The 72,089-nt window shown below is 35.6% G+C and overlaps 2 protein-coding genes across 2 annotated transcripts; one reads left to right on the plus strand and one right to left on the minus strand.

Moving 5' to 3' along the window:
* Positions 1-2,959: 2,959 nt before the first annotated feature.
* Positions 2,960-35,598, minus strand: LOC110892582. Its single transcript, XM_035981223.1, has 3 exons — positions 35,172-35,598; positions 6,688-6,800; positions 2,960-3,373 (listed from the first exon to the last, which is right to left on the minus strand). The coding sequence occupies exons 1-3, from the start codon at positions 35,596-35,598 to the stop codon at positions 2,960-2,962; spliced, it is 954 nt and encodes a 317-aa protein (XP_035837116.1).
* Positions 35,599-47,678: 12,080 nt separating this feature from the next.
* LOC110896486 (nudix hydrolase 17, mitochondrial) lies at positions 47,679-49,370 on the plus strand. Its single transcript, XM_022143806.2, has 5 exons — positions 47,679-47,903; positions 48,213-48,303; positions 48,510-48,593; positions 48,713-48,841; positions 49,172-49,370. The coding sequence occupies exons 1-5, from the start codon at positions 47,833-47,835 to the stop codon at positions 49,271-49,273; spliced, it is 477 nt and encodes a 158-aa protein (XP_021999498.1). The 5' UTR covers positions 47,679-47,832; the 3' UTR covers positions 49,274-49,370.
* The last annotated feature ends 22,719 nt before the right edge of the window (positions 49,371-72,089 follow it).

The raw sequence follows: 72,089 nt of genomic DNA on the forward strand, positions 1-72,089 counted from the left end.
GGTTTTGAGTATTATTAAGAAACGATTGTTAAACGATTTATTGCATGCTTCCGCTACACAACTCTTTGGGAATTAATATTATGTTGACATTTTCTATTGGTAATTAATGACATGTTTATTTAAATATTTACCATTGGTTCAATGTGATTGGTGGCTCAGACTCTGATGTGTAACACGCCTCGCGGAGTTCCCGCAGGTGGTAATTTGGGGGTGTTACAGGTACTCTCCGTACCGGTTCGGTACGGTACTAGTAAAATTCTGAATTTTACCTTTAAATATAGGTACCATATCGTGTCGTACCAAATATTTTGGTACCGGTGCCCAGTTTTGACGAATTTTGGTACCGGTACCACGCTCATCCCTAAGACAAACCACACAAGCAACACCTTAGAGGATAACGCTTACCCAAATGGGTAGGTGAGTTATCGAGGAGGCTTCCCCATGGGCAAAACGCTCTGTCTATATAAAGAGGACTCCTCACAACTCTCAAAAGTATTCCAACTTTAACTCTCTGTCTCTCTCTTTCTCTCTATCTCTATAACTTCTATTCTTATTCTCTCTAATCTTATTGACACTCGAGAACCCTTTGCTTACTCTCACGCCGGAGTCCAAAGCGGGAGGTCACCTCTTATGTTAAGACTGACAATGCTTTTTTGTCCGCAAATATCCTCGAGAAAGCTTCTAACGATGTTGATCCAGGACCTTCCTCCAGCCATACTCTTATTGTTTTAACAATATCTATTATAAATTATTAATATTATTATTTAATATCTGATTACACATAAATTCCAAATATTCTGTATATATAGTACATATTATTTATGAGAATATTTATTTGTTTGAAAATTTATTTCTGATTATTGTTTTTCGATGGAACAATATATATCTTATATATTTAAATAATTAAATCCTAAGATCATCCACAATAAGTTTTTCGCATGTCATTCTTAAATATGTATACGCGTATTTGTAAATAGGTTGCGTTATTGTCATATAAGTTAGGTAATTATTATTATAAGTTGTGTAATTCTGTATATGCTCAATTATAACATGGTTTTGCGTGATTATAAGTATATGTTGTGAAATTATCGGTATAAGTTGCATAATTATAAACAACTTTTTTTTCTTATCACAATTTTTCATTTATATAATATATAGGCTTTCTAACCTAGTTAATAATATAAGAATAGTACTAGTTACATTCTAAGAATGTGGGTTTTCCTGCTTGTTCCCTTAAAAGAATTTATAATATTATTAAAGTAGTTTAGTTTTCTTAAATAAAACTTGTTTTTCTACGAATGTACTTACAAAAAAGTATTTATCTATTTGGGTATATTGAAAAATATTTACTAATTTGGGTACTTTTCTTTTATCTCTTTTATATTTATTAACAACTTGTTTATCTCTCTACTAATCTAATCGGATGAAGCATAAATATATGGTACCTAAATAAAACATAGTAATATAAAAATTTTATTTAATAAACTTGTGTTTTTGTTAAATTGTTATAATATTTTTTATCTTACGTAAATTATTGTGCAACGCTTTTTGTGCTTTTTCGAATTTGTAATTTTGCTTTTTAATCCAGTCAACGTAGTTGTTGTTCGATTTGTTTATTTAATTTTGCTTTTTAATCCAGTCACTTTGTTGTTGTTAAATTCGTTTATCAAATTTATTTATTTGTTTTTAGTTTAATGTATAATTATTTAATCTTATACTATACATAATAATAAAGAGAACAAATACATAATAATAAAGAGAACAAGATTACACTGTTAATAAATTGCGTAAATGATTAATTACTTTTTTATTCTTAAACTAAAAACCAAAATACATACATGAATTTTTAATTTTTAACTTGAGGTATTGTTGTTCGATTCTCTTATCAAAAGTTATTTATTTTCAGTTTAGTGTAGAACTATTTAATCTATACTATATACACAAGAATAAGTAGGACAAGATTACTCTGTTAATAAATTGACTAAAATGATAATTTTATTTTTTATTCTTAAAATAAAAGCCAAACTAAATACTTAAATTTTTATTTTTAAAAAAACGTGACATAATTTCTTTTTTACAAAATTGTAAGTTTTTTAAATAAATTATTATGTTTCATTTAGGCACCATTAATTTAGGCTTTATCCAATTAGACTAGGAGAGAGACAGACAAATTTTTAAAAAAATAAAGAAAAGTACCTATTTTAGTAAATATTTTTTAAAGTACCCAAAAAGGTTAGAGAAAAACTCGTATAAGTTGCATAATTATAAACAAATTTTTTTTTCTTATCAAAATTTATCATTTATGTAATATATAGGATTTCTAACCTAGTTGATAATATAAGAATAGTACTAATTACATTCTAATAATGTGGGTTTTCCTGCTTGTTCCCTTAAAAGAATTTATAAAATTATTAAAGTAGTTTAGTTTTCTTAAATAAAACTTGTTTTTCTACAAATGCAAATGCTTGAATAAAATATATATATATTTTAACTAATTGTTCAATAACCAATAAAATTACTAGTTTATTAATGAGTAAATTACAAGTTTTGTCCTTTATGTTTACATCAAATTTCAGGCGCTGTCCTTTAAGCCAAAAGTTGACAAGCGGTGTCCTTTACCTTTCAAAATCTTGCACGTTTTGTCCTTTAGGCCAAACTCAGTCAGATTTTTTGATTAAGTATGGTCATGTGCCTTGCACATGAGGGCATACTTGTCATTTCACCTTCACAGGGGTTATTTTATAAACACTTATTATTGATGGACTATATCTACAAAACTGAAAAAATATAAAAACAAAAATTCTAAACTCTCTCTTTCTCTGTAATCTAAGACCACCACAACCCAATCTCTCTCAACCCACCATTCCACCACCACAACCACCATCTCCAAACCAACAGCCGTCATCACCACCGCCACCACCCTTCGTCATCTACAACCACCATCACCACATTCTCTAAATCAACTACCCTGAAGATCCTGTTGTGCCTCCTGACGGGCCCCAATAATTGGACCGCGTAACCTCCGAGCGATCTCCAAAGCATCTCGATGACTCGGGTCAGCAGCCAACAGTGTCTGCACATCCAACATAACCATTTCATACTTCCCCACCGCCTCAAAAGCCCGCGCCCTACGCAATAACGCACGCACATACCCAGGCTGAACCTGAAGCGCCATCGAGCACTCAGACACCACCATCTTGTAATCATTGGGCTTCATTTGCATCAAACAAGCAGCCCGGTTACTATGGTAAATCGCTCGGTCCGGGTGGTTTTTAGGAGTAAGTTTAAGCGCATTCTCATACTGTTCAAGCGCACCGACAAAATCCTGAGCCTGAAACCTTTTATTCCCCTCTTCTTTAAGCTCATTAGCCCTCTTCAAGAAAACAGTTGAATCCAAATCAACACCAACACCAATTAATTGATGAAATTGGAGGTGGATTTATCTGCGTTTAGATTACGCGCACATAGTTGCGAGCCGATTGAAGGATTTGAGAACGCTTTGTGTGAGAATTTGAAGGAAATTGAGAGTTGAAATTTGGGGGTTTTAGAGATTTTTATCTGCTTAAATTCGAAACCCTAGATAGCAGAAGAGAGAGAGAGAGAGAGAGAGGGCTTCTTTATAATCTTTTTATTTTTTAGAAACTAGCCCCTAAATATAAGATATTTTACACAATAGTCCCTGAGGAGATAACATGACAAAAGTGCCCTCATGTGCAAGGCACATGACCAGATTTAACTAAAAAATCTAACTGGATTTGGCCTAAAGGACAAAACGTGCAAGATTTTGAAACGTAAAGGACACCGCCTGTCAAGTTTTGACCTAAAGGACAGCGCCTGAAATTTGATGTAAACATAAAGTACAAAACTTGTAATTTACTCTTTATTAATGCTATTTGTGGCGTCCAACCCTTGCCTTTTTATATATCTTCAGAATATGTAAACTAAAAAATATCAATTATTTGACGTTTTAATTAGTTTCTAGTACTCTAGTGTATATCAATCTTTTTCTAGAAAATAAAAAAAAATGACGGCCTTGATCCTGTGTGCCAAAACCCTTCTTTCAGTGGATTTATGATTAAACCAACGTTACTAAAATGTATTGCTTTCTATCAAGAAAACAACTAAACAACACGTCAAAAGTTCTTATTCTTTTGATAGTGAATAGTGATCCTGAATTATATATATATATATATATATATATATATATATATATATATATATATATATATATATATATATATATATATATAAAACAAGAATAATAAATAGTAACTTTATTTTTATAATAATATATATTTTTATTATTATTTTATTTAATATGTTATAATAATTTATTATCATATTTACTTTTAATAATATATTAGTTTTTTACCCGTCGCGCGTTGCGGCGGCACCGTCGTACGTGACGTGATAAATTATAGATTATAATCAACGCGACTCGTTTTCGAACTAAATTTATGTTGAAGCATAGAGCAATCCAAATTCATACCATTGAATACAAATGTATTATATCTGACACGAATTGTTTCCAAACAAAATTTACGTTAAAACGTAGACCAACTCAAAATGCACACAAAATATACGTGTGTGTTGGCGCCGTACGCAGCGTGATAACTCTAGGCTATAATCGACCCTACTCGTTTCCGAACTAAACTTACGTCGAAACGTATAGTAACTCATTTATATCGTCGAATGAAAATGTATTATATTTCGTCCGATTTGTTTCCAAACAAAATTTACGACAAAACAAAGTGCAACTCAAAACGTACATAAAAGCAAAACTTTATATTGTTGACTCGCCTTGTTTACAAACAAAATTACATTAAAGTGTATTCAACAAAAACCTTTTCGAGTACATCAGGTTATGAAATATTGTTGAATAAGGATGAAAAAAAAGATAAATAAATAAAAACTTATCTTCATCACCAGAAACATACATGTCTCTAAAAAAACAAAAAAGTAGTTGAAAACCCAATTTAGCTTCAAGAATAAGACAAAAGAATATGAGATTAGGGTTGGTGCCACCGACCTTTATCTTTAATATATAGATGATTTTAAACATTTTTCCCTTTTTAAAAAACAAATAATATTTCCTTTATGATTTTTTAATATTTTTTTTTTCAGTTTTAGAACATATATTAATTTATCAATTAATTTGATACTTCTTTAACAATTTACGTTTATAACTTCTTTCTAAAAACTTAAGTATGTAGTTGTGCTTGATTTTTCCTTCGACATTCTGTTATAAGTTTTGTTAAAAATAAAGTTTTACTTAAAATAAAGTATTTATTTGGTACTTCTATAATGGTTTCTAAACTACATGTTTTTCGCATGTTATTCTTCTATAAAACGATGCGATGATAAACTAAACCAATCTAATGGTTTGGCTTTCTAAAAAACATGTTTTATTTTCAAATCACGTTTGTTTTATATTATCATTTGCTCGGTTTCGGCGCAACGTGCGACGTAAAAAAACAAGTATTGTTGTTAAAGGATGATGAATAGTAATTTTAAATTTATAGTAATATATAGTTTTTGAATATTTTATTATATTAATATTATAAAACCTTATTATTATATTTACTTTTAACATATTTCCTTTTTTATTTTTTTAAAACCGTATTGCCTTTTCTCATTAACTTTTTGTTTTTCATAATTCTTTTTTTAAATGATGTTACCTTTATCAGTTAATTTAATCTTTCTTAAATAACTTACGTTCGTTAATTAAAAAAATCTTAAGTACGCAGTTGTGTTTATTTTCCCTCTGGAGATTTTGATATAAGTATTGTTAAAATGAAGTTGTATTCAAACGAGAGTATTTATTTGGTATCATTTTACTTTACGATGCGATGATAAACTAAAACGATTATACTGTTTGGCTTTCGAAACAACATGATCAATTTTCAAATATCGTTTGTTTAACATTATCATTTGTTCTGTTTCGCCGCAACGCGTGACGCTAACAAAACCTAGTATTCTACTAAATAAGAAATGTAACTTAATAGCTTCGATCAATAGTGGTTAGAAGATTTTCCTTTATAAAAGTGGCATCAGTTATATTAGATAGAAATATGTGTATTATATATGTTGAAAAAAAAATAAATAGTTTGTATTGAATATTTAGAAATTTTAATCAGTTATATTAGATAGAAATATGTGTATTATATATGTTGAAAAAAAATTAAATAGTTTGTATTGAATATTTAGAAATTAAAAAACGATATTTTAAGATAACATACATATATCTATAAATATTAGAGTAAAATATGAACAGGTGAAATATGAGAAACGAGAAAAAGTATCTTAGCCTCGTATAACATTGACACGTCGCACAATCAATTATCTACTTATTAAATTAAGTAAATAGATTCTCTTGGTCATCTTATTTTTCAATTTACAATCTTGCTATTGTATTTTAATAACTATTTGTTGTTGTTGTGCGTACACACGTTGCCTCTTCATTGCTTCATTTCATATACTTTATTTTCCGAAATTCATACGACAACAAATAGCTTGAGAGATACAATCCTTGATGGGAACGAGATTTCCTCCAAAATCTTTCTCCGCCACCGCCTCCATGAAGACCTAATAAACAAATACCTTTTCAGTGTTGAACCTTTTGACATGTGGAGGAACCTCAAAAATAGTGTTTAACGCCAGAGTTTCGCTATCTTCCTAAAAGCTCACTATGAATTTCTCCATACGCAATTGCGGGATTTTAAGATGATTAGAGAGTACAACTCCGCTCTTTTCCGCATACTTGAGTTGAAAATGCAAAGAGAACATCACCAATACTAATACTGGAAATGTTAAAAAGACGTTATACAGATTCCACATTCTAAAATACTCTAGTGCACATTGATTCCTTAAAGAAAATGTTGTTATTGTTCAAGGGGCATGTAGGAGAGGATGGGGGCCCGAACCCAACATAGCTTGTGGGCATGGGAAAACTAACTCACTGTGGTGGAAGGTCCATGATTGAAAAAATTAGTGACATCAATGGTTCAAGTCAAGCGAGCACGAGGCGACCACCTAGGAGGAGGTCTTACAAAGGCACAATATAATCTGCTATAAATACCAAATGACCATCCAAAAGTTCATTAAGACGATGAAAAACATAAACTTAATTTTATGGGAAAGCTCCACACATCTATCATAAATATAGGAGACAAAAGTCTTACATACAACTGTCACTAGTAAAAATGCATTGGTTTATGTACCAACGTTGCTACCATGATGCACCAAAATAGAACAATAGAGAACACTAATCTTGACAATGGCTTTTACTCCCGCTTAATTTTTAAATAGTTTGACGAAACCATATTTCTAGTTTTAGGAATAAGTAAAGATTAGTGACACATAGAATGTCACTGAATAGATCATCACTATTAATTTTTACCCCTCCCCCCACCCACCCAAAAATGGTCAATGTGAAATTGAAGTCCATAATATGATACATTTGTAAAACAATAGCAAAATTAATTACTAGATGCATTCATAGACAAAAATGATAAATATTTAAATCGTTAATGTCACACTCCGCCAAGGCGGAAACACGCAGGTGCAACTATCAAAAGGTTTTCAAGTATTTGAATAAACAAACATCTATGTGATTAAAACATAATCATTGATACCGAATAGTTTCAAGAGTTTACAAACTTCAAATAACTTGTTCAAAAGTGTTACATTAACCCACAAGCATTTATTTTGATAAACTAGGGATTTAACACTTAAATCACATGACGTGATGAAAAATAAAAGTAAATTCCTCCAAAAGTGGTATTAAATGATGCATGCTTATTTTCCAAACTCCAAGACTTCAAATCACCTTCTTGAAAAACGTGCTCAAAATTTTCAACATAATGTTGGTGAGTTCACATGTTTAGAGACTTAATTGTAAATTTGTTTCCGCATAGAAACGATTTATAAAAGGCAAATTGGAAAATAATAATCCCATCTTTCTGAAATTGGCCGATAATAATCCCAAGTCAGTTATTAGCCAATAATAATCCGACCTCGTCCAATTTTTTTTTGTAAAATAGTCTGCCGTTAAAATAAGCTTAACGGAGTTAAGTGTTTTTCCGAATTACAAACCGATGTTTTAGGGCTTTTAATCAGAACGAGGATACGAGTCGATTGATGTAAAACTTACCTCGAAATTGTGTTCGAAATGGCTTGAATTTTGTTAATTGGAAGTTAAACACCCGAATTGAAGCACCGGTTTCATGGGTTGGGGGCAATATTTCCAGGTAAGTTTTACATCAATCGACTCATATCCTCGTTCTGATCAAAAGCCCTAAAACATCGGGTTGTAATTCGAAAAAACACTTAACTCCGTTAAGCTTATTTTAACGGTGGACTATTTTACAAAAAAATTGGACGAGGTCGGATTATTATTGGCTAATAACTGACTTGAGATTATTATTGGCCAATTTTAGAAAGATAGGATTATTATTTTCCAATTTTCCTTTATAAAAGTGTATGCATAGTTTATATAATACTGAATAATTAAATTAATATTTAGCAAGGACACTAATATATGTGACATCACGAGCCTATAACTAAACCAAGACGAAAATTGCCCCCTGCAAATTGAAAAACAAAGTCAATAACAGTCATGAATGGCCATTACAAGCACTACTCTTGATGATTGGAGGGACCAATCGGAAGTGGGGGTATCAATCCACTAGATCTATTTGAGAATGCCATGGCAATAAACATAACTAATGGTTATATAACGAGGACCTTTGAGTGCACAATATCAACCAAACTCAAAACCTATGAACACATAAAGATCACATATCACATCTACAACTAGTGCACGTGTAAATGAACATTGCATGTTTTCCCCCTAAAAGTATAAAACAGTAAAAAGGAGTTGTGAAATTCACCTTGAATCCAAGCAAATACTAGCAAAAAAATTTAAGTCCGAGAAACTCAACCTACAGATGTCCTAAAATATATAGGCAAATTGGAAAATAATAATCTCATCTTTCTGAAATTGGTCGATAATAATCCTAAGTCAGTTATTAGCCAACAATAATCCGACCTCGTCCAATTTTTTTGTAAAATAGTCCGCCGTTAAAATAGCTTAACGGAGTTAAGTTTTTTTCCGAATTACAAACCGATGTTTTAGGGCTTTTGATCAGAACGAGGATACGAGTTGATTGATGTAAAACTTACCTCAAAATACTGTTCCCAACCCACGAAAACGGTGCTTCAATTCGGGTGTTTAACTTCCAATTAACAAAATTCAAGCCATTTCGAACACAATTTCAAGGTAAGTCTTACATCAATCGACTCGTATCCTCGTTCCGATCAAAAGCCCTAAAACATCGGTTTGTAATTCGGAGAAACACCTAACTCCGTTAAGCTTATTTTAACAGCAAACTATTTTACAAAAAAAAAATGGATGAGGTCGGATTATTATTGGCTAATAACTGACTTGGGATTATTATCGACCAAATTCAGAAAGATGAGATCATTATTTTCCAATTTGCCAAATATATAAGACATTTATAGTCTACTAATGAGTTTACATGGCAAGTCGTTCACTAAACTTACTAGACTTGATGAAATATGTATACTTATGAAAAATGTTTAACTTAACGATCCGTTGGTAAAGAATAATTATCCAAGTTGCAAATATATATATACACACACATACACAATATTATAATCAACTTATATGTTCAATCAATGTTGGGATCCAATCCCAAAACCTCATTTGAAAACTCATGCCGTCACACGACTCTTTAATAAATATATTCTAAAATAATGTATTTATTATTTGAAACTATTCAATATCCTTACAAAATAGTGTGGAAATAATGTACTTAATATGATAACACTATTAACATATTCACTTGTCCAAAAATCACTATCACATATCCACATATTCATTCACATACGTATATATTCATGTATCGAGCACTTAGCAATCCAAAAAGGTATGTAATCATGCTTAATATATTCTCAACAAAATAATCAAATCATGTATTAAAAATATATGTTTTCATAATATATATATCTCTAAATTACTTTATTGAAAATCCACATGTAACACTTATTATCATGTAACAAGTCCAGTTTCACATAAGATCATACGTTCACAATTTCGTCTCATCACAAGATTATAATCTAATAACATAATCACATATTTATTATGATAATAATTACATTCATCAAATAAATATATTTTACCAACTTAGTCATTTCAATATATCTATTCATGTAATTATCTACAATTCTACCATTAGTAAATTTACCAAATAAATCATTTATTTGATTTTCCAAAAATTATTATCCACTAATTTATATTCTAGACTTTAAAAATATATATTTGTATCTAAAATATGTTTTAAGTCCAGATTATATTAAATTTTAAAAAAATGTATCAAAGACTTTGATATTGATAAAAATACTGTTTTCACATAAATTGATAGATTTTTCACCAAACTATACTTATATTTTTAGAAACTTTAGTATATGAAAATAATGTTTTTAGATAGTGAATCACCAAGTCTTGTTTTTAACATCATAACATGATTATTTAACACAAATTTAACATGTAACATTATCATATCATCAAATCACCAAATTTATCATAACACACCAACTTTGCCATTTTCATATGTTATCATTTTAACCATTCTATATCATCATATATTTTTAAGTGACTGTAATCTTTTTAGAATACTTTCATAACATCAAGCAAAAATCTACCAAATTCATCATCCTAACATATCATGATCCATACTTATGCATTTTCAACAATCTAAGCACTTAGAACATATCCAATTCCACCATGATCATCATCCAACAATTTCACCAAGTTCATCCATCAACATAATCACTTTCATGCATGTTAAGATCAATCCCATGCAAAAAAACAATCAACATCACAAAATTCAACATTCATCCCATAATTATTTCATAAAAGACATTAAACTATTATTTTTTTATCAATCTATCAAGTTTCAAAATACACACACATGCACGGTCCACATACACACATATAAGATATCATTTTAAACCCATTTCATTCTTTGTTTCATTCATTTTATATAACCATGTTAAAAATCTCATTAGGTGATTCATCTTGCACATTTATAACACATAAACATAGAATACCAAAAGAAGGGATTAAAGATTACCACTAGCACTAGGCTAGAGATGATGAACAAGACTATGGATGGAGGTTTTCTCTTGGGTTTTGAGGTGCTAGCTCCAAGCCTTCCAAAGCGACTTAAAACATGAAGATTCAAGCATGGTATTTGTATTTTTGTTGAAGCACAGTGAAGTGAAATAGAGGAGAGGGTGGCCGTAGGTTTTTGAGAGAGAAAGTGAGTGTTTGTGTTGTGATTCAAAATGCAAAGGAAGAAAAGTGTTTAAAAGATGGCTATGCAAGATATCATGATACATATACAACTTCCAAGGGCATGAATTTAGTTTTACAAGAAGAGTAAAATGCCCGGATAGTCCCCGTGGTTTTGTAAAATAACACCTATAGTTCCCAACTTTTGGATATTACACCGGTGCTCCCTGTGGTTTGACGAGTTGTTACTCGGATAGTCCCTAGAGTGGATGTCCGTTAGTTTTCACCCTTAACTCCACGTAAAATGACCAAAATGCTTTTAGTATTAAATTAAAACACTAAAAGTAGATATATTAAAATTAAAAGTGGGACCCACCAACCTTCTTATTCACCCTTTTAAGCCATTGTATGTCTCTCTCTCTCTCACAGACACCCACACTCACTCACCACCACCTGCCTCCACCACGTACCACCAGCCACCACCACCTGCAACTCCATCAACATCAACATCTTCGTTACCTTAAGCACTTGTATATATCCCTTTCTCTCTCACACACACGCATACACACACTCACCATCACCTACCTCCACCACTTACCACCAGTCGCCACTACCTGCAACTCCACCAACATCAACATCTCCGCCACCTTAACTCCCTCCTCCATCTCAGATCCCTTCATCCACCACATTTAAAGAGAGAAACGACTAGAGAAAGAGAGAGAGATCGATCAGAGAGAGAGAGAGAGAGAGATCGATCGATCAGAGAGAGATGAGAACATGATGGTGATGATGGGTTGCTAATGTTAACAATGTTAAATCCAGTCGATTAAGGTACATGTTGCCTCTTAGGGTTTCGAGTTTTGAGTTGAATTTGTAGATTTAGAACCGATTTAGGGTTTTATTGGCTGGGTTTTGATGATAGTTGTTGTTGACGGTGGTGGCGACGATGGGTGTGTTGAAGACAGAGAAAGATAATGATGGTGGTGGTTTATGGGTATAGAGATGGTAGTGGTTCAGATGGTGGTTGCTGGTGGTTGTTGTTGTGGCGGTGGTGACTGTGGTGGTGTTTTGTGATGGGTTAAGAGTTGTCGGGGTTAGGTTTAGGTGGCGGATGTGGGTGTGGGTGGAGCTAGAGGTGGAGGTCGAGGTGGGTGGCTATGGTGACGGTGGTCCGTTGTTTTGTAGAAGACAAAAGAGTTTGTGGGCCCGATACTTTCAATATAATAATATGAGTGTGTATAATATTTGTTTTTTATTTGTTTAAAGAGAGGGGTAAATAAGTAATTTCATATGGACTTAACGGTGAAAAATAACGGACATCCACTCCAGGGACTATCTGAGTAACAACTCGTCAAACCACAGGGAGCACCTGTCTAATTTCCAAAAATTGAAAACTATAGGTGTTATTTTACAAAATCACAGAAACTATTCGGGTATTTTACTCCTTACAAGAAAAAACAACACAAAGACAAAAAGGGGGAGTGGGGTGCGGCCGTGAGTAGGGGGAGGGATAGCATGTGGGTTTTGGCTTCTAGTGAGTTGACATGTTCTACTTAGATGATTAGGATGTAACTAGGCTAAACATTGTTAATATATAATTACATATAGTCTAACATAAATTTGGGTGTAGGAATGGTAATTAGTGAATAAATTAAAATAATACGTTAAAACCAGACGATAAACGTTAATCTATCAATTTTAGGGTTTTCACACAGTTTTACACCAAATCACATAATAATGCAAATAAATGTTGCAAGCATATTAGTACAATTTTAGTTGTGAAAAATCGGTATATTTTTACCGATACGTGATATGGCAATAACTAACGATTACCGAATGCAAACTTATATATTTAATCAGGCCTTGCTAGAGTTCTATGCATTAATTTAATCATGACTAAGTTTAAATGAACATAGTTAATGTAAATTGGTTCGGTTAAGGTATACGGATTAACCTGATTAATTGCCGGGTGTCTAAGTTAAAAATGACTAAATATTTGAAACAAGTCCCCTAGGGTATGTGTGAAATATTTATATCATCTCATGCAATCTGGTCTTATGTGATATAATCGGATAATTAGTGTCTTGAAAAATAGATGTACTAGGATGATGTAATTGACTTATATGTTTTACCTAGAATTTACTCTAATATTAACTATAATAGGATTTTATTTCGATGAATTGAGCATCATTAGATCTTAAAAAAAAACTAGAGAACTACCAAAAAAAGAGTTGTAAATAAAAGGCTTTGGTAACGAACCGGTCGCGGTAAGTAACATTATTGGCGAAGTAAAATCGTTAGGTTTCTTGTGGCTGAAAAGTAGAGCTAAGGGGGTGACATTGTATATTGGGATAGATGGAAAAAAAAATTCAATTTGTAATCTGTGTTTCTATTGTATGGTTCTGGCTATAGCTATTTGCTAGGGGGTTTTCGGTGTTGTGGTTATTGAAAGTTGCCGTTCGAAAAAAAATAAAAGGCTTTGGTATATGTGCAGTGGTATATCTAGATATCCACCGGTTAAACCACATGGAAAAGATGTTAACAAAATTAAATATTGATAAAACTTATCTGTTGAGCACGCTCATAGTTGTCTAATCGCTAGGCATGCACTAGGATGGTTATAGTCCCAGTAAGAAGGCGAAAAATTATTGTAATGCATATGAGCACAAAAGGTGCAATATTGTATCTCCTAAATAGCTTGATACATGACATTACGTTTTTGATACATGGGTTAGCAAGACATTGCCCGAACCCAACACGGTGTCTATTAGGACAAAATAAAACACTTTGTTTTATATATTTGTGGGGCAAGAGACTTATGTCTTCTCAACCAGAAAAATGACAAGTCTTAACTAGTTCGGTGTTGGAAATCTATTAGATCCATATAAAGAATGACATCAGTCAAGTTACATGCAAGGGCGGATCTTAGAAGGCTTGTGCCTGGGCCACGGCCCTGACACGTTTTTGGCCAGAAGTGCTAATTTTCGTGGTTCGATCGAAATTTTTTATACCTAATATGTTTGGCACGGGCATGTTTTTAGTGCCCGTAGCTTTCGGCCCTGGGACGTTCAACGGGCAAGATCCGCCACTGGTTACATGATCAAATACGTCAACACAACTATTTCTTCAAGGTCGTCATTCCTCAAATTAAACCTTGATAGAAACATCATCGAATCTTGTTAAAATTTTTAACGTTATGTGATATCTGTCAATAAATACGTGTGGCTAAGGTCAGTGATCCGGCATATACAAGAAGCATTTGGTATAGAGCAAATAAAAAACTACCCTGCAATTATCTATGAAGACATTGTAAATTGTGTTGCTAAAAAAAGAAGGCTACACACAAAGGTGGCAAAAGAAAACACGTAACTATTTCTCAATGTATTATCGATAGAAAGATTAGAAAATGGACGTTCACCAAATCAGGTCAATCAGTTGTAACAAATGACATGCTTCTACTCTTTATTTTTACCAAGTTTTAGCCTAGTAGGTTCTTAAGTAATCTTTTTTTAGACAACATAAGTAATAACAGTATATCAGTTTATTCTTTTGGTATCAAAGCACCGATTTAAAATCATTTTAAAATATGTTATTAATTAATAATGTATAATGAACGATAATATGTTATAGAAGAAGTATAACAACTCACATTAATTGAGAAAATGTAACCTATTAGAAAAGTTAAACCTCACATTATATATATAGTTAGTTTCTTATTGTATCTTCATACAATGCATTAATAATGAATATGTGAGAATCGAGTTTTGAGATTTCTCCTTCTTCTTCTAAGCATTACCACAATAATAATAACTATTTATTTGGTATTATTATTATTATATTTGTACTCATGGTATTTGAGATTTTTTGAAATTTATGATAATTTTGAGAGGCATGGTGTGGATATTCACACCTATTTGGCTATTTATACACCCATTAGGACTTATATATACGTCTCGTGCAGGCTTGTACGGGGCGTATAGCCTATTTCAATTTCTAAGAGAATCTCTGATTGTGTCATATCATGTCCTATACGCTAGGGATGAGCATATCGGTATCCGATACCGAACCGATACCGATACCGCCTAATACCGATCCCGAATTTCACCCAAACTAGGTACCGATACCGATACCGAAACATGTCGGTTAGGTATCGGTACGGTACGGTATCGGTATTATACCGTATTTTGAGGGTCGGTATCGGTATAATACCGATACCGTACCGTACCGATACCGAAAACGCCAAAAAGTGGATACCGATCGGGATCGGGATCGGTACGGGATCGGTATGGGATCGGTATTCGGTGGCATATGCTCATCCCTACTATACGCCTTGTATAGACCTATACGGGGCGTATAGAAAAAAAAGACAGTTTTACCCCTGGTATGGGGGCTATACGCAGGCCAAACAAGGGTTAAGATGGTATTTTTGCATCTCGTATAGTCCTACACGGGTCGTATATAAAGGTTTTTTTTATAGCATTTGTGATACCCGAGGAAAACCCACAATCATCTTAACTTATCTTTTCACTCTTTTGTGTCTGCTTATCAAATTTCGTCCCGAAATTTCTTTTAACTTGGGGATGATGTGACAACCTACAATTTCAGGTTAATACTTTAACCTAACCACAGTTACTTTAGACATACAGTCATAGCACTGCATTTAATTAGGGTTAGTTAAATGAGTCTACATAGGTAATTCGGGGAATTACCGGAACACACACACAAGTTAATTCTCGAACGTTGGTGACTAACTCGAATAATAATTATAAACGAGCGGTTTATACGAAACTTATACGTTGCGTGACAAATATGTGCATTATATGTTCTAAATTGCAAATTGCAAGATGTTATGTGCTTTTGTTTAAAAGCATATAGTTAAGGGTGTGTTAAGACTAATTTAGAAACTTTAATAAACTACTGCAACCCTAAAACTCCCCATAATCTCACTATACGGCAGTTGTGTTTTCTCTGATCATTTTGGCTACACAAATCTCACACACAATCATCAATCTCTGATCTTTCAATCCATCAAGAACAAACACCAGATCGAATCTAAGGTAAGTGTTTTGTGTTATACATTGATAACTTTGTTCTTTTGATTTTATGCAAAACCCTAGATATCCAAACAATTGATCTGTGGTTAGTTTAATGAGGCCTGAATGAATGTGTAATTGCTTGTGAATGAATGTGTAATTGTTTGTGAGATGTTAGTGATGCTATTGACATGTTAAACTGTTAAACTACTGATTTGGGTTGTGACATTGTTGAGATTAGGGTTTGGTCGATGATCTGTTACATTGAAAAACTACGATTGTTGCTTGTTTCGTGTTACTGTGTGTTTGCAATTGGTTCGACTTTGTGAAGTCACAAAGTCCGGGTTTTTGGAAGTTATATTGATCTGAGTTTATATATATAAAACAAGTGTCCGAGTTTATTATTAAAACAAGTAGTCCGAGAATACGTATAATTATTCCGAGTTTCTATGTTTAGTCCGAGTTTGGGAGTCTGAATATACATATTTATTGGTCCCGGGTTTTGAGAGTCAAGGTTTGTCTGAGTTTTAAAATGAATATAAGGATTTGAGTTATGTGAGTATGTTATTCCGAGTTTTGTATAACAATCGAGTCCGGGTTCATTTATTTATATGCTTGTTCCGAGTTTGTTGAGATTATATACAAATTTCCGAGTTTATTATATGTTCCAAGAAATTTCCGAGTTTTAATATTTGTTTTTCCAAGTTTATTATTTTTCTAAGGTTATATAATTTTCCGAGTTTGTGGGAGTTCAAGGTGCTCCGAGGTTATATGTTGGATTGGTCCGAGTTTACGCATGATAATTCCGAGTTTTTGTGTATTACATGGTGACTCCAAGTTTAGTACATGCTTTGGTCCGAGTTTATACACTTGTGTATCCTAGTTATGTATAATTTGATGGGTCCAAGTTTATACACTTGTGTACCCCAGTTATGTATAATTTGATGGGTCCGAGTTTATTAAACAAAAGAAAGGGGTCCGACTTAAGATGATGATGAGTAGTTTGGGTTTAAGACGATGATGTCTAGTCCGAGTTTATGAAAATATTTAATGATGTCCAAGTTTTGTTACTTGGTTCTGAGTTTGTATATAAGTTCCATATGATGTCCGAATTTTGTACATTTGATTTCGAGTTCCTTGCGTCCGAGGATGTGTATGTGTGTTTCCGAGTTTAAATATATGATCTAAGTTTATATATTTCCGAGTTCATGTATATATTTGTTTGTGCTGAGTTTATATATTTGTTTGTTCTGAGTTGTATACTTGTTCTGGATATATATGTATAAGTCCGTAAGTTTATTGATAAACTATATACCCGAGTTATCAACATAAATGTATCCGAGTTTCTCAGAACTACATTACTTGTCACCAACTAGAGAAGCCCACTGTGTGTTAAACTTGTTAATCTGATCACAGTAAACACTTGGTTGTTTGGACACTTAGGGTATTGCAAAACCCTACTTATATACTTACTTGCATGTTATTGTACATTAGGTTGCGTGTAACGGACCTAACACTCTATTAACGTGTAGAAGCACGTTAACACATACCGAGCAAACTAAGGTGAGTTCACTACTCTTTCACAAGCATGCGTCCCCGGGGGACAAACTATTATTCATGGGAGGAATACTTTTAAATGTTGTAGTTTAATTTCGATATCAGTTAATAAACTCAATCTCTATCATGTAAGTCCCTACTTATTACCGAGCTAGTTGCCTAGGAGGCAACGAGGTATTAGCTCATAGCGCTATTAGATTTGACAAGCCTCACACCGTGCTGGGAGCCCGGCGTGAACTAAGTACCTTAAACATTTTGGATCAATGCTGTTAGACATTGATGAGGGCACAACAAACATAATCAGTCATATCGGTACCAAGTTTATTATTTCTTGATATGTCTTTAAAGCTAAACATTTATATGATTTACGTTGAACAAAACTGTGAAGTCGCCAACTTTATGTTGATAAACTCTTCTGCATGCTTGCAGGTCGTTAGGTATATCAATGCATGGGAACTTGCAGTCTGGAGAGCTAGGAGTGTCATGAGGCGTGCTGCTGATGAGAACAGTGGTTATTATACAATTTAAAATAATATGGTTTTGTTTGTTTGAAACAGCTACTTTTGCTTCCGCTAAATCTATACTTTGTTTGAAACGTTTATTTTGAAATGCACTATTCATGTTGGACATGATGATTCTGTTTAATATTATTTACTATTAGTTCGACATGATTAGTGGCTAGATCCTGGTACGTCACACACCTCGCGGTAAAACCCGCATGTGGTAAGTTGCGGGTGTGACAACATTTCTATTCAATATGTAATGTTTTAGCAAAGTTCTATAATAGGTACTTTTTTAAAAATATAATAAACACTGTTAAGTATAATATCGTATAGTATAAGTATCATATAGGTCCCGTATAGGCCACATATGGGCCTATGGATGTAGTATCATATCATATAGTGTAGTATAAGTCTCGTATAGGCGTATGGTATCATATCTTATCGTATTGTATGTTATCGTATAGTTTAGTGTAGTATCGTATCGAATAATATTGTATAGGTGTTGTATTGGTTCCGTATATGCCTATAGGTGTATTATAGTATAGTATACTATAGCATCGTATCGTATATTTGTAGTATAGGTCCCGTATAGGCTTATAGTTGTAGTATAGGTCCCATATAGGCCTATAGGTGTAGTATAGTATTAGATCCTACTGTACCGTATATTATCGTATAGTGTAGTATCGTATCGTATCGTATCGTATCGTATCGTATAGATGTAGTATAGGTCGCGTATATACATATAGGTGTATTATAGTATAGTATAGTATACTATAGCATGGTATCGTATAGTTGTAGTATAGGTCACATATAGGCCTATAGGTGTAGTATACTATCATCTCCTATCGTATCGTATATTATCATATAGTGTAGTATCGTATATGTGTAGTATAGGTCTCGTATATTCATATAGGTTTATTATAGTATAGTATAGTATAGCATCGTATCGTATAGTTGTAGTATAGGTCCTGTATAAGACTATAGGTGTAGTTCAGGTCCCGTATAGGCCTATACAAGACCTATAGGGGACCTATACGAGACATATATTACACTATACGATACGATACGATACGATACAATACGATACTATAGGATACGATACAGCACCCGTAGGCATAGATGTAGTATAATATACTATAGCATCGTATTGTATATGTGTAGTATAGTTCTCGTATAGTCCTATAGGTGTAGTTTAGGTTTTATATAAGACCTATACTACACCTATACGATACGATGCTACACCTATAGGCTTATACGGGACCAATACTACACCTATAAGCCTATACAGGACCTATATGAGATGTATACTACATTATATGACACCATGTGATACTATACTACACTCATAGGCCTATACGAGACTTATACTATACGATACGATACGATACGATACTACATCCATAGGCATATACGAGACTTATACTACACTATACGATATGATAGGATTCTACATCCAATGGCATATACAAGACTTATACTATACTATACTATACGATACTACACCCATAGGTCTATACCCGTGTAGGCCTATAGGTGTAGTATAGGTCCCGTATAGGCCTATAAGTGTAGTATAATATAGTATACTATAGCATTGTATGGTATAGGTGTAGTATAGTTTTTGTATTAGTCTATACGGGACCTATACTACACCCATTACACCTATAGGCTTATACGTGACCTATACTACACCTGTACAATACATACTATACGAGACTTAAGTTATACTACACTATATGATACTACATTTATAGGCCTATACGAGGCCGATACAATATGATATGATACGATACTATACTATATGACACTACACCTATAGGCATATATGAGGCTTATACGGGACATATACTACACTATACGATGCGATACGATATCACATTTATAGGCTTATACGAAGCCACTACGGGACCTATAATACACTAATACGATACTATAGGTGTATTATCATATAAAAATGTTTGTAAAAAAATACTTATTTTTTGTGTATTTAAACAAGAATACTTATTTTTTTATTATAAAACTTTGCTAAAACGATTAATATTATATAACATGTTTGTAAAAAAAACCCTTGTGTATGCCCCATATAGGCCATACGAGGTATATATGGGTCATGGGTCTTATACAAGACCTATACGAGAGGTCCTATACGTGGTGTATAGGAGCAGCCAAACCAGAACAAACACCGATCAAACACTGAGTTTGATGTAACCCTATACGCCCCGTATATACCTGTACTCGACGTACATAAACCCTAAATTGTACAAACAGATAACTTTAATGTGCCAATAGTTTGATTCTTAAAATAACAGTTGAAACCTTTTAGTGAGTTTAGTGTTCTGCTTAGTTGAGGCTTGAAAAAACATCTTAACTGATCATCGAATTGCTTTCATCAATAACATTTTTTTTTGTTTCATTGGAATCTTAACTACCAGGTTAGGTGACACATTTTTTTTAGAATTAACTAATTAGATAATGTATTCATGTTTCATACACACATTTTTTATTGAATTAACTAATTAGATAATGTATTCATGTTTCATACGAGTTATGTGTAACAGAATGAATAAAACTGATAATGTATTCATGTATCATAAGGGTTGTGTGTAACAGAATGAATAAAACTAAAGGAGCAAAGTCTATACGGTTTTTTATGTATAAAACAAATTACATAATTTAAACTTAGCGTAATTGGGAATTTCGTCGCCGTCCAACACATGGACAAAAGAATTATTATCAGTCACTAGCTTTACAAATTCATACCAAAGTCCAAATTAAGTGTCTAATTATATGATACAAAAGTATATTATTCACATAATTCAGTTATTAAGTTTCATCCTTATCTTTAAAATTAGATTTTTTTTTTAATTTTTTTAACTTAAAAATTAGATACGACCAAACAATATTGTATTTGATAATCTTAAATTTATCCCTAGACAACATCTAATGTTTGAATGCTTTTCTTTATGAAATATTCTTTTTACACCTGTTCGTTTTACATAAAGATATCATATTTTATAAAGTTTAACATGAGTCATTGGATTTTAATAATCCTAACTTTTACCTATTAGCTGACATTAATCACAACTTAAAAAATTTCTTTTGACAATCCCAACTTGTAAAAATTTGGCCTCATCGATCATTTTCTAACTTGGTTATAACCTCATTAGTTTTTTGCTGGCTTGGTAGCTTACGTGGCACAAACCTAGTTATTAGCTTCTTATATGATACAAACCTAGTTATTAGATTTTAATAATCTCAACTTTCACCACCACTATCACCAACCACCACCATAAGCAACCAATAAGACCATTGGGTGTGGAGGAGGGTAGTACTCAAAGGAAGCTCTGCCACATAGACATCCACGTAAGCGGGTGTGAGGATGGGGCTGAAGGGCAGGGTCGGTCCTGAGAATTCGTGTACCCTGTTCGAGCTAAAAAAACGTGCCCTTAGCCCTTAACGAAATTGAGTATTTGACTCACTAAAGGTCTAATTCTAACGTCAATGGGTCACTAACTAATATAAACCATAAACATAGTTTTGTAAGTGGGCCTATATTGGTGTTTATACAAGTATACCCTATTTAATCTTTTACATATCCATATCGGATTTTTTTTTAATACGGCGCCCTTCGAAATATCGGGCCCTGGCCGGTGGTCCTCCTCGCCCACCCTCATGTCCGGCCATGCTGAAGGGGATGGACCTAGGGTGTGGGAGATGAGCCTCATATATATATGTGTGTTGTATGTATATGTGTGTGTGAGGAGAGGAGGCCCGGCTTGAACGTCTTCCACAAGACTGTGATGATGGGGACGAGGCTAGGGGCGGTGCGTTGGGGCGTCGCCGGCCCTAGGTCGCTCCCCACTCTGAGTAGTCTAATTGGGTTTGTGCCACGTAAGTTGCCACATCAGCAAAAAAAAAAAAAAAAAAAAAAAAAAAAAAAAAAAAAAACTAACTGAGTTATAATCCAGTTAGAAAAATGATTGATGAGGGCCAAATTCTTACAAGTTGGGATTGTCAAAGGAAATGTTTTAAGTTGGGATTAATATTGGTCAATGAGTGGAAGTTATGATTATTCAAATCCAATAACCCTACATATTTTAATTGTTTAATAAAGATCATAAAGGAATCGGTAATGATCATTCTGCATCCTTAACACATAAATTTTAAAGACAAATTTCTTTTTAATTTCTGTCGTCTGTGCAACTTGAACCCAAACCCCCCCCCCTTTTCTCAAACCCATGTATTTAAAAACCTTGACTTTGTCAATAGAAAACAACCCCATTGTTCTTTCATGTTCTAAGTGAATTTATTGACTTCCTATTCAACTACGTCGATATTGTAAATGCATTTTTTTCTAATTGGTCATCACTACAAGAAAATTGGGTATTTGTAATTATAATATAAAATATCCATGGGTAACCCTGTTTTGCGTTTAAAATGTCGATAGTTTGGTATCTTACTAGTTTTTGCAACTAAGTTCATGGTTGCACGATTTTCGATAGGTTTGTGACCGTCACTGTCAATACTGATCCATGTTTACGACCAATGTTTGATTTTTATCGGCTTTTGATCAGGTAATCTGAGGTGAGAGGGTTGTTCCATGAAAATCAATGATGACATGCAGAGGCAGATCAATGGTCTAATTTTTAAGGGAGTGACTAGAGGGTTTAATCGAACATTTAAGAGGCGATCGTGACTTTTGCCTATAGAATTCATTAATTTTTTTAAGGGGACACCCCCTCACCTTTACATATGGCTCTGTCAATGATGACATGATGCCTGTGTGTTTATAACATTATTTTTTTTAAAGAGGGTTAATATTTTCACATCCCTATTTTCTACTTCCATCTATATATACATAGATATATAAAGATAGATAGATAGAGTTAAAAAGAGTATGAGAATAAAATATAAATATGTGAAAATAGAATGTGAAAACTGTGAGAGAACTTTTAAATTATTTTCATCAAAGTAAGAGAATAATATTTATTTTTAAAAATAAACGTATCAAAGACAAGGACCAATTATACGACAATATCAAGGTAGTTTTGACACAATCATATAAACAATCCTTTAATCTCATTATTTTTTAACAGCTATTTTCTTTTAGTTTCTGTCATCTATATGACTTAAACTAAAGGGGGACGGTATGATTCATTGAAGGTGAATCGGTGAGTGTGGTTGCCGCACGGGGATGCTTCCAGGTGGATAATCGGTGAGTGTGGAGTAGAAGAGAAGAGGTGTGGGCGGTGAGTATTCAGTGAAGGTGAAGAAGAAGAAATGAAGGAGAGAGAGAGAGAGGAGAGGAGATAGAGAATCAATCAAATTTTTTTTTTAATTGAATGGGTGTTTAAATAATTCCGAGTGTTTGAGTAGAAAATGGGGAGTGAAAGGAGGAGTTGACATGGCATGAGATTATTGGATAGAGAAAACTCAAACACCCTAAAGTGTTTGAAACATACCCTCCACCCTAAGGTTTTACCTTTGCAAATGGACCACCACCCATTAGTTTATAATCTCATTACTAATCTACCATCTCTAAGACCGTGTCCAGGGGCGGAACTACAAGGGGGTCAGGAGGGTCCGTTGACCCTCCGGCGAGTCTCTGGTGATCAGATTTCCACTATATTTTTTTCCGATAGATACCACTTAAGTAGTCATTTACTCTTGGTTTGACCCCTCATCATCATGCATAGAGTTGTTTAAGTAAAGAGATAGAGTCATTTAAGCGAAAAGAACATGACCGGAATTTTTTTCCGGTGGCTTCTGTGGCGTAGAGTGGATGTCGGAGTGCAGAAGCTTTTGGGGAGAGAAGAATAAATGACAATGGCCCAATTTTCAAGAGCCTGATAAACAATTTTTTATTGATTAATAAGCAATATTTTATTTATTAATTTTAAATCTTTAAGTTTCAACCTAATGTGTAGTCATATCAAATGAAAAATTGTATAGGTTGGTTGGTCATGGGTTTACTTTTAACTTTTTAAGACTTACTGGTTTAGAGTGGTGGGTATGGGCCGTCGGTTGTGGCGTTGGAACACTAACGCTGTTAAGGTTCTGTTAGTCAGAGTCTATTAAAGGCCAATATGTGAAAAGTTGGGACCGTCAGTGAAATTTTTGAAGTTAGGACCATTGTCGGCCAACGAACAATAGTTTCGATTATTAAAATCCATTATTCCTTGTAAAAAATAAAAAGAATTCGTTAACGAAAGTAAAAAAGAAATTCTATTACGACCCCCCAGTCGAAAATTTCTGGTTCCGCCACTGACCGTGTCTAAAATATTATTTTTATCCAATTAGTTATCTTTCCTTATATGTTAATGTTAGAGGATATGATCCTACGACAATGATCGTAATTTTGATATCATCCACATAATTATCAGAAATATTTAAACAAAAAAAAAATCCAACAGCCGTAAAATTAGAAAAGAAATGGAGGGAAGACTTGGGAAAACAACAACAACAAAGACTTGGCTTCGGTTCCGTAGTTTGTTCGGTTGTCACAAGAACAGTTCATAATTTTGGGACCGCATCATCTATGACACATGTTCCATTGTATGTTACGCAAGTGATCTTTCGAATAGAATCCATATTATGAATGTCTAGACTATGATGTTTGTGTATTGGTTGAAAGGGTCAGGCCACATATTGAACGAGTATCAACGTATATTCTAGTCAAAGGACATTTAGGACAACGATGTGAATTGATATTTTTTGCTTATGTTTTTATTAATTGTTAAATATACACATGTGTGATAAAGTTTAGAAGATTTATTCAATTGTTACACTAAGATTCTAACATAAATAAGGTATAACTAAAGGGTTAGTTATACTTATCTAATAAAGGTAGTATATAAATGATTTAACGGTCAAACTTGTTCAAATAGGCGTTAATGTTGTGATCGTCATCAAAACAAACAAGGCTGCACACATACACAATGCATAACACAGGTGTCGGTTCAGCCATCATCCATGGTCGGCTTTTTGTTACCGTCAATCCACGCACCACTATTATCTTTTCATCCTTTTTCTCCTCACTCCCTTCCCCGCCTCTTTGAATCTAAGGTTTTCGATTTATGTGTGTGTGAATGTGGATTTAGTTTTTTGATCGTAAGGTGTCTGAATATGGAGTTAGGGTTTTGTTTAGGTGTTCGAATCTAAATTTATTGTTCTATTATGTGTTTTAATATGTATCTAAGGTTTGATTAGGTGTTTGAATACGTTTAAAGGTTTATACCATGTGTTTGGATATGGAATTAAGGTTTGTTTTAGATGGTTTGTTTTTCCTCTATGCTAATGATATTTAGGGTATAATACGAGTTGAATCTGGGCTAGCCTATGCTCGAGCCTAACTCGTTTAAGTTAAGAGAGTTTGAGCTTTATTTTTAAATACTAGGATTTGCTCGTGATTTGGTTTTAGAGTTCGAGCTCAACTCGTTTATTACTAATAAATATTTTATGTATTTTATTTATATACATTTATAATTGATTATGTATGTATTTATAATTATTGTTTTAATACATGACATAATATATATTATGAAAAAGTGTAATGTACAATATGTCTTATTGTACGATGCGTACGCGATTAGCATATCACATGCGATTTTGTACATTTTGGTTGTCCAAGTTTGTGAGTTCGAGGTTATGAACATGCGATTCTGTTAGTCCGAGTTTATGACATGTTAAGCCATCTGATTTTCAGTGGCGAATTTTGACGTTTTCGACCGGGGGGGGGGTCGAAAACGTATATACCCAAAATTTTCTATAAAACCGGTGGGTCGAAAACGTACATACCAAAAAATTTCTATATGAAAACTACATATATAACACTACTGAGCGAAAAGTTCGGGAGTCCCCCCCCCCCCGACCCCTTCAAAGTTGCGCCAATGGCGATTTTGACTATATAACATGCGAACAACCATGTTCTAAGTCCGAGTTTGTGAAGCCATGCGATTTCTAATCGCGTACGCATCGTATGTTAAGGCCAATTGTACAATAACCGGCCTCTATATATTATTTAGTTACATTTTATACTTTTATTTCTAAAAATAATAATAACTAGTATTAACCAACCCCCCGCGTTGCGGCGGGAGCGAGCACTAATGCCACACTACTAACAGCGACCGTCGACATTGAAGTTGCGGTGTTAATGCGAAGAAATTAAACCGAAACGTAGAATAAAATAACTAAGTTGATCTAGGACTCGCGCGTTATGATGAACCTGCGTCAATTTTTTTCTCGTTTGACAGGTTCATCGTAATCTATATGTCATATATATCATTACCACTATACAAACCATAATGCATACATTACAACAACCATTGCATCAATATGTTGCAAATTATATTTATACAAGATTTTGGCTAAATTAATTAGATTATTATAAATAATAATTTACAAATAAAACAACACAACTTTGAATGGATCAAACAGATTGAATATGGTAAGATAATGAAACCATTATTTGATTAGGGTACAACCACTTAAGCACAATTTACAACCATACATGCATACAAAACAAATTATATTTGGTAAGGTAATGAAACCATTATTATTTGATTAAGGTACAACCATTTAAGCACAACTTACAACCTATATTGATTAATGTACAACTATTTAAACATAACTTACAACTATATATGCACACAATTGTTTCAAATTAATAGTATATAAATAATAATCCATTTTAATATTAAAGAACATTATATAAACAACAAGAGTAGTATCAAATAAACATTTTTGATTTTGCATAAGTAGGTTGAGAAGACGTCTTGCCTTTTATTTTTTAAATCAATAACTAACATCAAAGTGTAGAAAAAAAGAGGTAAGAGTAATTTACAAATAACCTCTTAAGTTGAACATAGTCAAACATCACCCCCTTCCCCGGGAAAAAAAATAAAGAGTAAACTGCCATTTTGGTCTTTATGGTTTGGCCAGTTTTACCACTTTAGTCCAAATCTCAAATTTATTATATCTGGGTCCCTGTGGTTTGCATTTTGTTGCCATTTTAGTCCAAAATTTAAAAACCCTACTTTTTTACTGTTGCAACCTCCTATTTTGTCCTTTAGTGCAGGGGCATTTTGGTCATTTTGCTTTTCATTTAACATTTTCTTAATTCAAAATAATATATATATATATATATATATATATATATATATATATACACACACACACATCATCTGAGTTCATCTTCATCATCACCAGCTCTCTCTCTCTCTTCTCTGAACTACCACCACACCACCACCACCACCCCCACCCCCACCACTGCATCATCCCCACCACCACCATCCCACTGCCGCCAACACCACCACCACCACCGTGATGAGAACGGACATCGGAAAACGACACCCATCTTTCTCTCTCCAAACACCCATCTCTCTCTTCTCTCTCTCCTCTCTGTCGAACACCACCACCACCACCGTGATGAGAACCGGCGGAGCAGGTGAAGGAGGTGGTGGTTCACCGGATTGAGTTGCAGTTGATGAGAACGACGGCGACATAGATCTCCGTTCACCAGTAACCACCACCTACAACCAATCTCCACCCTACTCCACCTTCTAAATCGTCTCCTCCACCAAACCTCGCTGCGAATCGCCAGAATTTTGGTGGGTTTTTTGGCCTCTTCAACACCACCGCCTCCACAACGACGGTTTTTTGGCCTCTTCAACACCACCGCCTCCAGAATTTTGGTGGGTTTTTTTTGGTGGAGACAGGGTGGTTTTGGTGACGGAGACGGAGAAGAAGACGGAGGTGAAGAATGCTACGGATGTAACCACCGGCAAGTTTTGTGAAGATGAGCAATCGGGTTGTTCTAGATCTGATTTTCTCCATTTCTAAAATTCTTTGTTTGTTGAAATTGTTGGGATTTTTGATGCTCGATTTCGTTGTTTGTTGAATTTGTTCCAGATCTGAATAATTTGTTTCAATTTGATGCTCGTTTGTTTGTATAGTGTGGTGCTAATATGTTGGGTTTTTAAATGATTTTTTTAAATTGAGTTTTGGAATGGTGTTTATCAGCATGTTTGAATCAAAAGGAGGCGTTTGTAGAGCCAATTTGTAACGTAGGGGTTGTGGTGGTCATGGTGGGTTACCTGGTGGATGATGGTGGTGTGGTGGTGGTAGTAGTTCAGAGAAGAGAGAGAGAGAGAGAGAGAGAGAGAGAGAGAGAGAGAGAGAGAGAAGAGAGAGAGGCAGATTTAATTTGGGGATTCTGGGTTGAGCTGAAACACACAAATATTAGAGAGAGAGGCAGATTTAATTTATCAATATTTAGTTATAATAATTTCTGAAATGACCAAAATACCCCTGAGGGTATGGACAAAACAGGAGGTTTTAATTTGAGGGTTCTGGTCAAATATCACTTTTGGACTAAAATGGCAACAAAATGCAAACCACAGGGACCCAGATGTAATAAGTTTGAGATTTGGACTAAAGTGGCAAAACTGACCAAACCACAAGGACCAAAATGGCAGTTTACTCAAAAATAAATGTTGATATTGTGCTGCATTTTTTATTGGATTTTTGTGTTATATTTTGTGTACTGGATTTTTTATGTTTGATTTGTTTTTTACTAGATTATTTATGCTAGATATTGTTTGTATTAGATTTTGTGGTGTATTTGAGAAAATAGAAGGATGATAGTTTGTGTTTTAGGACCAAAATACCATTTAATCCAAATATTATCAGTGTTGCATGTCATCTTTAAAATTCTTCTTAAATTATTTATGTAAAACTCACGTTTTAAAGTATCTTTCCCCTATAAATATATACTAATAAGTTTGTTTATGCTTGCTATCCTAGTACATTCATTCAATAAATGAAGTTTGGGGTCAGACTCATTAATTAAACCAGTAGGGTGTCCGCGCAATGCGGTGGGGGTAACACTTTACATTGAGATACTCACTTCAGATAGTTTTCATATTCGTATAATAGTTATTGTAGCATTAATGTGGTGGATATACGTCATAAGCGAAGTAATGGGCTACTTCATTTCATTGTGGTGTGTATGGTTCAGTCGGTTTAGTTATCCTGAACCGAAGTCATTGGTTAGTCTATTTAATTAACCAATCGGCTGTTGGTTAATTAGTTCGGTTCAGTCAGATAGATTGATGGTTTTTTATTCGGTTCGTTTAATTTCAGTTAATAGCCAAACCAAACTTTGGCTAAAACTTTTTCTTAGGAATACATAAAAATGAGGTGTGAATACATGAAATGGAGGTATAAAATATGAAATACATGAACTTTTTTTTATCAAAATTGGGGTGATCAAAATCTGCCGAATCACTTGAGGTATAAAAGCTATAAATATATAAGAATATGAATAATCGGTTTGGTTTAGTTAATGTATTTGTTGGTTTAAGTTTATAATGAATGACCTTGCAATTATGTGATGGATTCTGTTATTGAATGTAGTTTAGCTTTTTATTGCACTGTTTAACTTTTGAAGTTAAAGGTAAACATATATTGCAAACCGGTAGTTTCCAAACATACACAAACAAGTAATCAATGACATAATGCTACAAACACATTACACAAACAACCATATGGATGTCATAACACACTTAGTCAAACAGCCTCATAAGGCTACATAACATGTTATGGGACCTGTAACACCCTTAAAAATTTCTACTTGAATTTAGTAATGTATCATAAGATTTTATACAAAAGATGTCTAAATTAAAGTCTTAGTTTCAAGAACCAAGTTCTAAGGTAACAAACATTAGTTATCTACCGACTAATTAAAACATCCATAAGTTGTTTAGCAAACGGTTTACATCATAACATTGTTTAAATAGAGTTAATTTATGAGGAAGCTTCAAAAGTTCGTGTTCGGTTCTTCAAAAGCTTGCTTGACCGTCATCCGTAATCCTTAAATACCTAGAAACTGAAATGTTTACATTAAACATTAGTATTAGAGTTCATGGAATAATGGTTTAATCGAGACTACATTAGAAACGGATTCGATTTGCTATGATATACAAAACTTAGCCAACGTTTCCAGACTCTACCGTAACTTACGGTATCTACCGTAAGTTACGGTAGTCATTTTATCATTCTGGTCCACCGTAAACATTTGATTTCTACCGTAAATTACGGTGGATGCCGTAATTTACGGTAGCCACTGCAAATCCATGTTTTGTTTGATTTGGTTATTTTGCCCAAACCCGATTCCAAGATTTCTCATTCTAACAATTAACACACTGAGTTCTCGTATTCTAATGTGTCTTTCACGAACAGTGACGATGACCAAATGATCATACTATAATGCATTAACCTCACATCATTTGATTTATCGACCCGTTTGGCTCATCTATGGAATCCTCCATTTTGATGACTACCAATGCGATCTAACCAATTCTTTATCTATTATTCAACATAGCGAACATTATCTCTTTAATTCAGCTCAACTTCTATTCTAAGATACGACTACACATATGCTAATTATTAAATTACCCAATGTAACGAGTTAAGTTACATACCTTTAGTGCACGCCCTTCAACCGCAATTCTCCACCGGCTTGCCCACTTGACGTTCCGGTATCCTTTCCTATAGAGTTCATTTATATTATGTTTAGAACTCTTTTTAATCACATATCGCATAATAGCCAAAACATCACAACTAGGTGTTTTAACTTCAAAATTCTAGTTTCGAGCCTTCTTTGAGGCATTTCAACAAACACTTTAAAGGCGGAATTATACATGATTATATAGTAAATCCCTAGCTTATCATCTAGCCCAAATTGCACATAAATCAACCCATTTACACAATTGTTAGCTTCTAAAATTCTGAAGTCACTTCACAATTGTCAACTTACACTAGAACAACATCCAATTTCCTAGTGTTTATCAAGTTCTACATAACCCGCTAATCACCTACAATGGTGTTCATGAATTTTACTAAAATCTTCACATGATTTCAACTTGTATTTATCTAGGGTTTGTCCCTAGACACTATCTTGTTCCTAATTCGTCATAAAACAAACATGCAACCATAAATTTCAGATTATCCCAATCTCATGAGAATTTCAAGTTGAGAGTTTTCATCAAATTTTACATACCTTGTGATCCTCTTGTGATGAGGATCAATAATCTATGCCCGATTTCTGTTTTTGATCAGATTTGGACTCTCAATTTGTGATGAACTAGGGTTTTGATGGAGCTTGGGGTCGCCCTGACTCCTAGTCGATTTCCACAACACAGACAAAATGTGTTTGTGTTTTAATTTAGTTATTTCATTAAAAATAGTTCTCATTTAGACACTTTTAGCCCCTCACTTTTCATACTTTATTTGTTTTAGCTCCTAAATACTTATAAGTGACCAACTAACTTGGTTAGTGCCACTCTTAGTCGGTTTATTTCACTATTTTATCCGCAACCATATTGCAAATTTAAGAACTCACATTTTCGGGATGTTACAAGTCCACCCCCCTTAAAAAGGTTTCATCCCCGAAACCAAAGTACGTACCAAATAAAGTAGGGTAGAGATGTTGCATCTCCTCTTCGGACTCCCACGTAGCATCCGAGCCTTTCCTATGCTCCCACTTGATCTTGACTTGATTGATTTGTTTGTTTCGCAAGTGCTTGACCTTTCGATCTAAAATCTCCACTGGTCTCACCGCATAATTCAAGCTATTATCCACTTCGATATCATCGTAATGGATATAAGCTGTTTTGTCTGCTAGACACTTCCGCAATTGCGACACGTGAAACGTGCTATGTATCCCACTCAGTTCTTCTGGTAATTCGAGGCGATAAGCCACCTTACCAACCCGTCCAGTGATTCTGAATGGCCCTATAAATCTTGGGCTCAAGTTTCCTCTTTTTCTGAACCGTATTATTCCTTTCCACGGCGATACCTTCAGCATTACTTTATCGCCCACTTGAAATTCAATCAGCCTTTTTCGTTTATCCGCGTACGACTTTTGTTAATCCAGAGCCGCCTTGAGGTGAGTCCGGACCATGTCGATCTGCTCATTCGTAGTTTGGATTATATCAGTAGGTGCTAGTCCTCGTGGACCCACTTCTCCCCAACATACCGGGCTTCGACACTTTCTACCATATAACCATACGGGGCCATCTTAATGCTCGCGTGATAGCTATTGTTATATGAAAATTCGACCAAGGGTAGATAGACATCCCAACTACCCCCGAAGTCAATAATGCAAGCCCGCAGCATATCCTCCAGCGTTTGTATTATTCTTTCACTCTGCCTATCCGTTTGTGGATGGTAAGCGGTGCTAATGAACAGTTTAGTTTCCATTTGCTCTTGGAATTCACGCCAAAATTTTGAAGTAAACTGGGTATCTCTATCTGACACAATAGATATCGGTACCCCATGATGCGCTATGATTTCATTGGTGTACACCTCCGACATCTTCTCGGATGTATAAGTCTCGCGAATCGGAATGAAGTGAGCACTTTTCGTCAATCTATCCACGACTACCCATATAGCATCAAACCCACAGTTGGTTTTGGGCAATTTGGTCAACAAATCCATGGTGATTTGTTCCCATTTCCAAACTGGTATGTCCAATGGTTGCAATTTACCATATGGCTTCTGGTGCTCCGCTTTGACTTGCAAGCAGGTCAAACACTTCTCCACATATTTCACAATATCTCTTTTCATCCCGGGCCACCAATAGTTTTGTTTCAGATCATTGTACATCTTGGTCGTACCCGGATGAATTGAATATCGAGATTTATGAGATTCATCGAGTAGAAGCATCTTCACCCCACAAGTATTTCGAACCCATATCCTTCCGGATCGAGTCTTCAACCCGTTATTTCCATCCGACAAATCTTTCAACTGGCCGATTATTCTTTCTTTCTTTCTTCCAATTCTCTTCTTTCACTGCTTCTGATTGCGCCTCTCGGATACGTTCAAGTATACCCGAGGTCACCACAAGCTGCATCGATCTTACTTGTATTGGGACATAGTCCGCTTTTCTGCTCAGAGCATCCGCCACCACATTTGCCTTTCTGGGGTGATAGTGTATTTCACAGTCGAAATCTTTCACCGTTTCTAACCATTGCCTTTGTCACATATTTAACTCCTTCTGATCGAAGAAGTACTTTAAGCTCTTGTGATCGGTAAATATGGTGCACTTTACCACATATAAATAGTACCTCCATATTTTTAATGCAAATACCACCGCAGCCAACTCGAGATCGTGCGTGGGATATTTCTTCTCGTGTATCTTCAATTGCCTCGAGGCATAAGCTATAACTTTGCCCCGTTGCATCAAAACGCATCCGAGTCCCGATAGTGAACCATCCGAATAAACCACCAAGTCTTCGACCCCGTCCGACAATGTCAGTACCGGAGCTTGAGTCAACTTCTCTTTTAGCGTTTGAAACGCTCTTTCTTGATCTACACCCCAAATGAACTTTTCTTCCTTCCGGGTTAGTTTTGTTAGCGGTGACGCAATCTTGGAGAAATCTTGAATGAATCTCCTATAGTATCCCGCAAGCCCCAAAAAGCTTCTAATTTCCGAAGGGTTCTTCGGGGGATTCCATTTTGACACGGCCTCGATCTTTGACGGATCCACCAATACTCCGTCGGCACTTATGATGTGGCCAAGAAATGGTACCTCTCGTAACCAATAGGCACACTTAGAGAATTTCGCATACAACCTTTCTCGTCTAAGTGTTTCTAACACCTCTTGTAAGTGGTGTGCATGTTCAGCTTCACTTTTTGAATACACCAAAATATCATCGATAAACACGATGACTGACTTATCCAACATTGGCTTGCAAACCCGGTTCATGAGGTCCATGAAAGCCGCGGGTGCATTTGTTAGCCCAAATGACATCACGAGGAATTCGTAATGTCCGTATCTCGTGCGGAAAGCCGTCTTCGGCACATCTTCCTCCTTGACCTTTAGTTGGTGATACCCCGATCTAAGGTCAATTTTTGAAAACCAGTTCGCACCTTGTAATTGGTCAAATAAATCATCTATCCTCGGAAGCGGGTATTGATTCTTTACCGTGAGTTTGTTTAACTCCCGGTAATCGATACACATGCGCATGCTTCCGTCTTTCTTTTTCACGAATAGTACAGGTGCGCCCCAAGGAGACACACTCGGCCTTATGAATCCTTTGTCAAGCAGGTCTTGAATCTGGGACATCAACTTTTGTAATTCCAACGGTGCAAGTTGGTATGGTGCTTTTGCTACGGGTTTTGCGTCCGGAATCAATTCGATCCCGAACTCTACTTCCCGTTCAAGCGGTATCCCCGGTAAATCCTCCGGAAACACATCTTCATAGCCTCGTACTACCGGTACATCTTCAATCTTCCGTGATTCTTTCTCGGGTTCATTTTCGTATATCATGAATGCCTTGCATCCTCGCTTCATAAGCTTGTGAGCTTTCAACATTGAGCATACTATGGAGTTGCCTCCTTTTTCACCATAGATAGTGACGTGTTTCCCGCTCGGAGATATTAACTTTATCTCCTTACAAAAACACACGACCTTCGCGTGGTGCTGAGATAGCCAATCCATCCCAACGACTACTTGAAATTCCCCCATTGACATCGGGATTAGGTCTATCAAGTATTCTTCATCGTCAATGCTTAATTTGCAGCCTCGACAAACATCACAAACTATAAAACTTTTGTTGTCCCCTATTTCAACTTCTAAGGGCACAGATAACTTTGTTAATATAAAAGAAGGATGCCGAATAGATCCATGTGAAATGAAGGATTTATTCGCACCCGTATCAAACAGTACACGTGCTGGAATTGAGTTAATTGTGAATATACCTGAGACCACATCGGGTTCTGTTTTTGCTTCAGCCGCGGTAAGTTGGAAGGACCTACCCTTCGCTTTGGGAGCTTCTGTTGGAGACTCTTTTGTGTCTCTCTTTCCAACCAACTCGGGACATAACGATGCAGTGTGTCCCGTCTTCCCACATACCAGACACGACTTGTCTTTGAAGCGGCACTCACCTTTGTGCCCCTTTCCACATACTTTGCAACTTGGCGACCCGCCTTTAGCCTCCACTTTCTTCCCCGATTCATCAGTTCTAGCTTTCTTTGTAGGGCTTGGATTCACATCTTGTGCCCTTCGCTCACCCCTCTCAACTTGCTTCTCTAACTCGATTTCCCGCTCCCGGGCGGTGTTGATGATTTCTGTGAGAGTTTCATATTTTGAGGGAGTCATAAACTCCCGGTATTCAGCACTCAGCATGTTGTAATAATAGTATATCTTCTGCTCTTCAGTGGTGACTAACTCATCTCAAAATTTCAGCTTCTCCATGAAGATGCCTGTAATCTTATCAATTGATTCTACCTTTTGTCTTAACTGGATAAATTCCTCTTTGATCATGTTGATAACTTCTTTGGGACTATGGTGTTTAAGGAACGGTACCTTAAACTCATCCCAAGTCATGACCCTTGCCGCTTCGGCTCCCATTTCCTTCTTTTTATTGTCCCACCAATCCTTGGCTTGATTTCTCAATTGACCCGTTCCGTAAGCAACAAAGTCACCTACGTCACAGTGGGTTCGTTCAAACACTCCTTCGACGTCACTTATCCATCTTTGGCAGATTATCGGGTCAACTTCCCCGTTATAGATTGGCGGTTTGCACGCCATAAATTCTTTATATGAGCACCCTTTACGATCTCCCGTTTTTTCCTTCATAAGGTTGACACTATCCTCCAACCTTTTAACTCGCTCTTCAACAAGCGACAACACCGTGTTTTGAATTTTGTCTATAAACCCGGATAGACTACCTTCAATTGCCTTCCCTACTTCTTCGGCAATTATTTCTTTCATTTGTTCGGTGCTTGTTTGCACCGGATTATCATCGTTTCCATCAGACATCTTGAAACTAAAATGTTTACATTTGAACGTTAAACATTTCATTTATAGCATTACTTCATTTGTTTCAGTTTAGCCAAGTTCTCAACTTGCTTTAACCGTTCACATTCGGTGCACTTTCCGGGTTTGAGTGTATTAACACGCTCTTCCCATGCACATCAATTCATTTCTCATTTCTTAAATAAATATAATATGTTAAGATAATAAGTTAATTCTTACCGGACGATCGATCAAGCTTGAACCGAACACTTGTTGACAACCTTAAGCTCTGATTACCAACTTGTAACACCCTTAAAAATTTCTACTTGAATTTAGTAATGATTCATAAGATTTTATACAAAAGATGTCTAAATTAAAGTCTTAGTTTCAAGAACCAAGTTCTAAGGTAACAAACATTAGTTATCTACCGACTAATTAAAACATCCATAAGTTGTTTAGCAAACGGTTTACATCATAACATTGTTTAAACAGTGTTAATTTATGCGGAAGCTTCAAAAGTTCGTGTTCGGTTCTTCAAAAGCTTGCTTGTCCGTCATCCGTAATCCTTGAATACCTAGAAACTGAAATGTTTACATTAAACATTAGTATTAGAGTTCATGGAATTATGGTTTAATCGAAACTACATTAGAAACGGATTCGATTTGCTATGATATACAAAACTTAGCCAACGTTTCCAGACTCTACCGTAACTTACGGTATCTACCGTAAGTTACGGTAGTCATGTTATCATTCTGGTCCACCGTAACACAGGGGTAAACCACCGTATACATTTGATCTCTACCGTAAATTACGGTGGATACCGTAATTTACGATAGCCACTGCAAATCCATGTTTTATTTGATTTGGTTATTTTGCCAAAACCCGATTCCAAGATTTCTCATTCTAACAATTAACACACTGATTTCTCGTATTCTAATATGTCTTTCACGAACAATGACGATGACCAAATGATCATACTATAATGCATTAACCTCGCATCATTTGATTATTCGACCCGTTTGGCTCATCTATGGAATCCTCCATTTTGATGACTACCAATGCGATCTAACCAATTCTTTATCTATTATTCAACATAGCGAACATTATCGCTTTAATTCAGCTCAACTTCTATTCTAAGATACGACTACACATATGCTAATTATTAAATTACCCAATGTAACGAGTTAAGTTACATACCTTTAGTGCACGCCCTTCAACCGCAATTCTCCACCGGCTTGCCCACTTGACGTTCCGGTATCCTTTCCTATAGAGTTCATTTATATTATGTTTAGAACTCTTTTTAATCACATATCGCATAATAGCCAAAACATCACAACTAGGTGTTTTAACTTCAAAATTCTAGTTTCGAGCCTTCTTTGAGGCATTTCAACAAACACTTTAAAGGCAGAATTATACATGATTATATAGTAAATCCCTAGCTTATCATCTAGCCCAAATTTCACATAAATCAACCCATTTTACACAATTGTTAGCTTCTAAAATTCTGAAGTCACTTCACAATTGTCAACTTACACTAGAACAACATCCAATTTCCTAGTGTTTATCAAGTTATACATAACCCACTAATCACCTACAATGGTGTTCATGAATTTTACTAAAATCTTCACATGATTTCAACTCGTATTTGTCTAGGGTTTGTCCCTAGACACTATCTTGTTCCTAATTCGTCATAAAACAAACATGCAACCATAAATTTCAGATTATCCCAATCTCATGAGAATTTCAAGTTGAGAGTTTTCATCAAATTTTACATACCTTGTGATCCTCTTGTGATGAGGATCAATAATCTATGCTCGATTTCTGTTTTTGATCAGATTTGGACTCTCAATTTGTGATGAACTAGGGTTTTGATGGAGCTTGGGGTCGCCCCTGACTCCTGGTCGATTTCCACAACACAGACAAAATGTGTTTGTGTTTTAATTTAGTTATTTTATTAAAAATAGTTCTCATTTAGACACTGTTAGCCCCTCACTTTTCATACTTTATTTGTTTTAGCTCCTAAATACTTATAAGTGACCAACTAACTTGGTTAGTGCCACTCTTAGTCGGTTTATTTCACTATTTTATCCGCAACCATATTGCAAATTTAAGAACTCACATTTTCGGGATGTTACAGGACCTAGAAATTGTCTTGAAACATACAAATTGTCTAGAAAGTAACAACCATACTACATAAAAACTGTCTTAACTTTGTTAGACAACATCAAACAAACAACCATCATTCCACTAAGCATTCTGACTTGCACTTGGTGCGCCTTGTGTAGCATTTTGTGGTTGCCGGCCATTGTCACTGCTTTGTCCCTCACAACTTCTAATGTTGTGGCCTTGGTTACCACACTTGCTACAAGTGAAGGTGGTGCCTTTCCAGGTCATCTTTCTGCCAGTGGAGAAATCAGCTTCAAGTTTAGTCTCACCAAACACCTTCCTACTCTTCTTTTTTGGGCCTACCAACCTACAAATAAGTTCATAATTGCATTAGTCTACTCTTGGCAGCTAATCAAATGGAAGTGCATGTTAATTTACCAACTTATGATGTTTCGGTGGAGTAAGTGTAGTTAGACATCTTAAGGGTCTCCAATTGTCTTATGAAATGCTCATAAACCTTTTTCTATGTATCCAACCAATACACCTCTGACACCCACTCTTCCGGAATAGCAACCCTGATATCATTTCTAGCCATGTCCCATATAACAGCAACTGCATGCTTACATGGCATTTCCGTTAGATCCCATTTCCTACAAGTACATATTTTCTCCTTGGCATCTACAATACACTGAGACCTTGTATTGTTGACCTTGTAATGATCTACATTGACCATCAATATGTGACAACTGTCAAATTTGCATGCATCCGTACATTTAATTAATATTGATTTATGCTTAATTACAACTGTTGATTATACTGCTTTCTGATTTCTGTTACATACATACACATGCATCACATTCATACTGTCACTCCATTTATTGTATACAAACATTAGTGACAAACTTGATGCACAAAGCACAGCTAGCACAATGAGCGGATAACCTAGAAAACATGCTGACAATGCCAGCACCTAGACAGACAATGTCATTAAGGCCAGTATGAGCCAGAAATAGAATACTACACTAGTAGGGAGTGTAGGGAAGTGAGGATCATAAAACTGCGTCACTAGGTGATAGTTATAGTGCCGGAAAGTGCCTAAAACATACTTTAAATGCAGAATTCTGCACTAAATAAACAAAATTCAGCATCTAATAATGCTACTAAAGTGTAAAAACTTGGCAAAATAGTCCTAGACACTTTCCAAAGTGTTGGGAATTTAATGTGTCACTAAAAATAATATAAAAGACACTTTAAAGATTTATTTAGCACTTTAACGAACAATACCCAACCGAATAACCGAACTTTACCCGAAATACAAAAATATTGCCAAACACATTATTTTTACTTCTCCGAGCTAGTTAGGGTCCCCGAACACCCTAACACACCTTATATTATATAACACTTAAAACACACTAACTTTAACCCTTTAATCCTAACTAGATTTCTAACTAGACTTGTAACCAACAATTGAAATCCAACAAGATACCCCCCCCCCCTCGACGGTTACATGGGGACTTTCCCCCATGAATTCTTTTCATTATTTAAATGGTTGATGCTATTAGATTAGGAAACATGTGAACCAAAGGTTATAAGAATTCTATAAAACCCACTAGTTAACCGCCTTCTCTCATCACCATCAACCTTTCTCCTCCACACTCTCCCTCTCTTCTCCTTTGATCGGCCGAGAACCAAGCACCCCACCACCACCATTATCAAGCTTCACTCATACAATCTAAAGGCATCTAAAGGTGCAAGAGACAGTACAACTAAGCTTGGTGTGATCGGAAGCTCAAGGACCGCTCTCGTTTTCTTTTAACCACCACTTTTATGCTCTTGAACTCCCCTAGCCTTGTGCTAGTAGTAAGTGCTTTAAATCATCATCTTGTTCTTGTTTTTGGTGGTTAATAGTTGAAAGAATGATAAATATTAAGAAACTCCAAAGAACATAATAAAAAATATTAAGAAACTCCAAAGAACATAATCAAAGTCTATGAACATAAACTAACTAATGATGAAGTAGTGTTAGAATGAGGTTGAAATCATGTTGTTCTTGTGTTGTTATGATTATTGGATGTTATTAGTAAACGTAAGATGGTTCATCACCTAGACTGGCTAGATCATGTTTAAAGACATGAACTAAGCAAGATGTGAAGGTTAAAGAGTTTGTGGATGATGGAATCATCCACACATGAACTTTGAACTTGAACAAATAAATAAATTCTTGGGAAAATAAAGTTATAAACTCGTAGATCTAAAGATCTATAAGTGATTTTTCGAAAGAACCAAGTGAAATGAACGAGTTTTGTTAAAACTTGGATATTTCATGAGATAAACACATTTTTAGTGGTAAACAAGTGTAGGAACACTTGTGTAGAAAGAAAAATTAACAAAGAAATATTTTTAGAAAATATGACTAGAAGTTGTAAAAATACAAATCCTTTAAAAATAAAGTTTTTAAGAATCTAATCACATTTTTAAAGGTAACAAGACTTACTAATTGTGCTAGTAAGTTACTTCATATTTTTACAAACTTTTAAGTTCATAAGTTTATAGTTCATGTTTATTTTTGTCAAGTTTGGTGATTAAAAATTTGTGTATTGTTGATTGTTAATTGTTTGAATGATTTTACAAAAGAAAATGATATGCTAAAAGGCATGGACACCTCCATTTAAAAAGGAAACTCTGGCGAAATTTTTCTAGAATTTCAACACTTAGAAAATATTTTTCTAGTAAATGTTTACAAATATATTTCTAACCTTGTTTTCAAAAATAAACTTCGCCATGATTTTATTCCAAAAATTACCAAGTGTCGGGGGTTGATTTTCGTAAATAAAACTAAATAAATATATATCTAGAATATATATTTTATACTAAAACTCTTGTGTGAATATTTGTTTGTTTTGTAAACTAGTTCTATTATTTTTAGGGTAAAAATAATATAACCTATGATACCATGAAATTACGACTCCAAAATAATACCAACGCTCTCACAAAATAAATATATAAGTTACAGTTACACAAGTATTGTTGCCTTACGACACGCTAAAACGTAACTTATGTATATTTCGGAAAATACTCCCATACGTATATTTTGATAAAGTATTATTTTGGAAGATGTATGAAGTAAAATATAATATTTTTGGGAAATATATATATATTTTGGAATTGAGATGTTTTAGACAAGTAAATTAAATATATTTTTCTAAGTGGGACTTAAAATATATTTTTCGGATGTTACAAATGTATATGTATGAGATACCCCCATCCTTGGGAAGGAAAATACGAAGTCAAAATACTTAAGAAGTATTAATACAGAGATACTACATAAACAATTATTCCAAAACTAAATATAATTATTATAACTTGGAATAATTTCGAGAACACAAGAAATGTAACTCAAAAACCTTCAAACTAAGCAAAGGCACGGCCCGTTCGTCTAATAGACGTTAGTACACTGTAGGTAGTCGTGTTGGCTGAGGAGACTTGGGTTACACATACTGAAGACGCAATACAGTGAGTTCATGTCCCTCTTTTCTCTTTAGTGTTTTCATTTTTATACTTCGGGGGTGAAATACATGTTACAATTATTACAGACATTACTTACATGGTATGATTAGCTTAAGGAGGGTTTATACTACTTAGATCATGTGAGTGGGTAGGTGGAACTTAAGGCCATTAAACCTCGTTGTAGGACCGAGGGACATGAGTGATAGATCTATTCGGGTGTAGCGAGCCCCACTCCTGAGTCCGCCGAGTGGACCATGAGGTGACTATGTGCCCGACGCACAAATCTGCTAGGTTTGAGTCTTCCTGCATCACTTCACACATATCATTGGCTTTGCAACCCAATGGTGATCTCTTTTTTTTCCTTAATTGCTACATACCAGGGATTTTCATACATACAAACACATTATAAAGGTTTTTGCATACCCACTTACACATGAACTCGCTCAACTTTTGTTGATTTTTCAACTTACTAAATAAAGACGTCATCCAGGGTAGTAGGTTCGGGAGGTGTAACCCTTACCTGGACGGGTTACATGTCCTTAAACCATGTTTTTATTCAAGTCTTTTACTGTGTCATATGAACACGTTTTAAATTATGTTATGGTTGTATCTTGTTTTATGAGTCGACATTTTAAAAATGATGTTGTATTGTTATTTCTAAACCTTATTAATGGATGAACATCTCTTGTTTTATCATATAGCATTGTTATGATTGATTGCTATGGTATTAAGAAGTCACACCAAACAAACCCACACTTCCGCAAAACTTAGGGTGTGACACAATACATTCAACTGTGATGCTTCTTCCTTAATTTTGTCGAACACCTTTGTAGCATGAGGACTTAATGGACCAATAAATTTTGCCAAGATTTTTTAACATTCACAGTCCTTTTGGTCATGTAAACTCTGATGAAGTCTAAACAGGTAAATATTGGCTTGTCTCTTGCACCAATTAATTGTCTGTTGAACACCTTTGTAGCATGGGGAGTTAATGGACCAATAGCTTTTGACAAGATTTTTTTTAACATTCACAATCCATTTGGTCATGTAAACTCTGAAGTCCAAACATGTAATTATTGGCTTGTCTCTTGCACCAATTAACTGTCTGTTGAACACCTTACATATGTTGTTCAACAGGATGTCACACGTAGCCCTGCCAGTGAAGTGATAACAACACCAATGGTTTAGTGGGATCCATTTCATCCATTCATAGAGTTTAGGTTATGCTTTTTTTACCTCCTCCATGGCATTTTCCAAATAAGGCACATATGTCTTACAAGCTACTCCCTATAGCATGTTTTTATACAAAGTCCCCACGTCATTGTTTCTTCATGTTTTCATGGATATGCCTTAAACAATACCCGTGCTTTGCACGGGGAAACACCTTTGACAAAGCTGGCAAAAGACCCTACAAAATATTCAAGGAACTGTTAATCCCAAAACAAGAAACATATATTTAAAAGTTGTATGTTTTACCTTTTACCTATCTGTGATGAATGTGAAATTGCCATAAATTGCTAAGTCAAGATCATCCTGTAGCAAATCCAAAAACCATCCCCAAGAATTGTAGGTTTCGGCCTCAACTAAGGCATAAGCCATTGAGTAGATATCATTGTTACAATCGATACCAGCCGCACTAAGAATATGCGCAAGAAATAGGCCTTTCATGAAACACCCATCCGGACCTAGAATTTCTCTTCCAATTGCCTTGAAACCTGCCATCATTGATGCAAAAAAAATATAAACTCTTCTAAAATGCCTGGTAAGACAACCAGGGTTAAAACATGGCTCAACATCAATTTTAATTGTGCTGCCTGGGTTGGCTCTATGAAGTTTTTCATGGGAAGCCCTAGGTAAACCATAAAGTTCCCTATAGTCTTCTATAATTCTTGTTGTTGCAATCCTTTTGGCTCTAAACACCTTCTGAATTGAAACAATAAGCTGATGCTTCTTTGCTATTGTTTCTTGGATATCTAGCAATGGCATTTCTAGATTAGATTCAATCATTGGTTGGATCTCCTTGGCCATAGCACTCATCGTGTACATGTCTACTTCCCCTGTTGTTAAGCAATGATGTTGCTCATGAATGGTTTTGACACACCACAAGTCTGCCCATTTTTTTCTTGAGATCTGAGTTGCAAAGGGGCAAGTGGGCTTCATGTGCCTTTTATCATGTCTTAACCCTAGGCCCCTATGATTCCAATTTTTCCCCCAACCTATTGACCAGAAACTAAGCTGGGATTTGAACCAAAACAAACAATCATGTACCTCAAATGGTCATTTTTCAAAATGTAAATCTGCCTCCTGCTCCTAACAGGATATGATTTCACCATTTGATTCGGCTTTTCCTTATTTGGAATCAATTGACCAACATAAAACAAAAGCAATGAGTCATAGACTTCAATATATTTCCTTTTCCGTTTCCTTACTATCACAAAAATCATCTATATCACAAGTTATATCTTCCTGCATCAGTTCCATATCAATATTCATATTTCTTGTATCCTCAATTGTGTCATTGACTTCTTTTGGTTCAAAATCAACAGACGCCCTAAATTGTTCCATATCAACTTCAAAATGTAACATGTTATCAAGATCCTCATTAGCAACATAGTCAACATCCTCTTCATTAGAATCAGATTCTTCGACTTCATCAGTAGGCTTTGATTGGCCCAGAAATGGATTGCTCGAAGAGGAAAAACGTTTGACTTTCTATAAAATCAGCATTTTCAACAATCACAGTGCTAGATAGGGCAACTGTGTTACAAGGGGTTAGCGGGTTCCTTCAATTGAATCACCATTCTATGATGTCTCAACATCATCCAACGAGTGCTTATTGGAATCCCCATTTTCAACATACAAATCAATAACCTTATACCCTTTAGTTACTTGAACACATAAATGCTGTAAATCAACATCAAGACTCAATTGCCTAAGTCCAAAAATCCAAACAAATATGAGGATTCTTCGTAAAATAATTAAAAAACATCATCATCTGAGTATCCAATTTCTTTCGTGATTTGGTCGAGAACATCAAAATGCAATTCTTTTGTATTAACATTATCAACGTAGTTTATCTTACCATTTATGTACTCCCTTCCTGGGTATTATGAAAACTCGCCTCCATGAAAAACCTTAAGTGTACAAAACTTTGATTGATCGGCTGTAAACATAAATACACAACTGATAAGTCAATTTGAAAGACAAATATCATCAAAAATTAAGTTTTTATACACCACCAAACTTACAATATAAATCTTCAGGATCACACCGGTCATCTTCACCACGAATCCGCCAATACATTTCTGCCATTACTAGTTTCGATCAACGTTACATGAGGAACGATTGGATTTTGGGTTTCTCTAAGGTCTGGAGTGTCGAATGGTAAAGGAAATGGGGTTCGCAACATGTAATCAGATACATTGGGGGGGGGTGGAAGGCAAATTTACTTAACTACCCTTGGCACAAACGAGTAATTTGACAGACGTTTGCTTCAGGGATGCAAAATTTAGCGCCTTTCCAAGACCGGGGACTCAAGAAGCAAAAAAATCATCATGGGGACGCAACTAGAAACCGCTTGTTTTCCTTTAGGAAAAAAATAGCAGTTGATAAAAAAACAAAACTAGTTATTTGAGTATGAATGACAACTTTTTTGTAAGAGTGAATTGCAAGTTTTGTCCTTTATCTTTAGGCCATTTTGCAAGTTTTGTCCTTTATGTTTAAATTTGACGAGTTTTGTCCTTTATGTTTAAAAATCAAGCACGTTTTACCCTTTGGGGCAAAACGTGCTTGATTTTTAAGGACAAAACGTGCTTGATTTTTTAAACATAAAGGACAAAACGTTTTTATAAGGACAAAACGTGCTTGATTTTTAAACATAAAGGACAAAACCCGTCAAATTTAAACATAAATGACAAAACTTGCAAAATGTCCTAAAGATAAAGGACAAAACTTGCAATTCACTTTTTTTGTAATGTAATTAAAAAAAAAAAACCAATCGACCTTGGGTTTTACTTAGAATACACGTATAGTTGGCATTTTGGTTATTTACACGTATAGTTACGGGATCCGAATTAACTTGTGATTCATGATTTTTTTTCTTTTTGAAATGTGAATTTTTTTATTTTTATCGTAGTATGTGAGACTTGAATTTAAAATCTTTAATTCTAAATTTTTTTTTAGGCCATGGGGTATGGGGTTTGGGTTAGGGGAAAACGCCCAAGCCACCATCCCAGGGGCTTGGGTTTCAAGCCGGGCGTGGGGCGGGGGAGCAAGGTGACATGGCGGGTTGTGAATGGCCCTTTCAAAGTAGCCGTTGGGGTCTATATTTAAAAAAAAAATCTTTTTTCCTTTATAAATACTTACCACATTTAACATCTTTCTCACATAATATCAAACACATAAAACATAATATTGCCATGAGGTCTTCAAGTTATAGTGAATCGTCATCATCATCTGACGATGGTGCGGAAATATTTCTACAAACGATCGCGACGGTGGTGAAAGCTATCGTGGAAGATGAAGACGATGAGGAAGAGACTCAACAACCTAAATGGAGGAGAAGGTACATCGCTCGTGAACGGCACACCGCTAACGATTTGTTGGTAAGCGATTACTTCTCAGCGGAACCTAAGTATGATGAAAAAATGTTTAGGCATCGTTTTCGTATGAGTAGAAACTTATTTTTAACGATATCTAGAGATCTTGAGAAGAAATATGTTTATTTCCAACAAAAACCCGATGTAACCGGGCAAGTAGGATTTAGTACGTGGCAAAATGTCACGGCTGCACTTAGGCAGTTAGCGTACGGCAATAGTTCGGACATTATGGATGACTATTTAAAAATGTCTGCACGTGTAGCTAGAGAAACTCTTCACAACTTTTGTTCGTGTATTCTAGAACTTTATAGGGAAAAGATATTTGAGAAAGCCCTCCTTCAGTGACATGCAACAAATATTGGAACATCACACAGATTATCATGGCTGCACGTAAAGACGTCGAGCGAGCATTCGGTGTTTTGAAGGCAATGCCTTGTCGACTATGGAACAAGGATCAAATTGGAAACGTGATGTACACATGTATCATTCTTCACAACATGATTTTGGAGGATGAAGGTAGAGCGGTCGTAACCTACTATGATGATGATGACCCCCAACCAGGTAACGTAACAGACGAAGATAAAGCGACAAATGAATTTTTAATAAAGTCAAGGGATATACGTCACAACCTTCGAGCTGATTTGGTGGAACATGTTTCAACGATTCCTGGGTTCGAAACCGACGAAGACGACGAATACGATGAAGAATGATAGGTTTTTATTTTGATAATTATTTTGTATGTTTATTTTAATAATTATGTTGTATATTTAGTAATTTTTGGTTATAAAATATATATATATTAAAAAAAACTGATGTGGCTTGGCCACGCCAGCCAAGCCACGCCCACCATATCCCCTTCAAAAATGGGTTGAAACCTTGAGTTTTTAAATTCCACGTGTCAACCAATGCCCAATCTAAACTCTAGCCCAAGCTCCACCATACCCCATATTCTTATCAATGGCCACCAACCCACAAACCATATAATAATTGAAATTCTATTGGGATCTTTGAGGTATAGTAAATGGTTTAAAATATAAATCTAATAATAGTGTATAGATAAAAGTAATAACAGTAATAACTAATAAGTAACTAAATCTTGAGTGTTCTAAAATACAAAATAAATATTCAATTTATAACAACTTAAAAACACGGTAGCCGGTTGGTGTTTATGGATTGTGACCTCCGCCTACCACAATTATTCGATTTTCATGCCACTGCCCCCTCTATATATACCCCATACACCCATACCACCTACTTATAACTCTCTTATCCATTCACAAAATACCACCTTCTTAAAATCTACTCTAAAGGAAAAAAAGATATATTCTTGCACATCTCTTTTTAGTTACTCCACACACAAAAACACATTCTTTTTTCTTGAATCAAACAACCCGAAAGGCGATAATCGAAGATGATGTGTATGGTTTCTAGAACTGGCCGGGAATTGCAACGTTATGACATGGGTCGTCGACTTGTTGTCGGGTATTTTAATTTCTTTCTTCAGCTGTCATATTGATCTCTCTATCTTCCAAAACGAAACCACTCAAAGGATTACCGACGAACACTGTGAATTTTTTTAATGTTTTTAAATGTTCATTGGAGATTCGTAGGTATTTAACCTACTTGTAAGTGATTTTTTCGTCGATGAAAATCCTTTTTCTAGCAGTGAAACTCACTTGTGTTTCTTTTTCATATGATCAGTATTCGTAGCTATAACAAATTAAAATAAATCTCGACTACAAACTTGTAAAGAATTTTATGTGATATTAATATTTTATGATATGATTGCAGGTGTATTCCATATAGATATAAAAATGAAAATGGTGAGCTTGAAGTCTTAGTTATCAGCTCGCAGAAAGGCCATGCTATGATGTTTCCTAAGGTATTTACTGCTTCTTTTAATAATATATTCAACTTATTTAAAAATACATACAAAATAGTTGGAAAAAGTAACTAGAAGCCACTTGATTTGAATATGTAATTTTATCAAAGACTATTCAAACTTATATTAGAAACTTTTCATATTTTCATTTTCCATGCCACATTAAATTAATAAAACTCAAGTACTTCAAAAAATGACAATTTCAGGGAGGTTGGGAGCTCGATGAATCTGTCGAAGAAGCTGCTTCGCGTGAATGCTTCGAAGAAGCCGGTGTTGTTGGAGTAGTCCAGGTTCGTATACTCGTATTTGATCTAACACACGCGTAAAATAATTAAATTAAGAGTATAAACTATGATGAAAATATATGTTTAGTTTAACTAATATGGATTTTTTATGACGTATAATGCAGTGTACATTAGGAAAATGGAGTTTTAAGAGCAAAAGCCAAGGATTATACCGTGAAGGCCACATGTTTCCGATGCTTGTCGCCGAACAACTTGAACTTTGGCCGGAGAAAAACCTTAGGCAAAGAGTTTGGGTAGGTATTTACATTTTAAGATGAAAACATAATAAATACAATAAGAAAACATAATGAAGGGTTTGGTTTCGTATTCAAGGTTTCATATTTCATTTCATTTGGTATGTAGAGGTTAATTAGGGTTAAAAACATTGTGACAGTGTTATCTAGTATTCGTTTAATATTTGTAATATGTGAAGAGTAACACTGAAAAAAGTTTAGACGGATCATTAGTAGAATATGATTAATAACAATAATATAACATAAACAAGATAAAACTCGCAAATAATGAAATCTTTTCTTTTCTTTAAAGTATATTTGTAATTAATTAAAATTGATTTTGTTCGGCAGATGAAAGTAGAAGAAGCAAGAGAAGTATGCCAGAGTTGGTGGATGAAGGAAGCTTTGGATGTATTTGTTGAGAGACTTGTTTCACCAACTGAAAAACAATAATGTGTATCAGTTGTTTTATTGTTCTTCTTTTGAATTTGAATATTACTATACTATATGTGTCATGTACATATATAAAGAAGGAAAAAGGCTCATGCTACTTGTAGGTACGTGTTTCGGGATCCAACCCGTGATTTTCATGTTCATGTTCAAAGATGGAAGAGATAAGAGATGATAAACAAACAACTTTTGTATTAATCCGGTAGTAAACATTACAAGTCGGCCCGATTACATGGAAACCGAACTAATACCAAAGAAGTATACATCCAGGGAGAAATCAAGTGGTGATTTCTCCCGGTGAGGACTCAAACCTCCTATCACTCTCTAGCACACACTTGTGCTCTCACTCTTATGTTTTACAAGACAAGGTGTTGGTATTTATACCAAACACAGGTTGCACAGTCGAAGGATAACACTGACTGGTCGATAGATCATCTGTCGACCATCCAGCTTTCGAAAGATACACACATGCCTCGAAGGATACCATATCCTTCGAGGTCCATCTTCAACCTTCGATGGATATCTTTCGAGCTCATCGAAGGATATCAACAATCCTTCGATGCCCTATCCTTCGACACCAACATAAGCAACCATAACTTGTCTAGCAAACACACACGGTCAACCGAATAACCCTCTCGTTTGACCACTTCAAACGAGCGGGTCTATACACGTTCGATAGACCGTTTCACTAACTATTACAAATTCAGCGTAAAATAATAACTAATCTATTCGACAAGCATCGGACACAAAATCTGCATCAACAAATTCCCCCTTGTCCGTTGCTGTCGAATGCTGAACATGCAACTGCAATCGATCTTCAGTCAAGTATTCATCTTCTCTGTGTTAACCAATTCCCCCTTGACCGATGATCCAGGTAAGTAGTATCTTGATGCTCCTTGTATAATGTTTCCCCCTTAAAGTACGCGTATCCGTGTTGAGTGTTGTGCAATTTCCTCAAGAGGCTCAATTGACCGATCTTCCGCTGATCTTCCAATACTCCAACCGGCATTTGATAAGGGTTCCATTCTTTAAAAGCTGCATCAAGTCTTGATCTTCAAGCATACTACATTGATAGAGATTTCTGGTGAACTGTCTTCTGTAAACCGTCTTTGTGAAATCGACCAAGTAATGCACTTTAATCTTCAGCATCAACACTCAGGAAAGTCAGCTTGACCAAGTGTATCCCTTGCAAGCTCAACCAAACGGCACGCTTAGTTTCACTACATCCAGATCTCATTGTCTCGCCTTTGTGAAGTTGACCACGTAATGCACTACGAATCTTCAGCATCAGTACTCAGGAAGTCAGCTTGACCAAGTACATCGTTTGCAAACTCAACGAATTGAGTTACCCCCAGATCCCTGTAAAATCCCAAAGAAACATCAAACCCAAAACCGAATCCTGCAGGTCTTCAGCCTTGAACTATCAACTTCCATAAAGATTCCCCCAGGTCTTCAGTAAACAGCGCTTTGAAACAACTGTCGACTTTAGATACCTGTATGTTTCCGTGCAAAACCCTTCACGCTGGCTGGAGAATTAATTAAAATCCTCAAATATGTGTCTGTGCAAAACATTCCACTCTGAACCGCTTGTATCACCAGAAAAATCACAAACTCTACCACCTGTGATTGCGTTTAGAAATTTACCGAAGAAATTCAACAAATGAAAATTTTTATCCCCCCATTTCTTTGGTAAAATCTCTAAACCTTAACAGATTCTTTCCACTTCAAAGAAACTGTCGTCAAATGTTCACCAATTCCCTCCACTGAGCGGAACTGTCATCAATCTTCATTGAATGTTCTCGGTTCCGAAAATTCACGAACATGACTTTCTTCTTTGCATAATCTAGTTGAATAAGAACGTCCCCTGGTACCCCGTAGGATCTGAATTGTATCCCTCCAAAGAATTTGTGAACTCGTTAGGACCGGTATTGACATTCTAGGTTCATTCATTCGTTACCAAATGCGAGAATATGACAATAAACAAAAAGATTTCTTCGTTGCATATTCTAGTTGATAAAGAAATTTCGCCTAGTACCCCGTAGGATCCGACTTGTATCCCTCCAAAGACTTTGTGAACTCGTTAGGATCGGTATAGACGTTCCAGGTTCATACGTTCGTCTTCAAATGCGAGAATATGACAATAAACAAAATCCTTTCGAACATTTCCGAATAACCGGTAACAATCATAAATACTGATGTGCGGAAGCGAACATACCGTGTTGTTTTTGGCCCATAATAGTCGCGTTACCATTTTTGACATTGCATTGGTAACCGTGACTACCCCACAATTTCAAACATCAAGTCTTCATCATCTCTTGTGTTCATCATGCTGCATCACCCCGCGTGTTCCCAAATCCCGTACGAATTTTGATGTTGAAACTTTGAAGCCCGGTATGAATAATCCTTGCGAACACCCGACCCGACTCCAAGTGAATTAAATGATTAACCCCAACACACTGTCTGAGTTCATAAAATTCCACAACATCTGGATCCTTCGAAACATCTGCATTAAACGAAAGATAAACACCAAGACAGCTTCGAAAGATGATCTTTCGAAGTCTTTCGAGCACATGTCACATATCTTTCGAGCATCTTTCGAGCACATGTCACAGATCTTTCGAACACCTTTCGAAGTTGGACATGGCTGATCCTTCGTACACTTCAGAATTGATCCTTCGAAGTCTTTTTGATCCTTCGAAGAACTGATGATCTTTCGAGCACTCCTGTTCATCTTTCGAATCTCCTTGATCGAAGGATGATCTTTCGAGGTCGAAAGTTATCCTTCGATGGTCCTGACACAAGGACAGAAAGTACGACAGGTGTCAGAAAAGTTGATGTGGTAGGTGACCAACTTTCGCAAATTTCGAAGCATGAAAATTTGAAATTTGAATTTTGTTTGATCCTTCGAAATCTGTTCAATCTTTCGATGGACAAACAACATCTTTCGAAACTTGAAGCTGTCAAGAACATCATGAACACGGAGGACTGTTCATCTGCAGATCCGACGAAAACACTTGTACACGTTGTTTTGATGAAGAAAACTTGAGTATTTTAGAGAAAAACATAAAACCCAACACCCGGTTTAGCACAGATCTGGATATCCGGGTCCAGATCTGGGTTTTTCTCATTTTCACCTTTTTACATCTTGAACAAAAACCCACAAAAATCACAGATCTAGAGCACATGTGACTTAGTAAACGGTTAGTTTTACTAAATCGGGCACCATGGCTCTGATACCAATTGTAGGTCCGTGTATCGGGATCCAACCCGTGATTTTCATGTTCATGTTCAAAGATGGAAGAGATAAGAGATGATAAACAAACAACTTTTGTATTAATCCGGTAGTAAACATTACAAGTCGGCCCGATTACATGGAAACCGAACTAATACCAAAGAAGTATACATCCAGGGAGAAATCAAGTGGTGATTTCTCCCGGTGAGGACTCAAACCTCCTATCACTCTCTAGCACACACTTGTGCTCTCACTCTTATGTTTTACAAGACAAGGTGTTGGTATTTATACCAAACACAGGTTGCACAGTCGAAGGATAACACTGACTGGTCGATAGATCATCTGTCGACCATCCAGCTTTCGAAAGATACACACATGCCTCGAAGGATACCATATCCTTCGAGGTCCATCTTCAACCTTCGATGGATATCTTTCGAGCTCATCGAAGGATATCAACAATCCTTCGATGCCCTATCCTTCGACACCAACATAAGCAACCATAACTTGTCTAGCAAACACACACGGTCAACCGAATAACCCTCTCGTTTGACCACTTCAAACGAGCGGGTCTATACACGTTCGATAGACCGTTTCACTAACTATTACAAATTCAGCGTAAAATAATAACTAATCTATTCGACAAGCATCGGACACAAAATCTGCATCAACACTACTAAACGATTTGGGCAATGAAATCAAGTCACAAAGAGTATAGCAAACAAGATCAACGAATTTGCTTTATGATTATGTAATGAACATATTGTTTTGTTAGACACCGTGTCACGATATGCAAAGAAGAGACGATTTCCAAGGACAAGAGAGCCCATGAAACTAAATCTCGATATTATATATCATAACATAAAGCTCATAAGTTTTCTCTAAACGAACTCAATTCCAAAACAACTACAGATTGTACTGTATTTGGTCAAGATGCATGATTAACAAAGGTTATAAAAGTATAAAACTATTAAACAATAGACGTAAAAGAAGATATAAGGTAATATATTGTGTATCTCTTGTCACGAGTATGTTTAATACAAATCTGATTTATCTAAAAGTTTGAGTTTTGAATGCATGATTCATAGCCATAAAAATGAGTGATCATCATACTCATTCTAAGTATTTGTGTCCTAGTGGTAAGAGCCTTTGGTTTTCCTATGGAGACTTATGTTCAATTCTCACTTGTGTCATATGGGGTGGATCAGTGGCGAAGCTTGAGATTTCCGACCGGGGGCACAAGTTACTGGACCTAAAAATTTCTATAAAAATGGGGGGTCGAAAACGTATCCCAAAAATTTATATATGAAAATTATATACTCTCCACTACTGAGCGAAAAGTTCGGGGGGTCGGCCACCCCCTCCCGCCCCTTAAAAGCTTCGCCTATGGGGTGGATATAGGTAATGAAGGATTTTAACTAGACCTTGTGTGAGATTGTCAGTTCGATTCCCGAGCCAACTAGGTTTTCGACTTTCGTCCCACCGTGTGTTACGCCAGAGAGTTCTGCTCTTGTAGTGGCACAATAACTGTCAAGTGGCAGCCGGCGGTATGGTTTCTCGGAGGAACGGCAAAAAAAACCAAACTTTGAAGCCGACATAGGCCCGATTAAGATAACATAGCCTAGCCAAAGTGGGGCATTACGGAACGATTCGATTCAAAGAGTATTGTAATCTGATACATGAAATTACCGTCCAAAAAAATTCAGACTCATCGTATATATAGGGTTTAGACTAACTTCTCATATCCTTAGGGGGTAGGGGTGGTCATCACTCATCATCATCAATCACTCACAATTTCCAATCAAGTTCCGCTATGTAATCAAGCCATTTTCCATCACTAGTGATGGATTTTAGTGGAAATGTCCATCACTCACCACACACTCTTCTCCATTGAAAAATAACTCACCACTCAAACACGAATAACGCGTGATAAGATCCACGCGTGATACTTATGAGTGGCAGTGGTGTTTTGTTTTCCATCACTCGTTAAAAATGTTCATCACATGCTAAAAGTCTTCCATCCCGTTTGGCCTTATACTTCTCTCTAACTATATTCTCTATATTATATTTTTTATTTTCATTATTTTATTCGACTACTTTACTATTGACACAATATATTTGGATCAAATACAAACAATTTTCAGCGTGGAAATTGTATAAAGTGAAGAAAAAAAACTACGTGATAGATATTTTCGTAATTACTATAAACAGAGTAATTATGCTATAATAAATTTGTTATATAGTAATATACAATATACAATAAAATAATATACAGTAATAAAATTACGTTACCTGGTAAACTGTAACTGTAGAGGAGTTTTGTTATCTAGCTCATTTTGTTGTAGTGTAATCATAATTATTTTAGTGCAATTTTGTTTTAGAGGAATTATTTGCTAAATAATGTAACTTTGTTTTTTTTAACGGCCAATAGAATCAATCTTCAGCACTCTCGGGGCACCCACTGGACAAACGAAGTACTTCGAGAGTAACCCAAGTTCACCACCAATTTTGGGGAAAACCCAGTAACCCACCCGCCCATAAGCACAACGGTAAAATTACTAATAAAACTTGTTTAACTAAAGGATCCAACCCAGATTTTCCTGTGTCTCCTATATTACAAAAATACGACTGTCCTTTTTTTTCACTTTGCACCATAATGTTATTTGTGCAAGATCCAACCCCCTTGACTTGTAATCCTTTTTAAATTTACAATATTTTATGTGATCTATTTTATGTTTACACATAAATACAATATTTTAAAATTATGAGTAAACTGTCATTTTGGTCTCTGATGTTTGGTTACTTTTGTTATTTTAGTCTAAGTCTCAAACCTTTTAAATCTTAGTCCAAAAATCAAATCACCTTTTATTTAACTATTAAAAGCTGGTTATTTGTCTTTTTCTTTAGGGGCAAAATTGCCCATCTCAATTTATTATAACATATTAATAATTAAATTAGTTATACTTAATTCATTTACCCTAATAAATATACACAGCCCCATAACTTCATCTTCCCCAAATAATCTCCCCTAAAATCACCACACACCAAACCTTAATTCCACAACAATCTTCTTCATCTTCTCCCAAACACTTATATGGAAGTAAAATAGCATACCATATTATATTTATTTAAGAGTAAATTACGTTTTTGGCCCTTGTGGTTATATCACTTTTACTATATTAGTCCAAAATAAGAATTTTTAACATATATGCCCCCATGGTCTCTATAACTAACCATTTTGGCCCCCATGATATCTAGACTTAGGGGCCAAAATGGTTAGTTATAGAGACCATGGGGGCAGATATGTTAAAAATTCTTATTTTGGGCTAATATAGTAAAAATGATATAACCACAGGGGTCAAAAACGTAATTTACTCTTTATTTAAAGTGAAGTTGATGTTGAACTTCGAGCATGTATCCGAACATTGTATGGAAGTTAAATAGCATACCATGTTATATTCATTTAAAATGTTATATTCATTTAAAGTTAAGTTGAACTTCGAGCATATAAATTGACAAGCATAAATTCTATTCAGATTTTGGTGTCTAACCTTAAAAAGTTACATATTTATATTTTGGTTAAGTAATTGTCATATTGTAATGTGTTTCACTTATAATACTTACTAACTTATACCCAAAATATGTTAAGTTTGTATAAAATAACCATTTGCCTTTTTTATATTTTAAGATACTATTTGTGTAATTTACCAAAATTATAATAAAACAAAAGGAAGCATATAGAACCCACCCCCTCCCCACAGCTGCCCCAGCTCCTTTTCTTCTTGAAAATTCGGCCCGTCGAAAGTTTTTTGTCCCTTAAAGTCGCCATCATTGGGTATTAAAATTTGACGGTTACCATAGTGTATAAAACCAACCCATGTACGACGAAAGCATAAACCCCATCAAAGCGACTCATGTACGATGTTACCATAGTTTACGCCCCTAGCCATAACAAGTAAACTATCAATTTTGTATATGTGTTTGGTATCAAACAAATTATCATGAAACATGATTAGTCTATATGCTCTAATCTTCATATGGTGTATTGTTTTATAGATGACCAATCATAGTTTACATATGATTTTCATTCACCTGAAGTAAAATTATAAAATAAGAAATAGACAATGATGTTGCTTCTTCTAGAGCTCATTGAAGGAGTCCATGGATGTATACGGACATTGACTTGTCACTTGTGTCATTCTTTTATATTTGTCGCTTCTATTCGATCGGGACATCTTACCCTTTTTTAACTTTCTCGGTTTTCTATTATTATAAATTTTTCTACATATTTTAAAAAATGTGAAACATTATCACATAACGAGTATTTTTGTACGTAAAAGAAGTTTATCGCTCTCGGTTAGAGAAAAGTTGTGAAATTTGATTTACAAATGCCAACGGTTATTGCGTTTTAAAAATTGACATTTTGGATTTATATACGAACAAATAAATATGAAGTTACATGATGCGGTCGACTATGATTGCTTAATCCATGGTTGTACTGTTGGAAATTTCGTGTAACTATTGGAAAATAATTTTAGTCAGTTTGTTTGACAAACTGAACGCAGCGGAAAACATGTACACGAGGTTCGGTTCTAAACCGTTTCCACCAGTGATCTCATTACAATCAAAATAGGTTATAATAAAATTAAAGAATCATGACATCCAAGAAAGACACCTTGGTTCAACGAACGATCTCGCTAGATGATCGTTGATCACGAAATCATATTTGTTCGTTTGAAACAATTTCAAACGAAACCTTTAAACTAAAGAAAAATAAAGTTCAAAAACTTTACTTACCTTTTTGCGTAATCGAAACTAGGATCAATTAAAACTTCACCGTCAATTTGCTATTCTCTTCCTTTTTTCTCTATTCGACGTTCAAGCAAACAGCAAATATTTATATTTAGTTTCTGTTTCTATTTGGAACTTTTGAAAGCTTACAACCATCCACCGACTCAAATTCCATATGATGCTTCAACTACTTAAAGTACCGTATCCACCTTTTGATAACCATTTAGGAATCCATAATCGGGACTTATATAAAATTATGAAAAGTCCTTCTTTTTATTAAAAGATATACATATATCTTTTATCTTAAAATAAGGATTAAGAATTGTAATCTAATCACAACTCCTTCATAATTATCTCATAATTATAACAATATCTCTTGTTTTCTTTAATTATCTAATAATTAATAATTATACACATATTATAATTAACATATTAATTATAATGTTTAAATCGCCCCTCCGTAATTATTCCAAATAATTACTTGTTTCTTTCATTACGCTTAATTTTTCGTGATCCGGTGATTAACGATTAAAACACCGTTATATGTTCGTTGCCCAAAGTGTAACTCTTTGGGTCGTACCTTGATGGCAACATTGAATTATAATTGACAATTGAACATTATATCCAACAATCTCCCACTTGGTCGATTGGCCGATTAAGTTTCAATGTAGACAATAGTGGGTGCCTAGCTGCATCATATTGCCCCCGGCAAGGTATGACAAATTTATGTCAACTAATTCTTTGCACTAATCAAACCTATGGTTATGCAAATACTATAGCCCTGGTAATCGACTCATTTATCCCTCTGTATTGAACACTTGTTGAACATAAGACATGGATCGAATTCATTCTCATATATTATTCAACCATTTCTAATTTCGTTCCTGATTTGTAAGTGGTTTATCAAACTATTACTAGTTCGAGCGTGGCCACGCGTTTAACACCAGTTCAAATCAACGAAAGGCGCCAGAGTGTTTTTCTTCTAAGTATAGAAGTACAGATCCCTTTGGCTACAGACAACTCCCACTAAACTTCAGATCATTCCCAAAACTATCCTTATTACTGCCAGTTACGTACAGCGTTAGATAGAATCAAAGAGCAACCATTCATTTAAGTTAGTTCTAGTATGTACCGCAGGTCTAAGGATACAATGATCGTACCTATTCAAAATGTCTTATGACTAAGATCCATGAAGATCATTTTGAAACGAGTTACGCCCAATATGATTCAACTAATCATATCAGTGAATATAGTTCTCAACACTTTGAGTATCCATTATATGGATCAACCATCTAATTCACAATAGTCTTTTACCAGATTGGTTCTCACGAATTTGATAGACTACGGACATTTTAGAATACAATATTCATAGATACTTAACGTACTAATATTTGAACACCAATATAATAGTTTAAAAGACATTCAACCATTAAATTCAAATAAACATAAAATACTGTTTACAGTTCAAAATGCACCAAATTACTAAATTACAAAATCAGACCCACTGTCTAGCATATCTAAGACCTATACAATCAGCATGCTTCTCGTGTCTCACTTGAGGTATAGGCTTAGTAAACGGGTCCGCTAGATTCTGATCAGTATCAATTTTCTCTACTACGATGTCTCCTCTTTCCAAAACTTCCCGTATGTAATGGAATTTTCTGAGAATATGCTTCGTGCTGTGATGCGACCTTGGTTCCTTTGCCTGAGCAATCGCACCTGTATTGTCGCAAAATATCTCGATAGGCTTCTGTATGCTTGGTATAACTTCGAGATCAGCAATGAACTTTTTCATCCAAACAGCCTCCTTAGCAGCTTCTGAAGCCGCTATATATTCTGATTCAGTGGTCGACTGGGCCACCACGCTTTGCTTAGAACTCTTCCAAGTTATAGCACCACCATTTAAAGTAAAAACATAGCCTGTCTGAGATCGTGAATCGTCACGATCCGTTTGGAAGCTTGCGTCAGTGTAACATTTTACTTTCAGCTCTTCTTCCAAACCGCCAAATATCAGAAACATATCCTTAGTTCTTTTTAAGTACTTTAGGATATTTTTCACAGCAATCCAGTGACTTTTACCAGGATTTTGTTGATATCTGCTAGTCAAGCTCAGAGCAAACGATACGTCCGGTCTAGTACATAACATGGCATACATGATGGAACCGATAGCAGAGGCATATGGAACCTTTTTCATATCCTCTTTATCTTTGTCCAATTTGGGACACTGATGACTATTTAGTACGGTTCCACTTGCCATTGGCAAGAGACCCTTCTTGGAATCTTGCATTGAAAAACGTCGAATGACCTTATCAATATATGTACTTTGACTAAGTCCAAGTAGCCGCTTAGATCTATCTCTATAAATCTTTATTCCTAGAATATAAGCAGCTTCTCCAAGATCCTTCATTGAGAAACATTTACCAAGCCAGGATTTAACGTCCTGCAGCATCGGGATATTGTTTCCAATGAGAAGTATGTCATCTACATACAGGATTAGAAAAGTAATAGAACTCCCACTTGCCTTCTTGTAAACACATGGCTCATCTTCGTTTTTGATAAAACCAAATTGTTTGATTTTCTGATCAAAACGAAGATTCCAGCTTCGAGATGCTTGTTTCAATCCATAAATGGATTTATTCAACTTGCAAACTTTCTTTGGATTCTTAGGATCTACAAAACCTTCAGGCTGCTCCATATAGACATCTTCTGTAAGGTGTCCATTTAGGAACGCGGTTTTGACATCCATTTGCCATATCTCATAGTCATAATACGCAGCTATGGCAAGTAGAATCCTAATAGACTTAAGCATGGCTACTGGCGAGAAGGTTTCCTCATAATCAACTCCTTGAGTCTGAGTAAATCCTTTAGCAACCAACCGAGCCTTATAAGTTTGCACATTTCCATCCATGTCTGTTTTCAACTTGAAAACCCATTTACTTCCTACAGTCCGACATTCGGGAGGAAGTTCAACCAAATCCCAGACTTGGTTGTCATACATGGATTGCATCTCGACGCCCATGGCTTCGAGCCATTTTTCAGATTCGTTACCTGAAATTGCAGCTTTGTAGGTTGAGGGCTCTTCTTGATCAATCATCAAGATGTACCTATCAGGTGAATACCGATTAGGTTCATGACGATCCCTCGTACTTCTGCGGACGCCTAGTGTTACATCAGATTCCTGAATCCTTTCAGGTTCAACAATATTTTGTTGAGAGGCAGATTCGACTATTGGTTGATTAATTTGTGGTTCTCGAATTTCCTCAAGATCCACAAGATTATCTCCAATTCCTCGCGCCATAAGCTCATCCTCTAGGAATGTTCCTCGACGCTTAGTGAAAACTCTATTTTCAGTAGGATTATAGAAATAATAACCAACCGGGTATGCATATCCAATGAAAACAACTTTTTCACCGCGAGGATCAAGTTTGTCCGAAGACTCACTGGTAACATAAGCGTTACATCCCCATATGCGAAGGTAAGAGACTTTAGGTGGTTTACCATGCCACGTCTCATATGGTGTCTTTTCTACCTTTTTAGTAGGAGCAATATTTACAAGACGTGTAGCAGTTTCAAGAGCATAACTCCAAAAGGAGTGTGGTAAGTTTGTACGACACATCATTGATCGAACCATATCTAATAAGGTTCGATTTCTCCTCTCAGACACACCATTGAGTTGTGGTGTTCCGGGTGGAGTTAGTTGGGATATAATCCCACACTTCTTGAGATGTTCATCAAACTCTTGATTAATGTATTCACCACCTCGATCGGATCGAAGTGCCTTAATCGTTTTCCCTAGTTGATTCTGTACTTCATTTTGGAATTCTTTGAACTTTTCAAAGGTTTCATGTTTAAACTTCATAAGATAAATATATCCATATCTACTATAATCATCAGTAAATGTAACGAAGTATCTTTCCCCGTTCCTTGACATAGTCCTGAATGGACCACATACATCAGTATGTATGAGTCCTAACAGGTCTTTGGCCCTTTCACTAGTTCCGGTAAAAGGGGCCTTAGTCATCTTGCCACTTAGACAACATTCGCATAAATCATAAGTCTCCTGACCCGTGGATTCTAGAATCCCTGCGGTCTGGAGCTTCCTCATGCGATTGATGTTAATATGGCCAAGACGACAATGCCAACGATATGTTTGATTAAAGCTAGTTTTAACACGTTTAGAGGAAAGAGAGCATACTATATTATTTGATCTATTGTTAGAAGTATCTATTTCATAGACACCATTGTGAGGCTTAGCCTCAAAATAGAACACACCATTTAAAAATGCAGAAATGTTACCATTAACAATATCAAAAGCATAATTAAAACCTTGTTCTCTTAAAGCAGAAACAGAAATAATATTCTTAGTCAAACTAGGAACATAAAAAACATTGTCTAAAGAAATAAACAATCCAGAAGGTAATTCAAGAATAAATTCTCCAACTGCCTTCATTGCAACATTCTGCCCGTTCCCAACGTGCAGCTCTAAGTCACCCTGCTTCAGCTTTCTAATCCTTTTTAGTCCCTGCAAATCATTACAAATGTGAAAACCACATCCAGTGTCAAACACCCAAGATTTGCTCGAAAAGGAAAATAGATCAATAACATGTATACCTGAGGATTCTCCTATCTGCAGCTTCTTAAGCTTCAGCTCAGCCAGGTACTTGGGACAATTCCTCTTCCAATGCCCGATCTCATCACAGTGAAAACACTTGGCATCTTTATGAGGCTTTGCCTTCGGAGTGGCAACCTTTTTGCCTTTGCCCTTGTCTTGCTTACTCGCCTTGCCTTTTCCCTTGAATTGCTTCTTCTTGGTAATTCTTCCTTCCCTGATCGCCAGCACTGGATTGCCCTTAGTTGGGATGTTTGTCTCAGCAGTTTTTAGCATCTGATGCAACTCTGGGATCGTTCTTTCCCACCCATTCATGTTATAGTTCATTACGAACTGATGATATGAATTGGGTAGCGAGTTAAGGATCACATCCGTAGCTAACTCATTACTAAGGGGTGCGTTCAGACGCTCCAGTTGATCAACGAAAGACTTCATTTTCAGTACATGAGCACTGACCGAAGTACCTTCCTGCATGCGACATGTAATGAGAGATCTCATCACCTCAAAACGCTCATGACGAGCTTGCTGCTGAAACATGTTTTTCAGCTGCTCACTCATCTCATATGCTCCTAAGTTTTCCAGATTCTTCTGAAGTTCTGGAATCATCATAGCAAGCATAAGACATGTCACATCTTGGGAATCATCAACATGTTTTTCCCATGTCCTACGGGCTGGACCCGTAGTAGCAGCAGGTGCTTCGGGAATTGGTCCTTCAAGGACATAAGCCTTTTTCTCCGCCCTGAGAACAATTTTCAGGTTGCGGTACCAATCCATGAAGTTAGAATTATCAAGTTTAGCATTTTCAAGGATGGACTTAAGCGAGAATTTGGTGTTATCAGAATTGTTTGTAGACATCTGTAGAATTTAGAAGAAAATTTTATTAGTAATTTTCATGCATTAACCTAATTCAATTTTGACCCAAGATTTACAAATTTTAGGAATTAGGATGAGATCCCATCTCCCCATAACTCAGTGAATGGACTTAGCACTCTTCACTGGCATAGATTGAAGGGTAGGTGACGATCACCAATTGTGTCAGCTACACAATTCTCGGTTTGGGGTCGCATGACGAGTGTTGTCAAGCATTGGTACGTTAACCCCAACTACGCCCACTTTCACAACCGTAGAAGACGTATGCAGGGTAAACACTAACATTCGCTCTCGTGTCACAAAAGTGATATTTGTCCTCAAATAAGAACCGTAGCCCGGCCCATGTAAGCATGGAAATCGCGGAACTACCCCTAACCAAAACCGTAGGCCTGGATGCAGGGTAAACACTAGCACCAGGGGTTCGGATAGATCAGTTCGGGTGTTCTTAATTCAGGGTGGCGTAGAATATCGATTTTAGTTTGGGTTATATTTTAAAATTACCAGTTCGGGTCGTTTTAAAATACTTGTACGGCCTATGGCATGAACATAGGCTATACAATTCCTTTGTAAAAGTCAATTTTACGTTTTAATTTGTGACGACTTGAAACACCTTTCAATCACTCGACCGATTAATTTTAAATACCCTATTTAATCTAAGTTGGTCGTGTCGCAAATTTATTTTAATTAATAACTTTTATTAATTACGGTTTTCAAATTAACTTTTAATTTTGTAAAACCAATTTTGATTTTTGTATTTTAAAATAAACTGTTTATTTTAATTACCTATCCAATACTTAATAAACCTTTTATTAAAATTGTCGTTTTAATGATCGTGTATTAGTTATTAATTTTTATGGCGTAATAAACATCTCATGGCAAAACACAAAATAAATAAATAAATATGCAATTCCGGGTTCATAATATGTTCGGTTCGTTCGAGCCCAAGAACGTGAACCGAGCCCATTAAGTGTAGCACAAACCCTTTTGTGCTCCCACTTAATCTTGGATCCAATCCTAAAAAAAACTTCCTTTTTTTTGTTTGTTTAAATTTCCGATTGGAAAAATTTAATGAGTTCTATTTTTTTAATAAAAAAAAATATATCGCTTTCATATTAAAATCATTATTTCAATATTTCCAACTTTTAATTTATTTAACCGCGTAACTAAAAAAAACTAATTTAGTACGCGTGTCATAAAAAAAAATTCTAAACCCAGATTTGCATAGTACGATCATTAAGCTAAACGAAATAGGTTAAGGCCAAATATTTTGTCAAAGAGAACTTTGACAAGTGTTCATGTTTGGCCTTAATAAAACTTGCCTATAACTATTATACGTGACAGGATCCTATGCCAAATCTACTCGATTTTAAGCATGCAATCCTATAACTATTTTATAGATCTATAAACACTATAATAAAATTAGCCTACTTTGATTTGTAAGGTGGCTCTGATACCACTGTTGGAAATTTCGTGTAACTATTGGAAAATAATTTTAGTCAGTTTGTTTGACAAACTGAACGCAGCGGAAAACATGTACACGACCAGTGATCTCATTACAATCAAAATAGGTTATAATAAAATTAAAGAATCATGACATCCAAGAAAGACACCTTGGTTCAACGAACGATCTCGCTAGATGATCGTTGATCACGAAATCATATTTGTTCGTTTGAAACAATTTCAAACGAAACCTTTAAACTAAAGAAAAATAAAGTTCAAAAACTTTACTTACCTTTTTGCGTAATCGAAACTAGGATCAATTAAAACTTCACCGTCAATTTGCTATTCTCTTCCTTTTTTCTCTATTCGACGTTCAAGCAAACAACAAATATTTATATTTAGTTTCTGTTTCTATTTGGAACTTTTGAAAGCTTACAACCATCCACCGACTCAAATTCCATATGATGCTTCAACTACTTAAAGTACCGTATCCACCTTTTGATAACCATTTAGGAATCCATAATCGGGACTTATATAAAATTATGAAAAGTCCTTCTTTTTATTAAAAGATATACATATATCTTTTATCTTAAAATAAGGATTAAGAATTGTAATCTAATCACAACTCCTTCATAATTATCTCATAATTATAACAATATCTCTTGTTTTCTTTAATTATCTAATAATTAATAATTATACACATATTATAATTAACATATTAATTATAATGTTTAAATCGCCCCTCCGTAATTATTCCAAATAATTACTTGTTTCTTTCATTACGCTTAATTTTTCGTGATCCGGTGATTAACGATTAAAACACCGTTATATGTTCGTTGCCCAAAGTGTAACTCTTTGGGTCGTACCTTGATGGCAACATTGAATTATAATTGACAATTGAACATTATATCCAACATGTACATCATAGTTTTATGTATTGATCACGAAGAGTAGGTATCTAAATTGCGATTTAGGCATACAATTCTTCGACACAGGTTGGACTAATAATTTTAATTTTTATTCGAGGATTTTGCTAGAAGCGGCTCTGAAGAAACACTAAGTCTAAGCCGAAAGGTTTAGTCTTATGAGTGGTGTCTTGACAAGATGGTTAATCCTTAATCTCTTCTCGACCATCAACTGGGCTTCTTATGAGTATAGATCTGCAAAACAAGAAACCATGCTCGTTACAAGAAGGAGAGGTGGGGGGTTCTCCTTGTAACCACTCTCCGGCATGAGAATAAGTATTCTTTTCAAACGAGCAAACGAGTGTGTGTTAATTATGAGAGAGCAAGAGAAGCGATCCTTGAACATTTAGAGGAGTCTCGTATTTATAGCTAGAGGAGGGAGAGGAGGATCAAGGGTTGATGGGCTTGGCACAACTGTCACTGTCGAAGGATATCTGTTTGATCTCCTCTGGCAAGACAGACAGTGTCTGCAGAAGTGGTGGTGACGTGGCGCGACATGGTTGGTCGCACGTTATCATCCAATTGTACCTCTTGTCAGGCCTATCATCAACCGCTTGGTGGAGATCGTGGTGCAGCATTTGGTGACGACTAAATGGTGCCATGCATTCGTCCTTTTGTACTTGTTGTCCCCTGCACAATTCCTTCATCCTCTATAACACCCTATAGCTCCAGCCTATTTCGAGAAGTACCTGTCAATCAATCTTTAGGAAAATACGTCAGTTTACACTGGTAAATACAATTTAACTGACTCGTTTTGAAAACATTTAAGAAAATTGATTTAGGTGTACATGGCACAAATCATTTATAACTTGGGACAATCTTTATTAAGATCTTGTATACAGCTTTACGTATTTGTCATACATGTGGGGCCGGTTTGTAAGCCGGACATGATTAACTGACTCACCACTTATAAAACCCACAAAGGAGTTATCCCCAACTTGTGGGTAATTTAATAATTAGCATTTGCATCTGTCAGGTACACGCCTGCACCCCGTGCATAGGTCGTGGCCATTAATAACTTAAATGAGCCGAGGATATCCAGGACACGGTCGTTAACCCCCAAATGCTTATGTTATCAAATAATACAGATTAAAACGGGTCATGCGGATTTATTAAATCACAATCCGACAAAATAATCCCATACCCGACCAAGCGGTATTAATATACCGTATCCCAAGCCCGTATAGGGAAAATAAGTTAAAAATATTTACCTGGTGATAGCAGTAAAATTCCTAAGGTTCTTGAAGGCACTTTTTACTGGAAGCTATTTAATCTGTATAAAAGGTTTAATTAACCTATTAGGATGCTAACGGGTCTTTAATTAAGTCAAGGACTTAGACCGGCTAGCTAGAAGGAAACCTTACGGTTCTAAGCGCTAGATTAAGCGAAGACCGGGATGGAATGTGATTTAGACCCGACAAGCTTGGATACTTGTATAATTTGGGTAAACTAAACACATTCTGGAAAATGAGACTTTAATGATATGGTTAAGCCCGTTTCGGCTATTTTACGTAAACTAGACACGTAAACCGATCAGAACGCATAATCGCTTAACGGGTAACCAAATAAATTATATACATGTCTTAATCGTTATTATGCTCAAAATATGTTAATATATCAGTAATATATCAACATATGTGCCCAAAAAGTAATTTAAACCAAAATAAGTCCCATAAGGGCATTTTGGTAATTTTAATGCTCATAAAAGAGTTTATTTATAAAACTGAGTTCCAGGTCTGATTAAATTAGTAAAAACATGTATTTTGATAGGTTATATCAGCATGATACTTTATATGTGGAAAATATACCTTTTATAACCAACTATGCACCGAAGGGGTATTTTGGTAATTTTACATAAGCTTTTAAAAGTCAAAACAGGCTTCTGAGTTTAAAAACTTTAGCTTACTGTATAATTATATAAATTAGCTTAAAACATCAGTAGGTAATGAGTTTTATATGCCAAATATAGTTTTGACCGATACTAGGTGCTAGAAATGCTTAAAAGTCGATTTAAAGGGGTATTTGAGTTAAAATAAGAAATCTGAGTTTTTGATCAGTTTAAAAGGTTCAAAATATTTCATTTATCATATAGAATCAGTAGCAAAAGGTTTGGTATTGAAAAGTTAGGTAAAACTCATTTTATGCGTGAAAAGGGTAAAACCGACAATTACCGAAATCAAGCTATAATCCTATGTTATGCTCAGCTTAAAAATAATTAAAAATCTTCAAAAATCCCAAAATATTATTTTACATCAGTAAGTCAAAAGTTTGGTGTTATAAATCGGGTTTAGATAGGCTTTATGCTAATTACGCCTTTTAAATAATAATTACGCTATTGAGCATAACTCCTATTCTAGACCTCAACTTGATGTCAAATTTTCGGGACATGACTAAATATCAGTAGCAAAGGTGTTAGTCCATTCACATTGCTAAAAATCTCAGTTGTATGTACAAAGGGCGTTTATGGCATTATTAAGCATAATTACGATCAAGTGCATATAATTCAAACCACAAGGCATCATGCAATATAACTCCAGAGGGTTATACTACTAAGTAATGTGGTCCAAAAGGAAGCTTAAAACATGGAAGAATTAAGCTTGAACGGGTCAGAACTGAAAGTCAAAGCAAAAGTCAAGCTTTTGCGACTTTCGGTTATAAACTGACCTTAGACTATTAATTGCCGGGTTAGGACAGATAAGACATGTTTTAATATCAATTACCAAGTCATTAGAATGTTAAAATATAATTTAGAACCTCTGGTTTATTAATTTTAATCATTTTTTACTATTCTGTCCAGTTTGACTTTTGTCAAAGTACTTTGACCTGACAATTAACTGGTCAAACGAGATAATTAGGAGATGCCCCTTTAAGGGTTAATCACCTATACTAATGTTGTCTTGTAACTACTTTCAATCTGATCAGTAGTTAAACCATATGAGATTAATACGAAAGTCAAACTAAATTTACGCTAAGTTTGACTCTAGAGTAATTAAGCTAATTATAACGACTAAACAAGTAATTAGAGGCTTACTTAAGGTCCGAGCAGTCTTTTCTACACTTGAGAGTCTTCTTCTTGTCCTTAGCAAGCTCCAGGTGATGTTGATTAGCAATTGATGCAAGTGAGCAAATGAACCTCAAGACTAAGCTTTCTTATATAGTGAATTCTTTGGATTTAGATCACTTCCAGGTGTAATGGGGGACCCTAGGATCACTCCAGGTGTCCTAACAAGTGAAATAAACCGACATACAGCTTCTGGGATCGTTACAACCGAAGATAAGGCGGTGGACAGTCAAAACCCGCACCTGGCAGCATTCTACTGTTACTGGCAGTCCCTCGCGGCCCGCGTAAGAGTCCTTAGGGGCTTACGCGGCCCGCCTGGACATGGTGAACTGGCAAAACAGGTTTCTAAGTTGGCAGATTTAGTCCCTGAGGGTTTTTAACCCTTTTTAACTTTGTTGTTGACACATAAGGCCTATGTAGTTAGCTCGATGAAGCTTACGGATGAATAAACAAACTTCGTTAGGCTCGGGTTCGTTAAATATCTTCATGAAAGCAAGTTTCATCAAGTTGACACTTTTAACTCAAAGTTTGGAAAACATGCTTAACGATCTCGGAATCACATGAAATTTTTATCACTTATTCTCGGGAGTATATTTGAATATTTCGAAGCCTCGGTTTCGTTAAAAGGTCACTCAGAGGTCAGAATTGACATAGTGACACTTTTAACCCTTGTAATTTTTAATCTCTTGATTATTTTCACAAACGGCTTCTTATATCCAATTGAACACCCGTTTAAGAATATTTTCTTCATGTGTGGTCATTCAGAGGCTCAAGTTTGGCATGTTGACACTTTTAATCCTTCTGTAAGCATAGTTTCGCTGTTTGTCAACTTTAGTCCTTCAAACTAAATCTTTTGTATATTTAGAGTTTAGGACACGTGTCTATACCTAATTGGACACGTTTTTACATGGTGTTACATCCTCACCCCCTTAAAAGAAATCTCGACCCCGAGATTTACTGGAATAAGTGAGGGTATTTCTGTTTCATAGTGGACACGACTTCCCATGTAAATTCGGGACCTCTGCGAGCGTCCCATTTGACCTTTACTATAGGCACATGCTTTCTTCGGAGCTTTTTAACATGTCGATCATCGATCGATATAGGTCTTTCAACAAATCTCAAGCTTTCATCGATTTGAACATCTTTATGAGACATAGCTAGCGATTCGTCAGCCAGGCATTTCTTGAGATTACAAATGTGGAATACATTATGGATTCCACTCAGCTCCTCAGGCAAGTTCAATTTATAAGCTACATTGCCTACACATTGGATAATCTCGAATGGTCCAATATATCTAGGGCTTAACTTGCCCTTTTTACCAAATCGCATCATACCTTTCCAGGGTGACACTTTCAATAGAACTTTATCGCCTACCTCAAACTTTAAAGGTTTTCGCCTCTTATCAGCATAACTTTTCTGCCTATCCGTGGCAGCTTTCAGGCGATCACGAATTTGGACAATCTTGTCCGTAGTTTCTAGGACTATATCAGGTCCTGATAACTGAGCTTCTCCTACTTCTGCCCAACAGACAGGCGTTCTGCATTTTCTACCATATAGTGCCTCAAAAGGCGCAGCCTGAATGCTAGTATGGTAGCTATTGTTATACGAGAACTCAATCAATGGCAGGTGGTCATCCCAACTACCACCCAAATCAATAACACATGCACGGAGCATGTCTTCCAAGGTTTGAATAGTACGCTCACTCTGACCATCTGTCTGAGGATGGTAAGCAGTACTAAAATTCAAATGAGTACCCAAAGATTGTTGGAAACTTTTCCAAAAATGAGAGGTGTATCTAGTATCCCTATCCGAGATAATAGACACCGGTACACCATGAAGGGCTACAATCTTATCGACGTACAATTGGGCTAACTTGTTGGAGCTATGACTCCTTGATGGGCAAGAAATGTGCTGACTTAGTCAGTCTATCAACAATAACCCATATAGTATCGTTTCCGTGCCTCGTTTTAGGTAGCTTGGTTATAAAATCCATGGTTACCATTTCCCACTTCCATGTAGGGAGTTCTGGTTGTTGAAGTAAACCTGATGGCTTTTGATGTTCAGCTTTAATTTGAGCACATGTCAGGCATTTAGCTACATGTGTGGCAATAGATTTCTTCAAACCTATCCACCAATAATTAGCCTTCAAATCTTGATACATTTTATCACCTCCAGGGTGAACTGAATATTTGGAGTTGTGGGCTTCCTGGAGGATTACATCTCGAAGTCCTCCTTGAATAGGAACCCAAATTCTATCATTCATCCTGAGGATTCCATCCTTCCCAGGTGTTAACTGTTCAACGGTTACACCTAACTTTTCATTTGGAAGATTAACTTCTATGACAGCATCTTTCTGTGCAACTAATAGTCTTTCATTCAAACTATTCTTCAGCTCAATGCTCTTGGCAATGATTCTAATTGGTTTAACTCTTTCCTTTCGGATTAAAGTGTCAGCAACCACGTTCGCATTACCCGGATGGTAGCGAATCTCGCAATCATAATCATTCAGAGTTTCCATCCAACGGCGTTGTCTCATATTGAGCTCTTTCTGATTGAACAGGTGTTGGAGACTTTTGTGATCTGAATAGATCACACACTTTGTTCCATATAGATAATGTCTCCACAACTTTAGTGCAAATACAACGACACCCAATCCTAGATCATGGGTGGTGTAATTCTTTTCATGCACCTTTAGCTGTCGCGATGCATAGGCAATTACATTGCCTCGCTGCATAAGTACACACCCCATGCCGGTGTGTGAAACATCGCAATATACAACAAAATCTTTAATTCCTTCCGGTAAAGATAATACCGGAGCATTGCTCAATCTTTGCTTTAGAATCTCAAAGGATTCCTGTTGCTTTGGACCCTAGACAAATTTCACATTCTTACGGGTCAAAGAGGTTAATGGTGCAGCTATTCTTGAGAAGTTCTCAATGAATCTCCTATAATATCCAGCTAAACCCAGAAAGCTGCGAATTTCCGTAGGTGTCTTAGGTATCTCCCAATTCATAACAGCTTCTACCTTGGCAGGATCTACTTGAATGCCTTGATTACTGTCGCGACCCCCGACCCACCCTGGACGGAGTCGGTGTCCGCGAGCAGTTCCAGTGGTACCCGTGGTATTTAATTTATGCGGCAGCGGAAGTCTTTTATTACTGGATCTTTTCACCGTAAAATGCTCGTTTAATATATTACACAAAGTTTTTAAGGATAAAATCCCATAATTTTACAATCAGTTGATTTCACACAGAAATCATTATTTTCCAAAACATGTTTTATTTATTTATTCACAATGAGCCACTTCTCTGAGCTTGTAGTGCTTTACTGCACTTTTCCTGGATCACACAGATCACCTGAAACATGTTTGAAAAAAAAAGTTTTGTCAGCGGGGAAATACTGAGTGAATCATTCTGTTTTCTAAAACGACCTGTTAGTTATAAATCACAGTATTAAGAGCGATTACAATGTTTCTATCAACCAATTATCAAGAATGGGTATTTGTCACTCGACCGGATCTGTGACTGTGGTCATACCACTATTGGGTCCCGTCGCCCCAAATAGTGACGGTTTACTCACACAGAGTAATAATCACTCACATAGAGTAATACTCACTCACATAGAGTGATAGAAATAGTAATGTGCACAATACCCCACATACCAGCTGTAATTTGGTGATTACAAAGACTTAATCCCTGTAATTATAACCTTGAAAATAATTTGAGGTATTGTAATACTTACTCACAAACTGTGAGAAAACAATTTAAAAAGAAGAATGACTCACATTGTAGATTTAACGAGCAAATAGATAATGCCTACTGATTAGCCTTGATTACACCTAGTTTAACACAATG

The sequence above is a fragment of the Helianthus annuus genome, chromosome 12 (genome assembly GCF_002127325.2).
Source record: "Helianthus annuus cultivar XRQ/B chromosome 12, HanXRQr2.0-SUNRISE, whole genome shotgun sequence".
In the NCBI taxonomy this organism is placed as follows: domain Eukaryota; kingdom Viridiplantae; phylum Streptophyta; class Magnoliopsida; order Asterales; family Asteraceae; genus Helianthus; species Helianthus annuus.

Excerpts from the sequence above, each read along its gene's own strand:
- LOC110892582 (XM_035981223.1), bottom strand. The coding sequence starts at position 35,598 with ATGCTGAGTGCTGAATACCGGGAGTTTATGACTCCCTCAAAATATGAA. Across the intron at positions 6,801-35,171 it reads AGAACCCGATGTGGTCTCAG|TATTAGTATTGGTGATGTTC; the intron begins GTATATTCACAA and ends TAACATTTCCAG. Across the intron at positions 3,374-6,687 it reads TGCGTATGGAGAAATTCATA|AGGGCTAATGAGCTTAAAGA; the intron begins GTGAGCTTTTAG and ends GTTTTCTTGAAG.
- LOC110896486 (XM_022143806.2), top strand. The coding sequence starts at position 47,833 with ATGATGTGTATGGTTTCTAGAACTGGCCGGGAATTGCAACGTTATGAC. Across the intron at positions 47,904-48,212 it reads GGTCGTCGACTTGTTGTCGG|GTGTATTCCATATAGATATA; the intron begins GTATTTTAATTT and ends ATATGATTGCAG. Across the intron at positions 48,304-48,509 it reads ATGCTATGATGTTTCCTAAG|GGAGGTTGGGAGCTCGATGA; the intron begins GTATTTACTGCT and ends TGACAATTTCAG.